Here is a 72089-nt window from a genome sequence, read left to right as displayed (position 1 = left end):
TAAATAAATAAAATCTTTAAAAAAAAAAAAAACAAGTAGTGGTAGAAATAAATGGGAAAGGGTTTCGATCTCTCCACATTTATACTTACCAGTTATTTCATGCCTGTCTTATGCTAAATACCATATTATCTGCTTTTCACACATATTCTCATTTGATTCTTATTTACATCAACTCCATGAGGTTGATACTGTTAATAACCTCCTTTTGTGGATGAAGAAACTAGGGCTCAAAAAGACTATTGAACTTGTTTCAGGTCATAGGATTGGTTAATTGCAAGCCAAGCTGATACCTGAACTGACAGCCTGGGTTAACCATGGAACTGCCCCGGTTTCTGTTGAGTTCACACACTGAAATCACTCTCAAGTGATCTACATTGCTTTGGGAAGGCAGGCAGTCTTGGGATCCCGCACCAGTGGAGTGGAAGCCTGGCTGTAGGGACTAAAAGAAAACTGGAAAGGAAAAAAGCTTCTCCAACACCTGCCTGAAAAACAATAAAATAAACAATAACGTCGATCCCTATTTTAACAGCATTGTAAACGCCTTCGGCATTTACACCATTGTTCTCAAGACACGACTTACAGACGATGTATTTACATCAAGGATATTATCAACTGCTGAGTCCTTCTCTGTATTTTGATTTTTGCCTCCCCCGCTGAGGGGAGAGCACTCTGATGGACAGCAGATAAAGAGCATGCTATGTTTGTTGACAATAGTTATCCAACTTATTTTTCGGATGCGGAGGCAGAGAGTGGTGAAGCGAATTACCAGTTTTCATAAAATAAGTCAGAGGCAGAGTAACGAAGAAAGCTCAGACACTTTCTATTGTCGGGGCTGGCTTCAGGTTCCCTAGGCGACAGGATCTTTGTGTCAGCAGATAACAGAATCAGTCAGAAGAGAAATATTAAATGGCATCATTGAAAGTATCTTTTAAATTTAAAAAGGAACGCTTGCAAATGAATCTTTGTGGCAGAAACAAATGAAAATTATTAAAATAGAATAGCTTTTATCCTCGCACAGAATAAAACTTCAGCTGACAGCTATGTTTTGAGAGACTTTTCTATTTGATTTTTGGTGACTTAATGGAATTAAGTCATGATTTCAGTCACAACAGTATATAGAAAAGATAATTAGAAGAGATAAATACACAGACAATTGCAAAAGTGAGAAAGTGTGGTGGAGTAAAATGTCCATTCGATGGAACAGAGAATTAGAAATACAGTGAGGCCATTTTTTGTTACTACCAATTGAATGTGCACATCACATCCTTCATTGGAATAAGGCAAGTCAGAAAAGTTTCAGGTTCCCACCTCAGCGAATGTCAACATGGAAGTCTCCTGATTTATTCCTTGACCAGCTGCATGTCCACATCTCTCCAGGTAACAAATTTACCTATATAAGTAAATGCACCATTGAGGGAAAGGTAATAAAAAGTTAATGACAAAGAGGCACCTGGATGGCCCAGTCAGTTAAGTGTCTGTCTTCGGCTCCAGTCATGATCCCAGGGCCCTGGAATAGAGCCCCGCATCAGGTTCCCTGCACAGTGAGGAGTCTGCTTCTCCCTTTCCTTCTGTCTGCTGCTCACCCTGCTTGTACTCTCTCTCAATCTCTCTCTGTCAAATAAAGAAATAAAATCTTTCTTTTTTTTTTTTTTTTTTTTTAAGTTAATGACAGGAAGGGACACTGGGCTCCTGTTTGGTTTTCCTCTCAACATCTGTACATGTGAGAAGCCCAAAGAACTCAGGAACTAGGTTGGCCATTGACCTTGAAACTTTAAAATTCCACATATAACAAATGTCATTAGTGGCTTGTGTTTGTAAGTGTATTTCTGACAAGTTCAGGAACATCTCAGACCTCAGTGGATCCTGGATTTAACTTCTGGGAGGCAGAACTGAGATGTAATTATGAAGAAAGGAACTTAATTAATCACACTGCACCCTTTCTGCAGTGATCATACAGATGGAAGGAAACTAGTTGGATATAAACTAACCCAAAGATTCCATTCAAGCACCCCATGGGGAGAAGATGCTCTCTCTGGTCAGCACGGACATCCTAAATTGATCTTCTCTAGGAGCATAGCAGGCTGTGGAAACCAGAGGTCATTCCACCTTGGAACCAGGGAACCACCAAAAACAGGACTTGCAGTTTGCCTTCTCCTGTACTCATCAGATCAGAACAAACATCCATTTCCCTTCATAATAACATTTCTCTTTGCAAAATCATGCATTACATTCTGGTGAGTTTTATTAGTATGAATTAGTACCTCTGAGTCAGTTTGCTGCTGAAATATTGACAGTACTAAATTTTTCAGCCTATAGTTCTAGGGACCAGACTTTGGGCAAGGTTGATCTCACTCACTTAGAAGCTGTCCTAGCGGTCCTGATGGAGCTAGAGGCACCCTAGGTACCCCTGTCCAATGCAAGAGCTGCTAGGTTCCCTGTCAGATTCCAGAGGCAGCTGCTCTTAAACTTAGATGGAGAACTGAGAGTAAAGATGTAAAGAGGAAGTTCTAGTTTTGTACTAGAATGTATCACTTTAGTAATTTGTTGGTTTTGATTTTGATTGCTTTCTAAATTTTGGTTTTACAATTTTCATTTTTATAACCCATAAATTACTATAGATTAATTTAGTTTGACATAATACTCTTTTCCCTTCATCTAAAATGTTTATTACTTTTTTACCTAGTGGATTAAAAACATCCAGATTATAGATTTTAGTCTTAGGACAATAGACGGCCCCCCTATAAAAATGTTCTCATCTGGGGCCCCTGGGTGGCTCAGTCAGTTAAGCACCTGCCTTCAGCTCAGGTCATTTAGCAGGGAGCCTACTTCTCCCTCTCCTTCTTCCCCTACTTGTGCTCTCTCTCTCTTTCTCCATCAAATAAAGAAATAAAATCTCGAATTTTTTTTAAAAGTCCTCATCTGTGTGATAAATTAATTCTTATTAAGTAGTATTCTGTTTAGAGTGTTAGCTCTAACTTTGTCAATTCTACTTCCTTATAGTTTAACTAGATTCCTCTAGATAGTTCTACATTTAAAGGACAGATGAGTGGTACTCATGCCTTCTAATATGTCCTAAATAATTAGATTACCAATGTTTCTTGCTAATGTACTCAAAGCTTTATCAAACCAATAAAGATGAAAGGCCTACAGAATTAAGGAGCAAGATTCCAACCTTTGTTCACCAGATTCTAGAGACTGTCAATGATGGGGTCAAGGCCAAAGTGGAGACAGATTTATGAGGAGTCAGAAAAGGATGGAAATATTTGAGTGCCTCTCCTTTGTTGAGTTCTGTTTTTGGACCAATGCCTGTAATTTTTTTCTCTTAGTAACTGTAGCTTGAACTGGTACCTGAAGGATGTGGGTGATGAATGTAATTTCCACATTAAGAGACATACCAACTCCCAAATATTTCCTGTATCTGCACCACCTCTTCCTGTGGTCTGGGCTCAGGGACAGAATTCACTACCCACTGTTTCACTGGGTCTGTGGAAAAGGTATAATGAAGGCCCTGTGTAAAAAGGCACACGATGGCAAAAATAGATTCATAAACAATTAGCTGTTTATTCAGTCAGTCGACTGTTCAGTCATTCAGTTGGTCTTTTGATTAGTAAATTAAAAAAAAAAAAAGTTCTCTGAAAAGTACCGTATCATAGCTAACTTCAGTGAACAATATTGGATTTGGAGTAAATTACCTCTAAAAAGCCTCTAGTTCACAATTAATTTAAAAAGCAAGTCAAATTTTAAATGTAAATCATAGAACAGAATGCCTGACACCAATTAGTCCTTTAATAAATGTTAGCTCTTATTATTACCCACAGGATACATATATTCACAACTATAATTAATTTCATCCATCATCACTGCCACCTTAGTTTCAGTAACTAAGAGTGTCCTCTGTGGCTTAGAATCTTGCTCTGGACTGTTCCTCTCTTTTCTCACTAGAGATTCACTCCCTCCATCTCTATCCCAGACCTTACTTCACATGGGTTTCTGCAAGAGACATCATTTTTCATGCAGTCAATTCACTGTTATTCATTCATTACTCAGTATGCACCTACTATGTGCCAGGCTCTGTGCAGGGCTCTATGGCTGTTTCGAGGTACACCAAGGGTAACCTGCCCTTGAGATAGTGTTACCCAAAGTCATCATTGCCATCATCATCATAGCTTAAATACAATAGCAGAATTCCTGAATGGTATGACAAATCAAATCTATTGGCAGATAGGTAGAATTTTCTTCCAAAACATTTTCTGTGATTACAGTTGTAACAAATGATGTTTTACCAATTGGTGCATAATCACACAAAAAAAGTAATGGGAAAAGCAAGTGCTATTTTATACTGAAGTTACAGTCAATATTAGCTAAAGTTTGCTTCTTCAGACTCTCATCAAAATAGACTTCTGCCATTAAGTTTAGATAAAATATCAGGAAATATTACTAGCAGAGGCAAAGAACAGCTAGTAGAAGCTAATTCAGAACTTGAATTTCTAAATTTGACTAGCTCAGGAGTTGGTTATTGTTATTGTAGAAACCACAAAGAGATATTTCAATATTCAGTAAACAAATTGGTGGATAAAAACGTTGAGAGGTAAGATGGGAATGCTTAATGCTTTGTCATTATCAGGTTCATCTTTTTCTTGTTATTGTTCAGAATTCTCCCTTCCTTTCTCAGAGAAGATAAGAATTTCCTCATTAGTTATGACAATCGAGGGTTCAGCTCTGCAAGTAATAGAATAGAGCAATGTGTAGAAGCATCACTATCCGTGGGACCTTACCTTCTTTTAGAACTCTGTCCTTGGGTATACACTACTGTGGGAAGGCACAGGCAAGGGTGGGATGCACAGACATTCAAATAAGTAAAACTGTATATTCTGAGTATTCAGTTGCTTCAAAATGTTTCATAATAATCCCAAGCTAGGCCTATATAGCTCTGCTGCTTAGGGGCAGTGTGTCACAGCACAGAGCCTGATAGATCCTGATGGAATTTTAGGTTGACAATGTACGGACACTTCTTGTTCTCCTTCTAAACACTATTCTTCACTAATGATGCTCTTAAACCTTGACGGCCAGAACGGAACATGGTACTACAGATGTGGTGGCTCTCTGCTGTGTGGAATACACAGGCTTCGAAGTCAGACAGAATCTAGGTTCTAAGCCAGGCTTTGTTGTTAATAGTGGAGTGGCTTTGGTGAACTGTGGTGTTTGAGCCTTAGTTTCCTTATATGTTAAAAAAAAAAAAAAGGCAATAAATGTTATAAAATATTACTGTAAAAATACTTAGTGTATTGACACATTAAGTGTATATGCCAGCTTAAAAAAAAAAAAACTATAGATCTTTTTCTGTTGTCTATGCTTTTGTTTAAATAATTCACTTAACTACTGAATGACGCAGGACCAAATACCAATGACTTATCTACTGAATGACGCAGGACCAAATACAGGTTAACACTGAATAACCAGTCAGCATTTTAAGTTGTTTGTTTACTACTATTCCAACCTGACTTTATTTTCAGCCACATTACCCATATAGATAATATGATAAATGAAGAAATCGTCTTTAAGAACTTAAACTCTTGAGTCAGACAGGGCAGGTTCAAATCCCAGGTCTCACCAGCTGTGAGACGCTGGCCACGGGGCTTAAATGGCCCCAGCCTCATCTTCCTCATGTCTGAGACAGGCATCCCAGTAGTATCAACTTGGAACCTACTAAATATCTGGTAAGTATCAGCTATTATTCATGAGTACCTTTCAATATTAAAATATCCTTAGTCTATACCATGTTGCATGTCTATAGTTAATTTGGCATGAATGCTGTCTCCTAGACTTCATATTCTTTTAAAAAATGGTCATGAGTTATTTACATGTCCCAGCAACTTCATTACCATAGCCTAGCCTACCCTTCAGTAATACAACAATACAAATCAGTTTATTAATCTCCTCCCAGGCTCTGTTGTCCTCTTGTTATAATTCTACCCATACTGAAGCCTAACTCACAATCTTTCCAGATGACATTCTTCCCAGTCTGTGTTTCCAGAGCATTTCACAGCATCTACACGTTCCCCAATACCTATCATTGCCGTGCACTATCCTTATTTGGGTAAGAAGCTCTTTGCAACCCCTAAATTAGAACATAGGGTCATGGAAATAGAAACTGCCATTTGTTTTAATACCTCAGTCATGCCCTGCGTATTACTTGTGGAGCAACTTTAGAAATAAATGAATCCATGTTCTAGAATTTTGTTTGCTTATCTAAATCAAGATAGCTGATTTAAAATTTTGGATTTCTTGTCTTTCTTAGCATTTTCCTAAAGTTTCAACTCATTCTGGATTACCTACTTCAGTCTATTTTATAAGTCCATTTTTATGCCACACTTTGGGTTTCATTTTTTTCTTTTCACTTTTGGTTATGTGATTTTTTCTCCCTACTTTTGTATATGTATTTTAAATCTAAGGTCATCTGAGAGTTTCCTGTGCAACTGAATGTGAATTTCTTTGGCTTCTTATACCTTTTTTTCACAACTGGAAACATTTATGATTGTATAGTTTCTTTTCAGAACTTTACATTCCTCTTAGATGATGTTTTCTGTTGAGTCTATGCCTAAGAAGGACTTGGGACCTGTTATTGTCTGTGCTCTTTAAGAGAAACCAGTCATGTCAGACACAGTTGGACATCGCTATGTTATACTCCCTAGCAGAGAAGTCTCTCTTCTTAGGGAAAGAGCCCTCTGGGTATAACGTGAGAGGCTAAGAACTGAGGGTCATTTGTGAGGGTATGTGTTACTTGCTCTGGGCTTCCCAGGATTTCTGGCCAAGAGAAGATTCCACACCACAGGAAGCTGGAAAGCAGGAATGACTCTCCCAGAATCTTGTGATGGCCTTGTGCTCATTGTCTACTTCTCTAGCCCATCCCCCCCCCACATCATTCTCCTTGTCAGCCGTCTGTTGAATCTCCCTTATCTCTTCATTTTTGTGTCATGTCTGTCTCTCCTCTATTTGCCTTCCTCTGTCCATCTCGGTCTCTGCATCTGTCTCTTTCTCAACTCTTTAATATCCATACTTTAATGTCCACATTCCTTTAAATAATGTTTTTCATACCTCTTTTTGCTCTTACATTTCCTTTCAAAGTCTCTAGCCATGGAATCATGCCAGTCTTTTTATGAACTTCCGAAAAATCTGTTTTCCTAAAGTCTAGAATGCACATCTGACTCTGCCCACTGTTTCCTTTCTTCGCTGTTATAAATTCCAAGAGGACTTGATTTCTCCCAAGGTTCATATAACTTTTACTCCAACAGCAAGCTCTTTCTTGTTACTTAGAATCAAATATAAAATAACAATTTTCCTTGCTACTTCCTCTACCCGCTACAAGATGAAATTGTCAATAAAGAATGTCAGATATTCTGCTTTCCACAGAATGTTTCCAGACTTGAATCCCCTTCTCACTGCTACTTTTTGCCTTTGAGATGATCTATATTTTCAAACAAGATCCATCCCCTATATCTTCTACCTGCCAGGAAGTCTGTCCTACATATCACAATATCGTTGTCTGTTTCTCTCCCTTTTGTCCTCACCTGAATGTGTTCTACCATTCCTTAAGCTTATGGTATTTTGTAAATTACATATATCTTTGGGGAAACATGATCATCATTCTATTGGAGGTATCTCTTTTGAGCAAAATTTACCTGTTAGTAGTCCTATTTTGGTCATCAATTTCAAGCCATCCATAGTTGGAGATACTTAATTTCTGGATTGTAAACTACTTGAGGTCAGAAATCATATGATATTCATCTTTGGATTTTCAGAGCCTAAAATGGACCTGAAACATACCCAACATGAATTCATTAAACTGACCTGATGTTTGTTTTAAAACTACAAGTTTAACTGACTCTCCCCGATACACTGTGCTCAGACATATAAACACTTGAGACCTTAAGTGGCTTCTGCATCTTTCAGTTTTTCCAGAAGATAACCTAATATTTCTTTCATAAATTCTTTCTATCTGTTATTTTTCATAGTACATAACATGAGAATTTCATTGGCATTTTCCTCCCTAACTTCAAACTCTAACTTGAAGAGCTTTTGAGCAGCCACTGATAGGAGATTACTATTGAGAAACATCAATGCACCCAAAACTACATTAAGTGTTCTGTGAATATCAATCTTAATCTTACAACAACCTTACCAAACAGCTATTAGTAAATTAATTTTATATATATATATGTAGATACATACACACACATATGTGTGTGTATATATGTATATATACACACACATATATATGTAGATATATATACACACATATATATGCATATATGTATATATACATATATGTGTGTATATATGTATACACACACATATATATGTGTGTATATATCTACATGTGTGTGTATATATCTACATATGTGTGTGTATGTGTGTAGATATATATATCTACATTGTGTGTGTGTGTGTATATGTATATATATATATATATAAACATTGAGACTCAGGTTAAATGGCATACTCCTGCCAACATAGCTATCAAGTAAAAAAGTTAAAGAACATACCAGGATTAGATCTGAGTAGTACCAAAGCTGTATTTCTTCTTCTAGTACCATCCATTCCACCTGGCTGATTGGTCAGATGTTCAGCATTATTTTAGGGCACTTTCAGGTGTCATAACCAGCTTTGCTTGATTATGCAGGTGAACAAAACTAGAATGAATGCCAGCTCTTGGTTCTGCAAGGGAATATTTCCATTGTGATTAAAGGTATGGTGACTCTTAAAATACTGCACTATTTTAGGAAAACCATGGCTGGCAACAGTGGCACCATGGTGGGTTCAAGGACAGAATGCATAGTTTTACCCTTTATCTTTGCCATGGCAGACAGAGGGATAATATAAAGAAGCAGGAGGCAGGTCACCCATCCTCTTCCATGACCCCAGCAAGAGGGTAGGAGAGAATGATTCATTCCTCTTTTTACTAGTTTGATCTCGCCTGAACTATAGCTGCAGGCTGTTGGCCTCAAGAATAGTCTCGGACCACTGTTCAAGCATGCAAGAAAGACACATTTTATTTTTATATAATTCAACCTAATTATTATTTTGACCTCCTAATCTGCTGGTGTGACAAAAACTGAATTGTAGTTATTTTAAGTATTCTGATCTCACTTCTACCCTTCTCTTGGGGTTGTGTCTAAATTTCTGGGACATCAAGAGTACTGAGGTTGGGTTTGGACAGCAGTGTGGTCTATCTCTTCCTCCTTATCTTTTGACTACATCAGCCTCTGGGGACCCATTTGTCACTCATCTGGTCCTTTGTCATCAGTCCACACCAGGGATGGCACAAATGCAGCTGTCAACCACTTTTATCCAACTAACATTCATTGAGTGTCTATTGCATACAAGGCATAGTACGGACTCAGCCCTTCACATATGGATGTAAATGAGACAGATAGGGCAGAGGAAAGCTGTCTTCTCCCCACTGCATGCCAGAACCATGGGTAGGGAGGAGCACTGCGGACAAAGGCCAATGTTGATATAAGAATGCAGAGTGAGGAAGAGAGGGGCCTAGGCTGAGTCTGACATGTGTAGGGTCAGAACAGGTAGATCATGGAAAGTTTACTATTTTTACCCTAAAGATAATGGAAGCCACCAAATGGTTTTAAGCCTAGATTAGTATATTCTGATTTTGATTACTAAAAATAATCACTCTGGCTTCATGCATAGCCATTTGTCAGAAGATGAAGATCGGTCAGGAGGTCATGACAATTATTTAGGTGATGGTCTGTTAAAGAGATTGGAGAAAGTTACAGATACTTCAGGATGAAGTAGGCAGTTGGAATTGATGGAGGTAGAGTGGGTGGACAAGGGATGTGGAGAAGTCCCCTTGGGAATCACGCTTTTGTTATGTGCTTTGTTTTCTGTAAGTCATGCCCAAGGCTGCATATAATGAAACAAACAAGTACAGGAAGTTAGTGGCTTACAGTCTAGGAAGAAATATGACATTTGTTAAAAACAATAGACAACATTTATTGACATTTAATATGTTCTAAGCACTTTGCCTATAATATGTCATTTTATTCTTAAATGATCCAAAAATGATGACACTAGGTTAATAAAACTCATTTTATAAATCAGGAAGAGACAAAAGGAAGTGGGATAATCCATGCAGGTCTCACTTCAGAATTTAGACACTTCAATCATCATGACTTACGTATGTTGAGATCAGGGCAAAATGTAAAAGGAAAGAGTTAAGTCCAGCCTGAACAAAGGGCTGAGAATTAGTGAGAAAACCCTTCACAAGATAAGCAACCTTGGAGTCTTCTCTTGAAAGATGAGGCGTGGGTATTCCACAGGCAAGAACAATGACATCTGAGCTAAGTAAATTACCGTGTTTGTTCACAAAACTATTGGTCTAAGCAACGTCTTTGAACAATACAACTGGAACAAATGAAGGGCAAAGTGCTAGGAGACAGAGACTCACAATTCAATTTACCTCTGATTGCTATGTATGTTTGGGTGAGTCACAGAGTTCTCAGTAAGTGAAAAGTTCTTGAGGATTAATCAAGCTGACTACAGTAACAATGAGTCAGGAGCTAGATGTCTAAATAATCTCCTTCATTATATTTAAATAATATCAGAGGAAAGAGAAAAAGAGGGAAAATATTTAGATAAATGTCACTTTTGAGATAATAACCATCACATTGGGTTATATTAATTTACCATTCTAAGGACTGGAAAAATCCAGAAGAGTAGGGAACAGTTTTCAAATTCACTGCATTAGACCATATTCATTTACTATCTCCTGAACATTAGCAGGCATTAGCTTTGGCTCTATAGAGCCCAGTGAACATTGTAGTACCATTTGGACAGGATTCAATTATTTATTAAGTTCCAAAATTTCTCCCCTGACAATGTGAACAGCATGTAATGATGTGGAATCAAGGTGCACATAAGAAGTTAATTTAAAGGAATGAAAGACTTGTGCTCGCTTCGGCAGCACATATACTAAAGGAATGAAAGACTGATTCAATCTGCCTTCCTCCCCCACTGATGATCCTATCATCCTTTTCCCAACACTGCAGTTTTAAGAAAGACTTTTCTAGTCTTTCCTCCCATTCCCTCCAAATCCACTGCGGTCTAGTTCTGAACATACTCCCGTTATCTGTTATTGAAGGATGCCAGAGACTTGCAAACCACCAGGTAGAAGGACCTCTCTCAGACAAGCTCATCAGGTTTCACACTGGACTTCCTCTACACATTATCCCTTAGCTTCCTGTCTCCTCAGACTCAACTTGGCTCCTCAGGAGATCGTCCTTGATCTTCCCTCCTAAGCAGCCCCGCGGCTCTGTCTCCAGGGCTTTGTATCATGGCTTTCATTGGCCTTGGGCATATTGGGCTTTGTGGCCCCTTCCTCCATAAAAACATATTTAAAAATTATGTTTTACAACTGCATTGGTATAAAGATAAATATATAGTAAATATTGTCTTTGACCTAAAGTTTGTGTTTTCCTTCTGACTTACAAAATAAATGAAAGTACTAGGTGGTCAGTGCCATGATGTCAGCGAATCTGTTACTGCCCTTAGAAGAATGTCTGGTAGATTGAGTCTTTTTTCAAAATTTTTAGAATTTTTTTTAAATTTTAAATAGTAGTCTTAATAAACACTTATTAGATGGATCAAACTCATTCATCCCTTGAGTGACTTTCTCCTTCTTTTTGAGCTTCTTCTGTTGATTTCTGGGACTACTCTTATTCAGTCTTTTCTTTTTCTTCCTGTTTGTCCCTTCTTCCTCCAACGTTCCTTTAAATTTAGGTCTTGATTTCTCTGGAGAGTTCCAGGCTTACATTTTTGCTGGCTATTTTCACATGGTTCACTCCACAGTACCATCCTCTAAATACGTAAAACAAACTCACCAGCTTCTCTGGCTCTCCTTATTGTTCTTATTACTATTATCATCATTGTTATCATTATTCCTATTCCTGGCATCTCCATAATGGTAATGCCATCATTGTCTTTTGAGTTTCTCATGCCTGATCGATGGAAGTCGTCTTCAGATTCCCCTTCTACTTTATAGGAGGTCCAGTTTGTGCCCAGATTTTGCTAAAACTGTCCTTTACCATTTCAAGCACATCTGCTTCACCTTCACATTGACACTGTCTTTGCTCTAGACATGCAGTAAGCCTTATTGGTACAAGCACACTGGCCTCCCAACCAATCTCTGGGTCTCTTGTCTTTCCTTTCCCTGTTCTAATAGTCACACTTCTTCCTAGAAAATCATCTTGATTAAAATATTTGGTTGATCCCCATTGCATACAAAGTGAATTCTAAACCCCATAATTCAATATTCAGTGTCTTGTCTCCAACTTATTTCCACCAAACAGACCCTATGGTCCTGTTATTCCATGCTACTTCATAGTTCCTAAAAATGGATACTATAATTTTCTGTATTCTTTTTTCAAACGATTCTTTCCACCCAAAATGGTACTCTGTTCCCCCAATGTATGTGCATCTATCCGAATGCTCCATGAAAGCACAGAACACCAGTAGGTAGCAGTTAGATCTTAATTCTGTGCCCCTCCCTAGTACTAACAGAGGGCTTTGTCCAGAGGAAGAAATTAGTAGATGTTTATTCAGTTAAACTTAAAATGAAAGAATGGAAAATAAACATAAAGAACATTAGTTTCTACCATGGTATCATATTTTATGTCAAAAGATGACAATTTTAACTTTTTAAGAAATAGTAAAGAAACAACCAAAGAACAGAAGTCAATGCAGGTAAATCTACGTACATCACTATCATTCTGTATCAGTATAATCCAAACTGTACAACCATTTAGCATGACAAACTCAGGCAAAGCTAATTTCAACATGGATGAATATTTCCATTTCAGAGTTTTAATCTAATCAACCTGAGTAAATTAATCAGAAACATCTGCCTTGTCTCAAGAAATGCCTCAATCACTAAACCAGCCTTAATAAGACAAGCAACTAATTATATTATACGTCTAATAAAAGACAAGGAAAGGTTAAGGTACAGGAGGAATAATGGGCTTTCGTGTAAGAAACACAGATAATGCGAAATGATAATTCGACTATCTAGGGATTTGGTGATGAACTTGATAATAAAAGGTAGGACACATTCCTCTTCTTGTTAAACCTGAAGCTTTCTTATTTTATAAAAAAAAACAAAACCAAGTTTTTTTGTGAAAAATTTGGATAGCACAGGCAGGTACAACTAAGAAAATGGGAATAATAATAATAATCCCATTCCCCAGAGAAAATCACTGTTCATATTTTGTTGTAGAAATTTCTAGTCATTGTTTTGTTTTGCCCTTTGTGTGTACGTGTGTGTACGTGTGTGTGTATGCAGAGTATATGTGTACTTGTGTGTGTTGTGCATGTGCTGTGTGTGTATGCATGTGTAAGGTCATATATTCTTCTGTGTGTATAATAGAATTTAGAATATAATGTACATAATCTTTTTAACTTCCTTATTTTTTGACAAGATGCCATGCCAATAAATATTCTTCTGTAACATTATTTTTAATGACTGAATAATAATCCATTTCATTACTGTGCTATTCTCAGAATTTTTCAGTCTTTTACAATGTGCTTTGAGAAGAATCTTCTACTTTATTCTGTGTATACACTATTTTTGTGTCACTTTAAGATAAATTCCTATGTGTGGTATAGCTGGACAGGAGATACAAAATATTAAGTCTTTTAAATAAAATCACTCTTCACAGATCTGATATACCAAATTATATTAACATCAGCATTCTCACAGCCTTTTTTTTTTTCAAAGATTTTATTTATTTGTTTGAGAAAGAGAGAGCACAATGGGGGGAGGGACAGAGAGCCAGAGAGAAGCAGGTTCACCACTGAGCAGGGAGACAGACAGGACCCCGGGATCACAATTTGAGCCACCCACGTGCCCCTTTCTCAAAATCTTATCCATAATGATAGTAACATGGTAACATGTTTTACAGATAAGACTGGGTTATTTAATATGCTTATTCATCATTTGCATTTCTTCTTTTCTGAGCTTATTTACCTATCATTTGAACATTTGTCAACTGGAAACATTTTTCTTTTGAAGGGCTCTTCATATTCTTTTTATTACGAAATATTTCAAATAAAGTATAAAGACTAATATAAAACACATTTAAACCTACCTCTAGCTTTATTAAGTCTCAAGAATTTTCCATACTTATTTCAGTCATTTTTTAAAAGCTGTAATAAATTATGTATAAAGTGCCAGGCCGGGTGCCTGGGTGGCTCAGTGGGTTAAAGCCTCTGCCTTCAGCTCAGGTCATGATCTCAGGGTCCTGGGATTGAGGCCTGCATCGGGCTCTCTGCTCAGTGGGGAACCTGCTTCCCCCTCTCTCTCTGCCCGCCTCTCTGCCTACTTGTGATCTCTCTGTCAAATAAATAAATAAGATCTTTAAAAAAGCAAACAAACAAACAAACAAAAACTTCCTTTAAAGTGCCAGCCCTTGTTACCCTCCACTCTGAGACAATCACCTTCTTCCCATCTGAAGGGAGTCCCATTATTTTCTTTGCTTCCGTGTGTGCACCTTTGATATTATTGTAGTTGTAAGTATTAGTAGACTAATAAATTACAAAGTTTAGACTGATAATATATATAATCACTAGTGATTTTGACTCACTGTTGTGGAGTTTAAGGTTTTGCAACCCTATTTGTTTTTTTGTTTTGTTTTTGTTTTTTTTAAAGATTTTATTTATTTATTTGACAGACTGAGATCACAAGTAGACAGCGAGGCAGGCAGAGAGAGAGGGGCAAGCAGCTCGCCGCTGAGCAAAGAGCCCGATGTGGGGCTTGATCCCAGGACCCTGAAATCATGACCTGAGCCGAAGGCAGAGGCTTAACCCACTGAGCCCACCCAGGCGCCCCATGTCCGTATTTGTAAATGAAATTGGTTTATATCAACTTTTTTCTTAAGTTTCATTTTCTGGTTTTGGTATTAAGCTTATATTAACCTCATAATTAAGTTGGCTGTTTCCTCTCCTTTTTGCTATAAAGTATTTTGTTTAAGAAATGGATTATTTGTTCTTTAAAATTTTGACAAAAATTTACCTACAATAGTAAGTCTCTGTTTCATCTATAACTATATTCATTAATATATTTGATATGATAATAGTTGAAATATTATTTATTTATCTCTTTTCTCTCTTTTCCTTGATAATATTTGCTAGAAGTTCTTGCAGTTTATTTGGGATATTACCTTTTTCTCTCTCCTGTATGTTACAAATATTTTTTTCCAAATTGTCTCTCAAGGATCAATTTTATTTATGGTACATTTTCATGTAAAAGAGTTTTTAAATTTATCTCTTTGTTTATATTCATTCACTTAAAAATACTTATATATCCCCTTGTACTACTTGTTTATTTTTAAAATTTGAGCACTTAGCATACTTAGAGATTTTTTTAATTTTTAGTTTACATTAGAAACTGAAGCTCTCAAACAAATCTTTTTTCTAAATATGCTGCCAGTCTTCCAACATTAATTATTAAATTTTTCACTAATCTGAAAAGCCAGTTTATTTTTTCTAAATTTTATTTATGTTTGACTCTATATCTGTTTGAATTCATAGATCTGTCCCATTGCTTTATTATTTTATATTTTATAAAATGTTTTTAAATGAAAGAAAAATGATTTCCTGCCCATTTTCTTCTTTCTTTAGAATTACATGGTCTTTTCTTTCAGACTCACCTTAAAATCATTTATATTTCAACCAAATTTTGTTTTAGAATGTAATCCAATCTGCATTAAGTATATTGACAAGATGGATTCCAATTACATTTCTGTAGCATTAAGTTTTCACACTAAAGAAAGCAGTATGTCTTTTTTTTTTTTTAAGATTTTTATTTATTTATTTGACAGAGAGAGATTACAAGTAGGCAAAGAGGCAGACAGAGAGAGGAGGGGAAGCTCCCTGCTGAGCATGCGGGGCTCCATCCCAGGACCCTGAGATCATGACCTGAGCCAAAGGCAGAGGCTTTAAACCACTGAGCCACCCAGGCGCCCCTCAGAATGTCTTTTTTATTCATTCAAATTTCCTCCTTCATGTCCATTAGTAAAGCTTTGTTGATTTTTCATAAATATCATTTAAGTCCTGTGTTAAATTCATCCATATATATTTGATATTTTTTCAACTATTGGGAATGGACTTGTTTCATTTATTTGTTTCTTTGTTTCTTTCTTTGTTTTCACCAATTTTCATATGTGTTGCAGATAGATACTTACTTTCTTTCCAGAAAATTTTAAACCAGTTGCAAAGAATTATTGAGGTACATTCTCCTGCCTGACTAAATTACTTGAAATCCACAGGTTAGCCCTGGTTGCTAAAATTCAGCCATGGCAACTTTTTCATTTTTAGGTGGTTTGTGTTGTTACTAAAAATCTCACCCAACCAGGTCTGGGGGCACCTGGTGAGCTTGCCCCTTGCCTTGGAGAGGTTCCCATCCTTTTCCAGCCACTCATTTCAAACAGTTCCATATTTCAGTTTTTCTCTGTTTCCAGGACTGTGCCAAATGATTTCACTTGCCTTATCTCACCTTCTCACAACAATAATCCTGTTGTTGCAGGACCACAGGATTCTAGTCTCATGGAGTGGAGGAATGAATCTCCCAGACACAAAAGTGTGAAATGGAGTAGAAGTTTAACTGAAGGTGGGAGCAGAAAGCTAGAGTGAGAGGGCTCCCAAATGGATCGCCACTGCCGGTTTTTAGGGCAGGTCTTTCATTGAAAACTTGACCACGGAGCTTGTGGCCTTGAGATTCTTGTGTCATTTTTGGTTTGAGCAAGAATGATTGATAACACCCTCATGACTTATTTCTTTGAGGTTTGATCATTTTCTGTGATTACATTGTAGCTCTCAAAGAAAAATACTCCCCAACAGCCCCCACCAGGTGGTCTGGTCTAGACTCTCATCTCTGGTTCACTCCGGCTAATGCTTCAGCCTCCCAGAAATAGTCTCAGAACTTAGTCAGAGGCCCCTATCTCTCCCTGCTTATACCTTAACCCTTTCCTTATTCACTGTGAGGCTAGAAACATTTTTATCTCTCTGAGGAGACCAGTTTGTGATTTAGCACGTTATATCAGGATCAGGCTGATCTTCTTGTCACATAAGATGTTTTGGCAATTTCATCTGTTGCTTCAATGAATCAGGAGGAAATAAAAAGGATATTTGGTGTTCTCTCATGGGGTTAAGGTTAGCTTTATATAGCTAATTTACTCCAACAAGAGACTTAGGTATTAGAGAATCTAATCTTAGCATGTGTGCTCACAGAAAATATGCAGCATAAATATTGCCCCAAAACATGGAATGTTGCCTCAGTCCATATGAGTAGGTCTCTTAGTCCATTCTGTACAACTGATGCTTTGTTCCCAATTATGCTATTTGCTTATTGAATAAATAAGCATTAAAATCTGTTGATCTTCAATTGAGAACCATTCTTATTTTCCTAAGTGGTGAATTATACTTGCATATTCTCTTTTTTCCTCCAGAGTTAATTGCTGAGTGAATGTGATTTGAATATGATTTTTTTTAAAGAACTCTGTTTTATGTGTATCATATTTTAATGAGAATTGCCAGGGTCTGATCTTTAAGGGCTTGAAGAAGTAATCATTAGTTTAGAAATAGAAAAGCTTAAAATGACATAAATCTATAAGTGTATAACAGAAGAAATTGAGTAAGGGTCAGTTTGGGGTTTTTTCTTTTTCTTTTTCTTTCTTTTCTTTTTTTTTTTTTTAGCAATATTCTCATCTAAAGATATCGATGAAAATTGAAACTCTTTTAAAAAACAGAAGAATAGGGTCAGTCTGTATGATTTATTTTCAGTGGGATAGAGATAGCTTTTCAGTTTTAAAAAGAAAATGTTACTACTCAACTGTTAATACCTGTCATTTCTGTCACTATGATGAAATAAAATAACATAACTGAACAGGTCCGTGTACCAGATGCTTCCAACATAAATATCCCCACCAAAACTTCAGGATTCAAGCTTCATATATTCTGCTCTTGGGAGCAGAGGAGAGAGGAAGGGATTCCTCTCTGGTCTTGACAACAAATCAGTCTCAAATAGAAGATTGTACAGTACATGGGGAGAATTTTTACTCTCTGTCCAGGAGACAAAACCCTCTCCCACATCATTTTGGAGCTGTGTAAGCCTTTTGTTCGAACCCCAGATACATTGGAAGTGACACAGAGAAACCAAGTCCTGAAAGATAAATTCTGAAATTTAAGTGAGGGACAGGCTGAGCTCACATCAGGAGCTGAGAAGCCTGCCCCACAGAAAGCCTAAAGTTGAAGTATGAGGACTCATATGCTCACCCAAGGCCAGAGACTCCCAATGCTTGGTTTCCTCCTAACAGGTCATTCTGTAATCACTTCGAAGGAGTCTTTTTGAAGGGAGCTAAGTTGAAAGGGGAAGGGTGAGGAGGGGAGGTAGAGAGAACCAGGCTCTCCTGGGATGAAGGGGTACTTTAAATTACACCCACAGCCTAGGTCAGCAGGGAAGATGGTTAAGAACTGAGAACTAGAGAACTCACCAAAAGCATATTTAAATAGAAGCCCAAGATCCCTGAAGCAGAAGCTACAGAGTTGGGATTTCCAGTCAGTCTCCAAAGAGAGGACAAGGCTGAGCCTTAGAAAGTCAATACACACTGTATGTTGAAAGAGGGCCGAGTCCAGAGAGAGACCAGCAAGCTCCCTGGAGAGGCCCCCCTCCCCGCCTCCCTAGTTGCCTACAAGGAGAGAATTGGCAAGGATTTACTTTCCCTTCAGGAGCTAGACTAACCCGGAAGCCAGGGATTCCTCCCTCAACCCTGGGGCCACAACACAAAGGGGTGGGGAGAGAGGTGAGAGAGAGCCTGTGGATTTAACCGAGAATTTACCCCAGAGAGACATTTAAATGGGAAATAGATTGAGTTATCTCAAGGTGGCAAGATGAAGAATTTCGCCTTGAAAGAAAATGGAAGCTTCTGAGGTAAATTAACTTCAGTGACAAAGAAATAACAAATGTTCAGTATTAGTCCTGACAAGTCTATGAAATCATACAGAACATACCAGATAAGAAAGCTCTTTCTTTAGTCAAAACACGTTTTATAGCTTTCTAGCTCATCAAAACCACATGGCAAGCCTCAAATATTTCTTCCATTTCTTTTTTCAAAAAATGTTTATTGAGCAGCTAATACGGATGATAGTTTGTGTCCTCAAGATTAGTGAGATAAGATTGGCAGAGGAATAAATAGTGTATTGTGATAAGACCTCCAGAACAGGGTGCTATTTGAGCACAAAGGAAATTATAATTAAACCCTAAGAGAAGAGGTGTTACTTAGGGAAGCCATCCGAAAACATGTGACATCACTTAAGCTGGGAAGGAGGAGGAGGAGAGGGGGAGGGTGGAAGAGGAGGAAGAAGAAAGAGGGCAGGGGAAGAGAGGAGGAAGAAAAGGAAGAAAGCGTTAGCGGCTAGCCATCCAAGCAGAAGAGCAATGGGGACTCATTCCAAAAAGAGGAAATGGCACATACAAGAAATGAGAGGCAGGCAAAGGAGAAGCGGAAGCTGGGCTGGGGGTGGGAGGTGGGTGAGGGAGACCCAGGACAGAGCCCAGAAATCAAAGGCTAAGTGTGGTGCCCGCAGAGAAGACATGGCTGTGGACTCTGAGGTGGCCCAGGGGGAAAGCTGTAAGAAGGTGGACCCATAAACACAGCCCAGACCGTATGTATAAGCCAGACTTGGAAGACCCAGACTTAAACGGGGGAATGACGAGAACAAGAGCAAATATCAGGCACTACAGAGCAAGTGGGTCATGGCAGGTACTCCACACTCCATCTGGGGTTCTTTATTCTTTTTCTGAAGATTTCATTCATTTATTTGAGAGAGAGAGAGCAAGCAAAAGTGGGGGGGGGCAGAGTTAGAAGCAGATACCCTACTGAGCAGAGAGCTGCATGCGGGACTTGATTCCAGGACCCTGGGATCATGACCTGAGCAGAAGGCAGAGGCTTAATTACTGAGCCCCCCAGGCGCCCCTCCATATGGTATTCTTGTTACTGGGTTGGAGGCATCACCTTTATAACAAGTACACGCCTCTCTCAATATGCTTTCATAGTTTACTTGGCCCTTCACTGATTGCGGCATGAGTCTTTTGCAGATAGACCTTGCTTTTTTTCTGAAAATGACCTTTTTAAGGCATGTTTAGCTAATTACAATTTATACTGAACAATTATGCAGGGTTTTTTGTATGGGTTTTATTTTGTGTGTGTGTGTGTTTTCTAGTGTTCAGCTTTAAAGACATTTCAACCTACTTCTTAGCCTTTGAGTGGTTTTGAGACTCCAAAGATTTGGCTTCCTGTTTTCTGCAGAATAGGAAAAACACAGTGGATAGAAAGGTTGAAAAATTGTTAAAAATGCTAGTGGAAAATTTGTCCTGTTCTCATATCTTAAACAAACATTTACTAACTGCCGTATGCAGACAATAAGGTGCTTGGAGACCCTCAGAATATTTGGAGTTTTCTTCTTCACATCTCGGGTTTCCTTGAGAAATACATAATCTTAGCTAAAGGGAAAGCAGGTTAGAGCAGATGAAGGTTAAATAGAAAAACAGATGTTCTCAGGGCTCCCAAAGGAGGGAGGGAGTGGTCGAGAGTGACAAAGACTGTTGTCTTGTCTGGTGAGGTACCAATCCAGACAAAAGTGCAACTTGGTTTCTCCTAAGTGCAGCAGGCAGAAAACTTCATTGGTTTTTGAGACTCCTCTAAATCAGAATTTGAAAGAACTCTGGTTAACAGGCCTAACATGTACCTTTGTACTTTCTGTGCAGTAAGAGCTTACAAAGCAATCTAAAACTGTAAGCAAAGGAAATGCTAAAGCTCAAAAATATTTTGGGGCAATTTAGGAAACCACTTTATATGTAAATTTTGTTCCAAAACACTGAACATACTCATAAATTATCCATTTTTTTAAAGTATTTACTTACGTAGGGGGTTCTTTTTCCTACCATCAGCATTTGCAGTATTTCAGTATTTCAAAGAAATTAAACGTCCTAGTGTTTTAAAGTCAAAATTTTTACCTATCATATTGATGGTCACCAAACGTTGCTCTGCAAAGAATTTGCAGACTAGGCAGTAGAAAGATAAGCGGAATCTGTTGAGTAAGTGAAAAAGTGTACAGCCCCTCAAAGGACTCCCCAGCATGTGCAGGTCACAGACACACCAGCCACCGTAAGCATGTGACAGTCCGGAGAAAAATTAATACAACCTGTATATAAGCTATTCCTGTTGAAAATACATTCTCCTTTAGTCTGTCAATTATTTTGAACTTGTGCTAAATAATAGTAGAGTTTCCTACGTTATCAGTCTATTTGGCTTGCCCCAAAGATTGCACCCTCTACCTCCCACATTAAGCACCTCCAGGAGCACCCTGACTCCATGCCAAGGTGGCAGGGGCCTCCTGTAACACTGTCATGTGGCTACAGCCTTGACTGCCCTGAGCTCTTAACCCATGTCAACTAGTTACCACACGGCTGGCTCTAGTCGGATGGCCCCTGGCATCTTGACTGCACTGTCCAAACTGGAACCTGTTCCCGCCCCACACACTGCTCTTCCTCCTCCCTTCCTTACTCAGTTACCTGCACCAGCCCAGCCATCTTGCAGCCATTCACATGCCTCTGTCTCCCTGGGCATCTGCAGGCGCCATCTACATCTCTTCCTGCCGTTTGCATCTTTCCACTAAGCGCTGCTCTAACAGAAGAACTCACTAACTGATTCCCACAACCAAAGATGAAAGAGTAGCTAGAGAATAATGACAAACTGGTTTCCTCTTTGATTCTGCCTTTGTATGTCTCCCACATAAACTCCTTATATGAATTAACATATTGCTGCTCTAACAAATTACCACAAACTTGATGATTTAAACGACCCATATGTGTTATCTCACAGTTGCAGAGTGCAGAAGTCTGACAAGCCTCACTGGGCTAAAATTCGAGTGACATTAGGGCTGTGTCCCTTTCTGAAGTCTTCAGGGGAACACCTGCTTCTGGAGGCCACCTGCGCCCCTGGGCTCCTGGACCCTTTCCTCCACCTCCAAAGCCAGCAGGAACATTAGGCTGAATCCTTCTCCTGCTGCCATTTCTCTGGGTCTTTCTCTTCTGTCCCCCACTTTGTTTTTAAGGATGCTTGGGATTGCATTGGGTGCCCCTCCCGGATAGCCCAGGAGAAACTCCCATCTCAAAACCAGCAGGTGAGCAAACTTAATTCCATCTGCAAACTCAGTTCCCCTTTGGCATGGGAGGTAACTCACAAGTTCTGGGATTCTGGACACGAACGTTTTGGAGGGTCATGATTCTGCATACCACATGCCTCATCTTCCTGTTCGCTGCCCCGCCCGAATTTCAGCCCTCATTTGTTGCCTTCTACTAAAGGCTTTTTAACTGGCTTCCCTGCCTTCAGCCTCCTTATCCTCAATCCTCTCTCCACAGAGATCCAGTTATCTCTGTGGAACACAGATTTCATTAAGCCACTGTCCTTCATCTCTGCCTGCCTCCCATGGCTTATAGTGACCCTGCCCAGCCTTCCCCAGTTCCTTCCACAGGCCCTGCTCCCAAAACCCCTCTTCCCCCATAGGTGTATTTGCCTGTTGCTCAGGCCTGTCATTGACTGAACTTTCTCTCACGTTGTGCCCACTTCTGGCTCATCCTGTCCTCTTTCCCACCTGGTTCTCAAACCCTTTCATCCCCAAACTCACTCAACTCACTGTTACCTTCTCTTTGTGGATTCCCCAAAACCTCTACCAAGCCCAGCACAAGTAATTGCTTCTCTGTATAACACATACTCCACAGTACTGTGGCTGTTGGGTTATGTGTTTTTCTCTCAAAGCCTGACCATGAGTGCAATGTTCACCCATTTATCCATCTATCCTACATGTTTGTTGAGCACACACCATTTGCTAAACTTAGGAACATACGTTTTGGATACAGTGGAACCTGGCCTTCGGCGAGAATGTAGTCTCTTGGAGGAGTTTGACAAATGATCAGACAACATTCCTGGTTCCTTAAAATAGGGAAATATATTATTGGTAGCACAGAATACAGAGCAAGTAATTCTGTGAGGGGACTTAAGGAAGGTTTCATAAACAGTGCTATTTAATCTGGTTCTTCGGTTAAAAAAAGAAAAGAAGAGAAAAAGAAATACTAGATATAATTGAAGTAAAAGGATATGTCTCTCCCCCTTGTAGCCCCAAGAACTAGGAGATGTTTGTTAAATTGAATGTTGAATGGAGAGAGTTGGAAGACTCCAAGGGTAGGCTGAGGCGGGGGTGGGAGGGGCGGTTGGCATAGGGACGGCCGCCTGAAACACTGGATGGTGAGCTCAGCTGCCCACCTACAGGTCAGATCTCTGCGGGCGGGGCTCCTGAATGGGCCTGTTCACTACGCTTCCACACATTTCAGTTCTACAGTCCCTGAACTAAACTGAGAAGACGAGGTTGAGAATGCAGAGTGAAACGAACGAGAAGGAGGTTTAATTAGGCCTAAGGGAAAGATACCTGAGGTGCTCAGGTTTGTAAAAATTTCTTCAGCAAATATTTACTGAGCAAGGATTATGTCTTGGGCACTATGCCAAGTGCATAAAGAACAAAAAGGCTCTAATCTCAAGAAGTGTCTCCGCCAAGGGGATATTGCTTAAAGCAGGCACATAGAGAGTAAGATCAGCATATGGGGAAGGGGTTCCGTAAAGGCCCCGGAGATGACAAAGCCAGCATGTGACAGCTGGGAGAGAAGAGTCACACAAGGAAGCGCAGAGACAGCAGCCTGAGGTCTAGAAGCGCTCAGCCTACTGAAGGGGCGACAAGGAGGTCAGTGTGGCTCAAACCCAGAGAGTACGTGGCAAAGTGAAGTGGGAGGTGACTGGAGAAGGGAGGAAATGAGGTCATCAGGGTTTTGGGTGACCCACCTTCCAGGTCGGTAGGGATAAGAGGTGTCCTGGGCACAGGACTTCCCTAAAACTAAGACAGCCCCAGGCAAACCAGCACAGGGCCTAGAGCTTTGACCAGAGGCCACTGAAAGACACTTGCATTACAAGGGCAATGGGCTGAAATTAAAGCGTTTTAAGTAGGTCCATAGGCTACGATTTACATTTCCAAGAACCCCTCAGAGTTTTGGGTGGAAGATGGATTGGGGAGGAGGCAGCCAGAGAGGACAATCTTCCTTGATTTGCACTCAGTTGTTACCAGACTTGGCGGTCGTAAGAAAGATGGAGAGGTGAACGGTTGTAAGGTGCATGTGGAACGTAGAAAGAAAAGTTGCCGGTCACTTACAGGGGAGGATGAGGGGAAAGGGAAGAATCCAGAAGGGATATGGAGCTGGAGCAGGGAGCCCTCAGGAAGCCACGGGGTTAACGTTAACGGGCAGATACACCTTGGGGGAGTGTCTCCGCGAGGCTGCTGCGTTTATGGGTCTGCCGCTCAGAACTGAAATGTCACAGAGTCGAGGAATTCACTGGATTTACCCGCAGGCAACCCCACACTCCAGCACTCTCTGGCTGCAGGTCACCTCGGACCCTTGTCTCTGTGATGGCTCTGGTGAACTGTAGCCACATTTTCACCCGCATGACGAGGGGAGCCCAACAGAGCGCCTGCCCGGCCGCACACCCTGTGGGCAGCTCAGCTGACAGGGCAACTCAGTCCTGAGGGAACAGGCTTACTGCTATCACCCCATTCAGCTCCCAGCATCTGCCTTAAAAGCCTTCCTTTGAGGGATGCCTGGGTGGCTCAGTCATGGAGTGGCTGCCTTTGGCTCAGGTTTGATCCGAGATCCTGCATTGGGCTCCCTGCTCGGCAGAAGCCTGCTTCTTCCTTTCCTACTCCCCCTGCTTGTATTCCCTCTCTCGGTGTCTCTCCCTCTGTCAGATAAATAAATAAAAAATCTTTAAAACAAAACAAAATAAACCTTCCTTTGTGTTCCACCTTCCAGCCTGGAAGGAGAGGAAGGGGATACAGTGATAATTCCTGCCTTCCTGAAACATGTTGTCTTTTTTTGCATGACCCGAGGCCACAGCTGAATGACAGAACGCAAAGCCTGCATCCATGTTTTATGGAGCCTCAAAGCATCGTTCTCCTGCCTGATTTTCCACCTGAGAACAGAGATCAGTAAGATTTGGTCGGTTTGCCTACAGACAAAATAGAAGTACGTCCAAAACTGTCTACCTCCAAAGGCCAGCGTCATAATACCCAGTAAAAAAAAATAAATAAATAAATAAACCCTATGCCCTTCTGAAACAGCTGGCATTGTCGACAGCAGGTTGAGTGATCCAAATGTTCCCAAAATGATTCTTCAAGGTGAAGTGCCTTTTCTGTTTAAAGTGATTCTTTTAAGATTACCTTCTGCTTTTGTTCCTTAAACACAGCAGTCTTCTAAATCCCTTTTGTGTCCCCAAAGGCATCTTGTCTACGCCCCCATCCCAACTGAGATAGCCTGATGAATTTTGCTAGAAGCCAAGGGCATCTTGATCTCCTGAAATTAATCAGTGTCCCACTCCTGCTGCACCATCTGCCCCCTCTGAACTGCCCCATCACAAGACAGGTGGGGCCAGACACAGTCACAAAGAGACACCAGCTGCTCCCCCTAAAAACAGAGTTTACCTCAAACACGATTCTTAAGTAAACCCTTAAGTTAGAAAGTTATACCTGGGAAGTTCAACCAGCCAAAGAGGGTTATGACTAGTGAGACAATTTCTGTTGTTTTCAGTTCTGACTTCAGGATTTTGAAATTCAGACCCAAACTCCAAACGGGGCTTTTTCTCCTCCTCGGTGTGGAAAGAGCGATGCTCTGCTTCCCCTGTGTGGCAAAGTTTGATACTTCACTCTCCAGAAACCAGATTTACAGCCAAGACAAAAGGAAGAAGTGGGCGCTGTCAGGAGGTTTATTTATTTTTATTTTAAATGACCCATATCACAAGTTCCTTTTTTGAACAAAAGAAGCCAATAGCGATTTCATAATATCTTTAGAGGAATTTCCTTCTTATTCTTCTTCTCAATTTTGAAAGTCAGCCAGTAGCCCTCTCTAACTATAAAGATGGAGGGTGTTCTTTAAGCTTGTGCCACACTCAGGGAGAAGCCAACGGTAAGTTCATACATCTCTCCAGCTCCTCTACTTTGTAAAATAACAACCATAATAATATCTATATAAATAAAGTCAAGTTCCTATTCGTCTGAAAATGACATATACAGACATGCAGAAAACAGAAGTTTAAGATGTCCTGGGAATTGGGAAAGTACAACCCACTGTGAGAATCTCTCTCTGGAGCCCCTGAAGCAGACGGCTGGCCGTGAGTTCTCTCAGGTGACATAGATACGGGCTCTGTGGCAGGAACAGCACCTACCTTGGGGGATCCTCAGAGAACCACAGAGATACACCATTATCCGGAGCCTCTAATCTCTTGGGTGTCCAGCCTGTATGGGCAGCACAGCGGTCCCCTGGGAGCATTTTGGAAATGTGGCCTCTCCATCTACCCCAGACCCCACCAATCCAGAGTCTGCACTTCAGCGAGATTCCCAGATGATTCACATGGACTTTAATGGGTGAGGACCACTGGACTAGAACAACTGGAACAACCAAGACCCACCCACTGGGAAAGAGGATGGCGGGAGAAAAAAATCCGTGGTAAGAATGTGAGCCCCACTTCTGAGGGCAGGTATCCAAGCTGCAGGGGGTGGTTGCAATTTGTCTCCCAGGGCCAGTGTGGAAACTGCCAGGGGGACTAGAAGCAGGCGTTTGTTTACTTAGTGGTGGGGATGAATTCCCCGGAGCTATCCCACCCAACTCAACGCAGTGGAAGGCATCGTAAGAACAGGCGTGGTAGTGATAAGGATGACGGTAGAATTAGCCGTGATAAATACCCAGTGAACACTCGGCATTGTTGAGCTCTGTACTGAGGACTTAACATGTATAGTTTAGCTGGACCCTCGCAACAACATTTGATGTAGCAAAACTGAGGTACACATTGGTACTGTGTCGAGATCAAGGAACTATGAAGTAGACCAAGTAGGATTTGAATCCAGATTCTTAGTTTAACACGGATTAAGCCAAATTGGTGCCAGAACATCTATTAAGCTGAAGAAAGAAGCAACTCTCAAACTTGAGTGTGTATGTAAGAAATCCTTGGAATGTGTTCAAATGCAGATTCCTGGGCCCTGAAGCTAAACCACAGAACCAGGGAGTCTACCCCCGGCCCATGAATCTACCAGTTCAAGTATCTCCAGGTGATGCTGAGGGGAGTGACACAAAGACAACACTCAACGAAAACCTGCTCTGATGACAACGGAGAATATTGTCTGCAATCCCTTTTACAGACTAACTTTCCATGTAAGATATCATTTTCATACAAAGACTGTGCAATTTAAAGATATTTGAAAATTGGCCTTAGCTAAGCATTCAAAGTCCTTCACCCAACCCACCTCGCAGACTCAGCTCCTGCCATGCTCAGCCGAGGACACAGCATTCCGCAGCGGGGCTCTTGTCTTTTCTGAGAGGCTGGGAAATGGGCAGAGGCTTTTGTGAGTTTCAGGAGACTCCATATCAGATTCTTTGCCCCAGCTTCCTACCAACAGATTCATGAACATCTGCTGGACTCTCTTCCTAAAGAGGGACGTTCACTACTATTTTTCTAATACTCAATTTCTCGTCTTAAATTAAATATTCATCTAAATATGCTCAGACTACTTACATAAAAAAATACACCAAGGGCTATAAATTTAACAAATGGAGTACCTCAAAGTGTTTAAATGCTAACTGAAGCTTAAAGTTTTCAAAAGCCGAATATGCCAGATGCTTTGAAATACTTTTAATTCCTTAAAAAGCAAACAAGAAACTCATAAAGGATTAAGATCACAGAAAATTCTTTCTGCCACTAGAAATGTTACTACCATGGTTTTGGAGTTCTTATATATAATCTCTATCTCATTTTTACCCTTATCCTAGTTCTTCCTAGGTATATTATTACAAGGTGTATTGGATCCCCACCAAAATTCCTGATATCTCATAATGTTGACCTTATTTGGAAATAAGTTCTTTGCAGATGTAGTTATGATGAGGTGGCAGGGTGGGCTCATATTCCAATATGGCTGGTGTTCTTATAAAAGGGAGAAATTCGGGTACACACAAGGAGAATGCCATGTGAAGATGAAGGTAGAGATTAGAGTGATGTTCTACAAGCCAAGGAACGCCAAAGATTACCAGCAAATACCAGACACAAGGAAAGAGCTGAGGAACAGACCTCCCTTCACATCTCTTAGGAGGGACCAACCCCGATGACGCATTGATTTTGGACTTCTGGCCACTAGAACCACGAGACAATACATTTCTGTTGTTGAAGACACCCAGTCTATGGAACTTCATCATGGCAACCCAAAGCAAACTAAGGCAAGTGTAATTTTTTTCCCCTATAACCAGAAGAGTCAGGGCAAAGACTCCCAACTAATCAGGGCTGTGGGTTCAGGTTGGCATAAAACAAGTGAGTTCACGGAACTGGAACAAAATATTTATTTCTAAGGATAAGGAGTACCTCCCTGGAATTTTTACAATTTTAGAAATTGCTAACACAGAAGTCAAGAATATTAAATAAATTTATAACCAAGTTTTTTTAAAATGCCTTTTTATTTTCCATTATAATAAAGAATTCTTAGGATGTAGGCCATTCTTTAAAAATCACTTCTAAATGTTAGTGCTTTGAAAGCACTAACCCATGAAGGATTGTTTTCTGGTTCCCTCTTAACCCCTATGGTTGGCTCTTATCAGAAATATCATCTCTGTTCCCACAGTGCTTCACCATGGACTCAAGTCCTCCCAAAGGAGGGCTGATGTTAACTCTAGGGCATTCCTGTCCTCATCTGTTAGCCATTTCACAAGTCTCTTTCATGCTTACTCTTGGCCTGTTAGATTAAGAATTATTAGATCGGACAAATCTGGAATATTTCTTTTTTTTACAACCTCTATCTTTCTGAATACTTCAGCTGAGTTCATCCACCATATTGAAAACCCACAAAGGACTTAGGACCTCCCATTCTCGTCTTTCCAGAATGAGGCCAACCCTTCATGCCAACACTAGAGATAAGCAAGAAAGATGGGGACTCTGGCCTCCAGGCACCCAGCATTCAATACACTCAAACCTGCCGTGTTCGCCGTTTCCCATTTGCCTTCTGCCTTGTCTGCTGATCTCCACATGGGTTTCTACATGCCAGCAGAGGGCACAATCACTCAGACCAAGATAGTAGTAATGACTTTTTGCCTCGACTCCTGGAAATTTACAGAAGGATCAGAGATCCCGAGAGGGAAATAAATTCTGACCATAAACACAAGGGTGCAGGCCAGTCTGTGTATCTTCTGCCTCTCCCCAGCCCAATACCTCACAGAAGAGAGGCCAAGAAATTGGCCTTTAAGGCGTTAGGCATTGGAGGACGCAGCCTGCTGCTGCAGAGCTGGGGTACCATTGAGACCTGGGCCTCCAATCAGGAAGGAACAAGTGAGAAATCTGAGGGGACAACAATTGTCAGCTGCTCTTCACAGATGGGCACTGGCTGAGGATGAGTGGAGTTCCTTCATCTCATCCTCACAGATAAATCCTTGATTAGATTTTGGTTGCTACTATTTCCTCTGTTACACTTTCTTCCTTTTTTTTTTTTTTTTTTTTTTTTTAACAGACCTTGGCTTGTGCCTTGGACAGAGAGTTTAGGACGGGCAAGGGTATGTGTCCTAACCAAACCCACCACCATCCTTTCCAAGACTTTCCTGTGAAGTTAGTACAGAACACTATTGCATGCATGTGGGGACTGCTGTAATAACGTGGATCTGGGCTCACTGACAGCCATGTTCTCCATTTTGAGGAGCAAGACAGTCTATGGGACAGATTTATTTATTTGACAGAGAGGGAGAGCACAAGCCGGGGAGCAACAGGCAGAGGGAGAGGGAGAAGCAGGCTCCCTTCTGAGCAGAGAGCCCGACGTGGAGTGGGATCCCAGGACCCTGGTATGACCTGAGCTAAAAGCAGACACTCAACCAACTGAGCCACCCAGGCACCCCAATAAATCATTTTCTGCTTAGGTTAATTTGAGTTAAGTTTTGTTTCTAGAGAGCAAGAGAGTTGTGCCAAATGAATACAGCCTGGAGCAGAAGGCTTCATTCAGATCGGACAATCAAAAAAAGCCTGGGGGGTGGGGGGGATGTTGCTTGGTGTGAGGAAGGGGGCAGTGTGCATCCTTTAGGGCTTGCATAACTGTTCGCCCATTGTTCTGTATTTTACCTCATTTCATGTCACAGCGCCCCTGTGGGTGGTACTGCTGCTATGCCCCTTCATGTCTGAGCGCCTTGCTCAGGACCCTTACAGCTAAAGAGACACAAAAGGGTGTTCAAATGCAGGTGGTGCTGCACCAGAGTCCTGGCAGTGACTTGCCTACTCAACGCTCTCCTTGCTGGAGGTTCCCAACACCTGTCTCTCACACTGCTTGATAACCCAGCTGTCCATGGGGCACAAGTTTTACAAATCTACAGATCTACCCTGTCACTTTCTAGGGGTCCAGGGCCGCGGATGACCTATCACTGCGGGAAATGCAGCCCTTACTGTTAGTGCAGTATCATTTTGTTGTCTGACATACTTTACAATTTTAAATGTTTCCTTTTGTTGAGATATTTAATCCACTGAGGTTTCCAAGACCTTTGGCTTGCAGTCCGAAACAACCGTTTGACATACCGAGGAATGTTTTATCCCTTCTCCAGAGAATAAAAAGTGTATTCGAGCAAGATTGTTTTCCTCCTGCCCCATGACACTCTGCTGCTTACCTACTAACAGCTGCTTTAGGCAAAAATTACATCCACTTTTAAAAATATTTTCCATGACAATGTTCTCTTTGAAAAATTAGGCCTGGTCTTCTGCCAACTGGAGATTTGATGTAACCAAAGATCTTAATCCAGCTAGAGAACTAAATTCACTGAAAACAGAAAGAAAAACTTTCACAAATGGCTGTTTGCATTCCTACTGTGAAATAAGATCTGACCCAGTACTTATCTGGGAAGAACTCCCACCAGAGCTGTGGAAATCTTGTTTCATGATCAGAAATCTTGTTTGGGAAAGAAACTACTCTGCTCTCTGTCCAACAATATGGACTGCTTTGTTTCCTCATGTTCTCATGTTAATCCCCAAAGCACGATTGGCTGGTAAACAGCACTGGCTGGGAGGAAGGGATAGAAGTTCTAGAGAGTAAATGGAGACCATGTGAGGTGCTGAACTCCATCAGTGAATTCACTGTGAATTTTTGTTTGTTTGTTTCTTTTTTTTCCCCTCCATGATCTGAGTTTCAAACTGAACAAGACAAGTTAAAATTCTCAGAAATTGAAAAAAACAAAAAATATATAATCTCTGAAATATCAGGTGGTACTTGGCACTCTCAGGGTCATCCCTCTTCTGGGAAAACTTGAACCCTGGTTGAAGTATTTTGGAAACTCTAAAATGATATTCCTGGTAAGAGCCTCCCAAAGGGGCACCTGGGTGGCTCGGTCGGTTAAGTGTCTGCCTTTGGCTTAGGTCATGATCCTGGGGTCTGGTGATAGAGCCCTGCTCAGCAGGGAGTCTGCTTCTCCCTCTTCCTCTACCCCTTCCCCCATTTTTGTGCCCTTTCTCTCAAATAAATAAAATCTTTTTTTTTAATATTTTATTTATTTATTTGACAGACAGAGATCACAAGTAGGCACAGAGGCAGGCAGAGAGAGAGAGGGAAGCAGGCTCCCCACTGAGCAGAGAGCCCGATGTGGGGCTTGATCCCAGGACCCTGAGATCATGACCTGAGCCGAAGGCAGAGGCTTTAACCCACAGAGCCACCCAGGCGCCCTCAAATAAATAAAATCTTAAAAAAAAAAAAAAAGAGCCACCCAAAAGAGTTAAAAGGGTGGAAGAAAATAATCCTTGAAATTGTTAAAGAGCTGAGACATTTAAAAATGTTTCTGTGCTAATCTCAGATTTCAAGATATACTACAAAGCTATAGTAATCAAAACAGTATGGTGCTGGCACAAAAACAGACCCATAGGTCAATGGAACAGAATAGAGAGCCCAGAAAGAAATCCACACCATATGGTCAATTAATCTACAACAGAGGAGACAAGAATATATACACAATGGGGAAAAAACAGGCTCTTCAATGAAAGGTGCTGGGTAAACTAGACAGCCACATGCAAAAGAATGAAAATGGACTACTTTCTTACACCATACACAAAAACAAACTCAGAATGGACAAAAGACCTAAATGTGAGACCTGAAACCATTCAATTCCTAGAAGAAAACATAGACAGTAATCTCTCAGACTTTGGCTTTAATAATATTTTTCTACATATGTCGCCTCAGGCAAGGGAAACGAAAGCCAAATAAACTATTCAGACTACATCAAACTAAAAAGTTTTGCACAAAGAAAGAAACCAACAAAACAAAAGGCAACCTGCTGAATGGAGGAAGATATTTGCAATGGCATATCCAGTAAGAGGTTAATATCCAAAATATATAATGACATTATACAACTCAATGCCAAAAAAAAAAAAAAACCCCAAATAATCTGATTAAAAATGGGCAGAAGACATGAACAGATATTTCTCCGAAGAGGACATCCAGTTGGCCAACAGACACATGAAACGATGCTCAGCATCACTTCTCATCAGGCAAATGCAAATCAAAATGACAATGAGATATCACCTCACACCTGTCAGAACAGCAAAATTAAAAGACCCAAGAAACAAGTATTGGCAAGGATGTGGAGAAAAAGGAACTCTTTTAGTACTGTTACTGGGAATGAAAACTGGGGTAGCCATTGTGGAAAACGGTACGGAACTTCCTCAAAAAGTTAAAAATAGAACTACCCTAAGATCCAATAATTGCATGATTGGGTTTTTACACCCAAAACACACAAAAAAAAAACACTAATTCAAAGGGATACATGCACCACTATGTTTATAGCAGCATTATTTATAATACCCAAATTATGGAAGCAGCCCAAGTGTTCATCAATAGATGAATGAAAAAAGAAGTGGTATATATTTTGAATGGAATATTATTCAGCTATAAAAAAAAATGAAATCTTGCCATCTGCAATAACATGGAGCTAGAGAGTCTAATGCTAAGCGAAATAAGTCAGTCAGAGAAAGACAAATACCATGTAATTACACTCATATGTGGAATTTAAGAAAAGACAAATGAACAAAGAAAAGACACCAACCAAAAAACAGACACTTAACTATAGAGAACAGATGGTTACCAGATGGGAGGTGGGTGGTGGATGGGTGAAATAGGTGATGGGGATTAAGGAGAGCACACGTGATGAGCACTGGGTCATGTATGGAAGTGTTGAATCCCTATATTGTACACCTGAAACTAATATAACACTGTATGTTAACTACGCCAGAATTTAAAATTTAAAAAAAGGATCCTTCCAGCTCTAATGCTCAGTGTTTCTTTAAAAAAAAAAGGGGGGGGGGCAGATGAACTAAAAAAAACATTACAAAGAAGACATACAGGTGGCCAAAGGACACATGAAAAGCTGCTCAACATCACTAATGATCAAGGAAATGCAAATCAAAACAATGAGATATCACTTTATACCTGTCAGAATGGCTAATATCAAAAGGACAAGAAGCAACAGCTGTTAATAAGAATATGGAGAAAAAGGAACCCTTATGCACTGTTGGTGGAAATGTAAATTGGTTCAACAATTGTGGGAAAAGGTCTGAAGATTCCTCAGAAATTTAAAAATTGAAATACTGCAAGGGTACCTGGATGGCTCAGTGGGTTAAGTGTCTGCCTTCAGCTAAGGTCATGATCTCAGGGTTCTGAGATCATGTCCTGCATAGGGCTCTCCGCTTAGTGGGGAGTCTGCTTCTCCCTCTCACTCTCCTTCTGTGCTCTCATGTGTGCTCTCTAATAAAAACAATCTTTAAAATTTTTTTTTAATTAGAAATATACATAAGCCAGTAAGTCCACTACTTTGTATTTACCCAAAGAAAAAGAACACACTAATTCAAAAAGATATATGAAGCCCTTTGTTTATTGCAGGATTATTTACAATAGCCAAGACATGGAAGCAAACCAAGTGTCCATTGATAGATGAAGGGATAAAGAAGATGTGGTATGTATACCATGGAATATTACTCAGCCTTAAAAAAAAAAAAAAAGATTGAGATCCTGCAATTTGTGACAACATGAATGGACCTAGAGTATATTATGCTAACAGAAGTAAGTCAGACAACAAAAGACAAATACCATATGATTTTACTTATATGTGGAATCTAAAAAACAAATGAAAAAACAAACAAACAAGCAGAAACAGACCCATCCCGTAAATATAGAAGGCAAATTGGTAATTACCAGAGGGAAGGGCGTGGGAGAATGGACAAAATAGGGAAGATGAGTTGAAGGCACAGGCTTCCAGTTATGGGATGAATAAGTCACCAAGATAAAAGATACAGCATTAGGGTGCCTGGGTGGCTCAGTGGGTTAAAGCCTCTGCCTTCGACTCAGGTCATGATTCCAGGGTCCTGGGATCGAGTCCCACATCGGGCTCTCTGCTCAGCAAGGAGCCTGCCTCCCCCTCTCTCTGTCTGCCTCTCTGGCTACTTGTGATCTCTGTCTGTCAGATAAATAAATAAAATTAAATTTAAAAAAAAGATACAGCATAGACAATGTAGTTACTGGTGTGATACTAGCACACAATGACAGTAGATGGTAGCTACCCTTCTGGAGAGCATAACACAATGTATAGGGTTGTAAATCAGAACTGTACACCTGAAACTAACATAATATTGTGTTAACTATACTTCAGATTAAAGTTTTTGTGCTTTCAAAATACTCAGATTTTATAAACAATTTTTAAAATAATGGTCTATATCCTATTTTTTTATTAGGATGTAGAATAGAATTCTCTATTATTTATTTATATTAGTAATATACATCTGCTGATGCAGAAGTCAAAGATATGAAATAATCAAATTCATAACATGGGGCTGATGATATCTTTTATTATTTGTAAGACTTGAGGAAAACAAGCACCTTGGAGATCGTTCTAATCACACTGTTTCTACTACTACCTTTCTATATATCTGTCCTTATCTTAGCTTCTTTTGCTCTTTTTCTAAACTCCCTCTATCTTAAACAAATCTAAGAATGCAAGATGTAATTTTGCTACGACTATGTTTGCCTTGTACACCCCTTCTCAAACAGATGCCTTTCCTATACATGGTGAGAGAATCTCAGAAAATTAGGAGTTCAAAAGCAGATGCATTCATAGAAAAGAGTAGCTCCAAGGGCTGAGGTGAAGGGGGGCTGGGGAGGGACTCAATGGGTTGAGTTTGTGTTTGGGATGATGAGCAGGTTCTTCAAAAGCATGGTGGTGACGGTTGTCCAACACTGTGAATGTATTTAATGCCACTGAATTGTGCACTTACAAATGGTTAAAATGGCAAACATATATATGCATGTATGTGTATGTTACCCTAGCTTAAAAAAAAGAAGAGGTGGGAAAGGCAGATGCAGCACACCATCTCTTTCAGACATGACCAATTTATTCAGAAAATTCAAATTTCAGTTTGGCAAAGTATATCCAGGAGTAGAGAGTTTGGGACAGTCATTTCATTGGAAGCAATCACATTTTCTAGAGCTAAATGTCCATGGGGTAGTATCTAAAGAAAGCAAAACTTTTAAAAATAATTTAGTGTGCATGAGGTGATAATCATAAATATCAGCAGAGTCAACAAAAGTTTACCCAATCAAAGCATGAAAAATGCTTATGCTAGTAGTACTCCTTTATTCAATTTAGTTCAACACACATTAAGCACCTAATTTATTCAAGAACACTGGGCTAGTTGCTGGGGTTGATGTGGAAATACAAAAATCACCAAGACACAATCCCTGTCCTTAAGAAATTTACAACAGCACATATAAAAATGAGTGCTATAGGTGAGGTACAAAATAATTGCTCTAAAAACACGGAGGAGAGTTAACTTCTCAGTAGAGATTAAAGTCAGGACCCCCTTAATTTGGTGCTGTGGGTGAGGCAGGATACAGCATGCCAAGAGAAGTCTGGTGCCCAAGCATGGCTTGGCACCAGGAAATGGACTAGCTCCTCCATAGCTTTAAATGTGTGACTAGGGCAGGAGTATTCAAAGGTATTTATTTTTAATTCCTCTCATCAATGTTAGCCCATTATGAGAAAAAGATCGACAGGAAGTGAGGTCTATTTAAAAAACAAAGTTTGAAGAGGCAGGGACATGAGCAGGAAACACCATTATGTGTAAACTCAACCCCATGCATATATATACATCCAGTAGCTTAAGTATCATTAAATGGGGGGAAAATCCATTGGGAGCACCACAGTTCATCATGGCAGAACAAGCTCTCTCTTGTTAAGACTGTAAGACTAGCTTTGGCTCCTGCAGGTGGAGGATGTAATGCTACATGGAAATTGGAAGTCCGTATTTTTAAACATGAATTAAAGTCCTTAAACGTTACCTCTTCAACTCAGCATAAATGATGAAGACAGTTTAGAAGAGAGAATTTGTGGAGAGAGATTAAGTCTTTCTAGGCTAACTGATCTAATGATGACTTGGTATGCTGTATTTCCTATTTAAAAAAATACAGGATGACCAAGTCTTTCCTGAATAATAACTATGTATAGAACATACCTCAAGAAAAATTTTAACAGAACATACTACTAATCAAACATCACAGTTTCTGCTTTTGTAATTTATACAAATAACCTTAATTATAATACTTTAGGGAACACTTACAAACACAATATGTAATGTTGCTTTAATATTATTCATCAGCCTTAACTTCTACAAGTTTGGCTTATATTATTTTACCTAAAAAAAAAAAAAAAAAACCTACTTCTTTTATAAATCTCGTTTTCCCACAGAATTAATTCACTATCCAACTTTAAAAATAACTTTTAAAAACAGAAACCAATAGTAAATTGGAATGCTAATACCTGCCAGGCTTTGATAAAAAACAAAAAACAAAAAACAAACCATCTTACATAAACAGCACCTCATAAAACCAAAACCTTCTTTTGAAATACAAAGTTCAATTCTTCTTGCCCTCTTAGTAACTGCTAATCAGAACCCCCATCCCCCCCCTTCAATCCAGGAACTGTTCTGGTTTGTTAAGTCACATAACACATAGTATTTTTTAGCATTAATAAGTTATTGATATGGTATCATGAATAGCTATTTTTTAAAAACCAAAGCAACTCAGAGGACTAGTAGAACAAATACAATAGCACACTAAAATGATTTAAAAGAAAAAAAAATTTAAATATACCTTATCCTGGTCTTGTATTAATTCAAATTAGAAACCAAAGGATGAAGTATCATTTCAGACCTATATACATCAAGATGCCAGTTCTTATAAAAATGTACTTTAGTTGTAAATGCTAGGTTATGCAAAAATAAGTTTATATCAATTGTATTTAACTTTAATGAATTTCCCCCAACTCTAATATTAAAAATGTTACAAGAACTTAAATTTTAATGGCAAAAAGTTCTTATTTTCCCCATCTATTAAAAAAAGATTTTATTTTCCCTTATTAACATACAATGCCCTATTGTTAAGGCACAACTTTTTTTAGAATAAAAATGAAACCACAGACTAGGTTTATTTTATACAACAGTTACAAGACAGACTTTTTATAGGCATATACTGCAAATAATATAGTTCAAATTCAACCAAGATCAAAAATGAAAAATCAGTTTCTGTCCAGGACCAGTCAACACATAGCCAAGATAAATAGCTGAAGCTAGAATAACCCAAGTAGATTCTATATTTAACCTGCCAAAGATTGTCTCCATAAGGCCATTTTTAAGGTGTTATCAAAGGAGAGGCAAGCTGGATATTTTCTTGAGGAACAGGAGGTGGTGGCACCCCAGCTTTCTTTACTTTTGCTTTGCTATCAGAAATAGTTGTCACCTTCAAAGCCCGAGTGAGATCCAATTTTTGAATATCTGAGACAAGGGCAGAGTTCCTGATCCCAGGGCTCAAGGCAGAGGTTTGCTCTGCATTCACCCTCTGCTACCCTTCCCTGGAGCTTTCTTCTTTCCCACCCTCTTCTTAGCCACTTACCCTACTTCCTCCGACCCAATTTGCCCAATATTCTAGAGGAGCACCCAGCGAACAGAATTTGCACAATTGTTACTTAAAACACACAAACTAAAACACTTATTAGCTTCACCACATAGCCAAACAATTCATCTGAATGCTGATTTAAAATCCAGAAAAATAATAAAATCCAGAAAAAATACAATTAGAGGAAAGAGGACAATTGAATACCAAATATGACCCATCGTACAGGCCCTTTGTAATCTCAACTGAAATGGGGACACAAGTATGAAAGCTAACAGAAAAAGGATGTCTTCATTAGCAGGCTTATATACCTAATTCTTGTATCTGTGAAGAAAGGATCAAAAAAAATGCTTTGTAAAGACAGAAGCACTAGATTAGACTCGATTGTGTAAATCTTTGTGGTTTTGAAGGTGATTTTCCTTTACCTTTTGAGAAGTGACGGTCAACCAGAACTCTTGCCCAGCTTCCTCTCCCTAAGAACTTAACTCAGTTCTACCATAATATTTCAGCAGTCAATCTTGAAAGAAAAAGGCCTAGGAGAGAATTCAGGGGTTAAGTTTTGGGGGAGAGTACTGGTCCAGAAAGAGGGGCAGATACAGAAGAACATCAACAGGCTGCGGAGCCAGGGAATGAGGTAGAGACGAAGGGCAGAGCAAAGGGACAGCTAATAAATACTGAAGTTACTGATGCCACTACTTTTACTAAATGTAATGTGTAAAACTCAAGTTTAAGGGAACATTGTGCTCTAAATGAGGGCAAAGATAAAGGAAAGGGAAGACCAGGAGTTGGGGAGGTGAGGCTCGCTAAAAGTTCAACTCTAGTTATTTTGCTACATTTTAGAAGTAATTGTATTTATGTAATTCTGGGAGATAGTACATGCCTCACTTATTCATGGTGTTTTACTGGTATGTTCTGGCATGATAATGTCTCATATTAATAAATATAAATACTGTTCTTTGTACTTATATTAGTTCTGTAATGTACATTGTCTTTTAGAAACAAAAAAATTAAAAATGAATTTTCTATAAAACCACGTAAAAACCATTAGTAACTAGACTATACCCAACAAATTATAAAAATAATGCATTAATCTGTCAGCCAATATCTTAATTTTTGTACACAACACAAGCCCTTCGCAAAGTCATTATCTACATGCAGATTAATGGAATTAAAAATAAAACGAAAGCGATCATGCTTGCTAATATGATCTAGTTTCATTTCCATTAAATTACAAAGTTTCCATGTAATATTAAAAAAAAAAACTCCAATTAAATGCTATTTCTTAATATGCCAGTCTTCTTGCCCCATGTCTGACACATTACAATTAAAATAAATGCTATACCATGGACTCGAAATAGTATATGCCTCTGCCATCTCTCCTGAGAAAAAAAATATCTTCATTGAGAAGTAAAAAGATGAGGTCTCCAATATTCTATTCTGACTCCCCTAAGTCCTGTTTAAATATCAAGTGTTCCAAATACCAAAACTCTGTATGAATTTTCACTGAACCAAATCCTACCTATCGAGGCCCACTACACTTTCAGGTCTGTGACCAGTTGCTAGAGACTGGGTGGAAACATGTGCTTTGTACTAAATTCAGTTCCCTAAGGAGGAATGAAAGGACTCTGGAAACTGTATAAAACTCAGGCCTAAAGTTGTATGCACATTCCACCAGAAGAGGATGTCCATTCTTTGGTCAATTTTACCTCCAAGATAGGAAAAGAAATGAAAAGTTGTTTTAAAGAAAGGGAAGAAGAAAACAATGAGCAATCCCCTTCCCCTCTAATCAGTATATTATAAAATACAAGGACATCAAAGTCACATGAAATAACGGTACTGTTTACACAAAGTTTCCAGATAACATACTAACAGAAATCCAACATCCCAATGAAAGTTCACAAAACAAGGATCTAATTACAGTGACACAGTGAATATGCCACCTTTCTTCCAGTCAGATTCTGCCTATTGGATTAAAAGAAAAATTAATCAAAAAGTAACATTAACCTTTGTTATTTTAATCTGAACAGAAACGTTAAAATATCTTAAAAATTAAAAATTTGAGGTTAGATCAGATCCATTTATTAATGGTGAAAGCAACCATAAGTCATTCTTGGTAAGGATAGAACCTCGACATACAAACCTGGCAAAGTTTTTAAAAAGTACTAAAACTTTTGAAAATAATGAAAGCTAGCTCAATCTGTGTAATATCAAATGACTCAACTAACAGAATAATTTATATTCTTAGAGTGCATAATTTATCCCTAAGGAGAAAATGTACCAAAATCCTAGTGCTAACCCTGAAACCTTAATCCAAACCTTATGTGTTAAAGACTAAATATTGGTTAGGAGGGAAAGGATGGGACCATGCAATGTCCACAGAGCAAACAAAAATCAAGAGTAAGATGGCAGGAATGTTGGACCCATGGGTACAAATACATTTTTCTGTACCAAAACAAAAAACAAAACAAAAATACACACACAGAAACTACAATTACAACGCAATCATCATATAGCTATATTCTCAACTAGCTGGTGAACCTATTATTAAAATTTCAAAGAAAAAAAACAATTTAAGTTTTTTCTTTTTTAATCCATAAGAAATATTCAGTAACAACAGATAAATAGAGCATTTGTTGCATATTAATGAATGTGTGGCTTCTTGTGCTTTCCATCTGAATTAGGGGTAAAAACCCCCAATTACTTTATTTTCAATGAGATACAACTGTAAAGTAGTATTAAATCTACACAAAATCAATCCTTTCTTCACCCCAATTCTGTATGAAAGTACTAACAAATAGTGAAGATTCATGATGTTGTGTGAAAATGGTGACTCATAACAATGTAGACTCAGCTATAGATTTTAATTCACAAATGTTTGTGTGTGTGTGTGTGTGTGTATGCGTGTGTGTGTGCACGCCTTGTGTAGGACAACCATACGAAAATAGTCTCAAAAATAAAGACAATACTTGAGACACGAAGCAACCCACTTTCCCTGATCTTGCATCCTATTACAGGGAAAGTAAGTCTCTTTTGCTTCATAAATACTTAAAAAGTTCAGGATGGCCTTAACCATGCAGAGTCTCCACCGATGCGTTTGAAGCCCCCAGACGTTTTCAGGTTGACTGTTCAACTGAGGAAGAGCTGTGATCTGTGATTGCCTTTACTTATTTATGTCCTGTCTTCTCTAGATCTGGGAGTTTTCTGACCAGAGCTTGGTGGTTCATTCTGATGCTAGCAAGAAGCCCTCCTTCAATGCCGTCGGAACCAGTGTAACTGATTTCTTCACCACTCAGGGTAGTCATATGCCCCCCAAGGGCTTTTAAGATGGCATTGCCAGCACATATATCCCATTTTTTGATATATGTCACATGGATATATAGATCAGCTTTTTCTTGACTTTTATCAGGCACATCCAAGAGTGCTAAAACTTTATAACCTAAAAGGTAAACAAAGAATTTAGATTACAACTCAAAAGATTTAAAAAGTAGCTTACTTCTTAAGAGTAATTGTGAAAAATAACAGCACACAACAGGCAGGAGTTCTTTATACTATCTTTACAACTGTGAAATCTAAAATTATTTAAAAATAGTTTTGTTCTTTTTTCAAGAAAGTTAACAGTGCAGACATTAAATCCAAATGAGCAAAAAATATATAATGTAAAGGACTTTACAAAGCTATTCTCAAGTGTAACCAAATACACATCTATAATCTTTTAAATTTAAATCTACTTTGTGAATGTTTTTACATTCACTGTGTATCATTTGCTATGGAATACTATATTGAAGCTAAATACCCAGGGATTTCATCTGAATTTCTAGGAACACTGGATTTGAAAGAAGACAAAATAACACAATCTTAAGCCTTTTTTGTAATGAAGCAGAATTTTATTTTTTTTTGATGAGGCAGAACTTTTGAGGTCTTGAATCTGGTTTATCCCATTCATACTGGGTATTCTGAACGTTACCATTCCTAACCAACATTAACAGAGGGCTTACAGGAAATAATAAAGTCATACTAAGTAAGGTATATATATATATGTAATCACTAAATTAAAACCATTAGGCTTTAAAGTTAATAAACATTACTCTTCCCTTTATTACTGTGGTGAAAAGGTTTTCAAACACACGTTTCCAACTATAATTTGTTATTTATTTGAATTAAAACACTTCTGTCATATTAAACAGCACTCAAAACAAGGGCAGGCAAATGGCCCATGAGCCAAATCCAGGCCATGCACTATTTCTGTACAACCCTCAAGCTGTGAATGGTTTTCATATTTTTAAAGGGTAGTGACAAAACAAAAATCCAAGAATAGTAGGCAAGAGAGTCTACACGTGGCTCATAAAGTCTGAAATATTTACTCTCCAGCCTTTCAGAAAAAGTAAGCTGACCCCTGATCAGCAACAGGTAATAAAACAGAGCAGAACATACAGTAAGCAGAGTGGCTCCCAGACTCTGGCTCATCCCGGACATACAAGCTGAGGAGTTCAAAGGTGTTACAAGTGCCCAGCGTTTAGTCATCCTAGTAATACTTATGAGGATCCCTGGCATCTTGGGGCCATAGGGAGCATTGGACTATGCTTGATCTTCCCTTCTCTCCCTGATAGTCCTACAGTTATCCTAACAGCACAATTACTTTGAAATTACATCATATATAAAACCACTGTTGCTGATACATCACTGACATGAAGATGCTTTTGTACTATTTGAGGAACAGCAGTCACTGTAGTGAGACTATTGGCCCTACTGTGAAGTGGTTTCATTCTTTCCTTTCTTTTTTTTTTTTTTTAAAGATTTTATTTATCATTTTCACAGAGGGAGAGAGAGAGAGCACACACACGCACAAGCTCGGGAGCAGCAGACAAAGGGAGAGGGAGCAGCAGGCCCCACCGCCAAGCAGGGAAACCAACATGGATGCTCACCCAAATGAGCCACCCAGGCACAACTGTGAGGTCCTTTCTAACAAGAAGGCATGTGTGACTGAAATCTCACCCTAAAGATAACCAAGTAGGAGACCATGCCTGTCTGCAAAGTACACTCTCCATTCTCACTTTTTTCCCAAGCACAGGAAAATGAAATCTTTCTCCTGACATAAGCCTTAACCGTGCTGGGACAATGTCCCCAAGCACTATAGGGGAGTTGAACGTACCAGCACCACCAGCTGGGATAATGGTAGTCTGGTTTCCAAAAGTCTGAAGAGCAACCTGTTTGACCATTCCTGAATGTGAGCGTGACACTACGATCCTTGGGGTCTTCTCGTTGTAGGAAGTGCGGGCTTTCACATTGGACCCACCGTCTACCATTGCCCAAGCTGAAAAGGAAATATAATATCCATTAATAGCACTGAAACTTTTTGAAACGGGAACTCAAAGTACCAAGAATTGACCAACAAAATACCCTTTTCCCCAGAATTACTTGTATGTTCTCCCCCAAAACAGAAATACTTTTTTTCTGAGAACGAGCAATATTCAACATTTTTATACATTAAGATAGGCAAATATTAAGACAAAGCTAAAAAGGCCACATAATCCTGCCCAACCAGAGATAATGACTACTAAAAACTTGGCTTAAGAACTCCCAGGCTCCACCTCCCAGTGAGGTGCTAAATTCTCACTGGGATAATACTGCATCAATGATCTCTCTGTGCCTAATCTTGCTTCCTTCCTACCTTACACAACTTTGATCCCAAGGTGCTCTTTCCTGAATATCCTTCATGCTAATCTCCATCCCAAAAAGGCCAGTTCCTGGGGAACTCAACTATGACAACCTAGGACATAAACACAACTAGTTACCCTGAATAATTCAAAATTTAAAACAGGTTTTTTTCCTCCTCCTATTTTCTCCTCCTTACTATTTCTCCTCCTACTGTTTTCTCCTCCTCTCTACTTCTGATATATTTATGGTTTCAATGATAAACATAAAACAGTTAGAGAGGTGAGTTAGACTTACACATCTGCTTTATCACGAGAATATAAAAAGAAAATGCTCTAGATTTCAAAATAAAACAGAAATTTCTAAGAAGGTGAGGAGACCCTAGAAATGGCCTGAAATATTTTTCTTCACTAACTACACCAAGCTATACAAGAAAATAAACTTACTCAGAATTATCCCAATTAGACTGTTGTTCTAGCAGTCACTCACTATGGGGTAAAACACAGTCCACCATGGCTAGCAATGAAAGCAGCTGCATTACCACTTACTCCCGGCTGCAGGAAAAAATAAGAAAAATGAACAGAGTGTCTGGGTTTCTGAGCTGCCCAAGGATGATGGCAGTCTTGTGGACTCCTCTCACACTTCTTTCTGAAAACCATACACTGCAACAAGAACAGCAAATAATAACACCCTTAATCAATAGCTAAAGAATAAGAAGGAGATGAATAGTCATGAACACAAATTTATGAAAAAGAGGGAAGTAAATACTGAAGATCAGTAGAATGAGTGCCGGAGCTGAGGCCAGTGTGGAGAATACGGCAGGAGCTTCACAGAAGTGCCAAGAGGGTGGAGGCCTCTCAGTGGTGGTAGGACTCAGAGAACAGCTGGGATTTCTCCCCAGAAGAAAAAGGTCCCATCTAAAATGAGAACTACTGAAAGTAGGCCCGAGATATGGCAACAGAACAGTTATAAGAGGAGGCCTGGAGAAGACACAGAGCCAAAGTGAAGTTCTCACAACAGACCAGATGACATACAACATCTTTCAGAAAGTGTCCCTGTGAGAGACAATTGGAAGACAGCAAGAAGAAAAAGACCGGGTTGAAGATAAGGACTTTACAAAACAAGACAAGATCCAAAAAGACAGAAGAAAAGTGAAAACAAAAAAAGATGCCTGATAATAAAGATAATGCCTTCCTCGCTCTAACAGAAAAGAAATTTCCTGAACTGAGAACCACCCAAATTCCTTTTCTGCCACCTTCCCATCTACTGCCGATGGCCGGCCCAAATGTGAGTAAGAAATATGTACAACTGCAATGTCCACTGAGAAGTCTAAGAAGAAAACACAATGAATGAAGGTTAAAACATTTCAGGCTACTTGAAAATTTCTCTAAAGCAGAGTAAAACTAACACAACATTCAAAGACAACTAAAAATAAATAAGCAACAACAACAAAAACACTATGGAACAAAAAAATAACTCAGGAAAGATAGAAGATATGAAATGGGAACTCACATAATACAGGAAAGAAACTGCAAACAACAACAAAAAGACAAAATCACTTAAGACTTAGCACTAGATCACAGGATACACAGAAAGGCAACAGATTGGTTGAAAAGCACAGCAAGCAATGAGAAAAGCAAAAAATAAGTGAAACAAGCAAACAGGTAAAGGGGACCAGAGAAAAGGTTAATAGATACAGAAGTCAGTAAGAGAAGAATCAATATACATGTATCAGGACTCTCAAAAAATAAAAACAAAAATAATGAAACAGAACTAATCTTTAAAACTTTGATTCGAAAAAATGTTCCTGAAATAAAAGAGGACTTGAATAGCCACACTGGGAGACATACTGTGTAGATATCTGCCCCGAATCCCAACTCTGAATCTGAGATGTACCACAAGTTCTATTATTAGACTTTCAAGATAAAGCTCTTTGGGGTTCCAGGCAAAAATACTGAGCTACTTACAAAGGAAAGAAAATCAGAGTATCAGCTTTTCTGCCAATAAGCTTCAACATGCACCCACAAAGATACTGTATCAGTCCAACAGTTTCTACCCAAGAAAAAAAGAGTGTATAGTGAGTGATACAGTGTCCTACTAAAATTCTGGTTGACGGGAACCTTCAGAATATGACCTCATTTGGATATAGGGTCTTTGCAGATGTAATACAAGTTGAGGTCATATTGGATTAGAGCGGGCCCTAATGACTGGTGTCCTTATAAAAACAGATGACAGAGAAATATATACCAGGAGAATGTGAACTGGAGGTACAAACTGGAGTGGTATGTCTACAAACCAAGGCATGTCAACGAACACCTGGAGCTACCGGAAGCTGGAAGAGGCAAGGGAAGATTCTTTCCTTCAGCTTTCAGAGGGCGCACGACACTGCCAACAACATGCTATCAGACTTCTGGCCCTCAGAACTGTGAGAAAATAAATTTCTGCTGTTTTAAGCCCTCTAGTTTATGGTAATTTATTAAAGTAGCCCAAGGACAGAGGGCTAAACCAAAGAGTCTTTCAAGAATGAAGGCTACAGAAAAAGTTTTTAACATGTGAGAACTCACGTAATATGACCTGGATGAGCTAGCTCTCCTGAAGTAATCTACTAGAGGACAAGTTTTATCCAACCAAAAGATGACTGAAGATCTCTTAGCAAAAGCACTGTTGGTCGACACTGAATAAATTCAACTGTGGATTTAAGAGAAAACTAAAGATAGGAATACAGGTGGGAGAATAAAAGTGTGTCAATGTTATCTTACACTTAACTCATTAGAGTCGAAGGATACCATTTAAATCCGAAGAGCTGAACAGCAGAAACACACATATCAAAAAAGATATGACTTACTAAAATGGGATGGTAGTCAAAATAAAATAAGTTGATTTCATTGTTGCTCATAGCGGAGGACCAACAGAGGAGACACCTAAGGCAAAGGACCATACATTGGCATTTAAATGAAAAGGCATATATAAAGTAGTAAAAGTGGGCAAGGAAAAGAACAGATTTAACTTAAAAAACAGTATCTGTAGTTTGAATAGCAGTGAATATACAAAAATCCATGAGACCTTAAGGATATCAAAAAAATAAAGGCAAAGTCTGCTCTTCATTGAAAAGATAACATTTGTTCCCCCTAGAGGTAGTTTTTACCCTAAGTCCTTACTTTGCAATTGGTGAAGAAAAAAAGTTAAAACATGTATTTTGTTTTTCTAACAGGAACTACCTTTCAGGATAAAAAAGTAACCAGCTGATGGAAGAAATTTCTCAGAATTCTAGCTCATGTATGTAGAAAATACAACAGAATTAGAAAATCCCATTTCACGTCTTTAATAGATCTTAAAATTATTCTGTGAAACGATGAATAGAATCCTGATTTCAAATGGTGCCAAAATATTTCTCCAGACTACTTCCTGGTAGCAAGGGAATAAAAATAATTTGTAATAGAGATCTGGTCAAGACCACTTGAACCATCTTACGGCATCACTAATAATAAGACTAGATATTTATGTCATATAAATAGATGCAGCAGGAAATACATGAAGAAAATCTACAATGTGTTCTTGACAAAAATCAACCTTAATCCAATCAAGACTTCAGATCTAATTTGCATTTTATAAGAAAAAGAAGATGAAAAGTAAATAAGTTAAATGATACTCTGAGGAAATAATCAGAAGAATCCAAAAAGCAGGACATTATATAACAACTAACTTGATCTCAACATGGCAATGTCATGGGGAAGAACAGGACTGGAGGTTGTTCTAGATTAAGAGAACTTAACAAAACCTCCAAAAAAAAAAAAATGCATGTTACTTGACTAGATCTTGGTTTGAAGTAACCAATTGTAAAATCCACTTCAGAAACAACTGGAGGAAATGTGAATATGGGATCAATTAGGGAATAAACGTTAATTATATTATTATATTCATAATAGTACAAAAATAGTATTACATTAATAATGTATTAAGAAATGCATAGTGACATATATAGGCATAAAATGTCACAATCCTTGTAATTTTCTTTTAAGTACATGAAAAAAAAAGCAAATATAAACAAACGTTCGGCTGTTAAATCTTGATGAAAGAGCATATGAAAATTCTGTACAATTTTATATTTGTTTGAAATTATCCGCAAAGTTAAAAAATGAGAAAGAGGAGAAAGCAAAACCAAAAAAACCCCTCAATTCTTTTTAGAAATGATTAAAAACATGGTTTTATTAAGAAATGAATTTACAGTGCTGCATCTCTAGAGGTCAGTATTGTGTAAGAGAATAAAGACAACCTATCTTAGTACCAGAATAATCTTAGATAAGAATTAGTAATTTAATATTTTAAAAATGTATTTCATGTTACAGAATTTCAATAAATTCTGTCCTAACACATACATGGACAAATTATTTCAAGAACTTTAAAAAAATTCAGTAGGTGCTTAAATAAATGATTGATGATGATGACAAGGTAATCATGAAAAGGTAAAACAGCAGCTAAAGGGGCACCTGGGTGGCTCAGTGGGTTAAAGCCTCTGCCTTCGGCTCAGGTCATGATCCCAGGGTCCTGGGATCGAGCCCCGCATCGGGCTCTCTGCTCAGCGGGGAGCCTGCTTCCTCCTCTCTCTGCCTGCTTCTCTGCCTACTTGTGATCTCTGTCAAATGAATAAATAAAATCTTAAAAAAAAAAAAAACAGCAGCTAAAAATGTGTTTACTCTGAGGATATGCTAAAAAAAAAAGTTGAGTGGGAAATAAAAAGTGACTGATACTTTGCTACATATTTCAGACATTATAACTTAGCTACAAATTTCCACTGCATGGATATACTATTACACTCATACATTTAGATATTATTTTGTTAAAATACTATTTAAGTACCTGTTGCTTCTTAGGATTTCGAACCCAGAGAACTACTTCTAATTAAGTCTGGTAAGGATTTTGATCAGTTTTGCTTTACCTGCTGCCAACAACAATACTATCTGGCTCCCATTATAGTCAAGTGTAGCTAAATTCTGGTTAGCATATAATACTTGATAGTTGGTACTCTGCCAACATCAATATACAGTCTAGATCTGAAAATAACAGTCCAAAAAGAGAACACAAGCCAAACACCCCTTCAATCCAGGAACAGAAGGTCACCCCACACCTAATTAAGGACTTATTGATTCTTCTGGAATGTTTGCTGACTAGCAAGTGCCTTTGTTCCAGCATACTGGACGACTTAGCAGCATTACAGAAGAACAGGGCATTTTCTTACAACTTACAGAAACCATTTTGAAACACAAGCTGTTCCTAAGTTGGAAACTTTCGGCTTTTTTATTTTAGAGGAGGTAAGACTCTAGGGGGAGAGGATACATAGTCTTATGGAATACATTTTTTTTTAAATGGGCATTTTTTATGATCCTTATTCTCCCACCCCTAAAATGAATAGATGTGGAAATTAGGACCCAAAGAATGTGAATCTCTTCGCCTATCCAGTATCAACTTCCTCTTCATTTCCTTTACTACGATTCTAATTCTCTCTGGAGTAGCAGGCTGTGTGCAGCTAAGGGGGCCATGTGACATTTGGCTAATGAGATGGAGCAGAGGGCTTAAAGTTACTCTTTTCTAATACAAAGAATATCTGGGATAGATCTTTTGTCCCTCTTCTTCCCCCTTTCTTCCAGCCTGGAAGAAAACCATGGAAACTGGAAGTACCCATCTTTGTAAGTAAGCAAACAAAAAGCTACCTTCTAAGAGAAAAAGCAAAAAGAGGATTCAGGTGCTTAACAGTATCATAAACTGAACCTTCCTGCCACTTGCCCATCTTACTACATGAGAAAAATAAAACCCATTTATCTGTATGCAGATAAATGCAACCCTAACTGATATAGATAGGCAATGAGGAACACTATCAAAAAATGAGTTAACTATACTTCAATTTAGAAAGAAAGAAAGGAAGGACGGACGGACGGGAGGAAAGAAAAAAAAGAGGACTTCAAAGACTTAACCTTTACATGCCTGTTTTTTTCTTTAATTGAAAGTCACTATAATTCCTCTTTTATATGCTTTCCAGAGTGATTTTGAGGCTGAAATGAATTTATGTCAATACACTTCATAAACTGTGAAAATACTAAACAAATGTGAGATATTAATAAGGAGTGGTTAGCTCTTGCTGTAACATTAGGAACTATGTGGCTTTCATAAGAACTTTGCTAAGCCCCTTTTCCCATCTATAAAAAAACAAAAATAGCAACACTTATCTTTGTCTCACAGAGTTATCACAAGGTTCAAATGACATAATTTAGTTTATTGGAAATAGTTAACCACTATACAAATGTTAGGAATTGTTGAGTTATTATGAAAGTGGTGTGATATACTGAATTGCATAAAATCCCTAAGGTTGCTTCCTCCTCTAATTTAGCTGGATGACCTTGAGGAATATATCAAACTTCTAAGTCTCATTTGCTCATCTATAAGTGGTAGTATTAGTAAGTGCACCCCTCTCTAATGTGTTATACTAAGTGTAGCAATACTGCTAAATTAAGTTATGCTCCAATATCCACTTGCTCTATTCTCCCTAAGTGACAGAACCCTTGATGCTTGGATGGCAGTGAAAAATAAAGACCACATTTCTTAACCTCCCCTATGGCTGGGTTCAAGCTACGTTTTGGTCAATGGGATATGAGCTGAAGTGATGCATGCAACTTTTAGGACAAACCCTTAGCAGAAAATGTCCACGTCTTCCCCTTTAATCCTCTTCACTGGTGAAATGTGGATAAACCAGAGAGCCATCCTCAGTCAAGCAGAAGGGGGCACCAAAATTTACCAAGGCAAAGCAACAAAAGAGAATAGCCTGCATGCCTGATCTGTTTGCATATGTACTGTTAGAGAAGAGAGAAATCAACTATTTTGTTCAAACTCTTTTATTCTGGTGCAGTGTATTACAACAGCCTAAATTAGTAGCCTAACCTGTAGCCTCACTTATGCAGTAAGGATTAAAGGAAACATGTGAAAGCAACCCACAAATCATAAAATAATTACATAATTAATTTTAAGGCACACTGTTGCAATAATGACAAGTTCTTTACAGCTCATCAAATTGTTAACTGCAAACTATATGAATTATGAAAAGAAGATATAAGGTCAGATTAACACAAAACAGATTTGGTCTATGTTCAGCCAATCTCAGCGGAGCTGGAATCTGGGATACAAAGTATTCCGCAAGACAAGTTAAGTTTTAAGAGTAGTCAAAAATTAACCTTGTCTCCATTTCTGTCCACTTGACAGCCAGCCTTTTTATGCAGTGTCAGCCACACACCGAGGCACAGTGAGAAGGGTGGAGTAAACAACAGAGCTAGCTGTATGGATGCTGGGTGTATTTGTTTCCTAGGGCTGTCATGACAAACTACCATAAACATGGTGGCTTAGAAAAAGAGAAATTTACTTTCTCAGTCTTGGAAGCTCACACATTTCACAGTTCATGAAATGTACTGGCAATCCAAAATCCAGATATTGGGACTGGTAGGGTTTATTACTTCTGGACACTCTTAAGGGAGAATTTATTCCATGCCTCTCTTCTAGCTTCCAGCAACTGCCAGCAATCTTTGGTGCTTCTTGGCTTATATGCATCACTCTAATCTGTGCCTCTACCATCCTATCCTATCCCCCATGTCTCAGTAATCCTGGTTTCTTATAAGGACACTCTCATTGATTTAAGGACCCACCCTAATCCAGGATGATCTTATCCTGATAACTTACCTTAATCACATCTGTAAAGACCTGAATTTCAAATAAGGTCCCATTCTGAAGTTCTGACTGTTATGGGTTTATCGTCCCTCAAAAGATATACTGAAGTCCTAATGCCAGCACAGCAGAATTAGACCTTATTTGCAAACAGGGTTATTGCAGATGTAATCAGTTAAATGAGGCCACGGCAGAGTAGGGTGGGCTTTTCATCCAGTATGACTGGTGTCTTCATAAGAAGTAACCCAGAGACATAGGCAGAATGCCATGAGGTGTTGAAGGCAGAGAACAGAGTGATGTGTTCACAAGCCAAGGAACACAACAGACTGCTGTGAAACTATTAGAAACTAAGAGAGAAACATGGAAGAATTCTCCCTTACAGGTTTCAAAGAGAGCATGCCTCTGCCAACACCTTGAGGCCTTCAAGCCTCCAAAACTCTGTTAGACTACGTATCTATTGTTTAAAGACACACAGTTTGTAGGGCTTTTTTTGTTTTTATGGCAACCCTAGGAAACTAATACAGGGGTGAACATGAATTTGAGGGGGAAATTATTTAACCCAAAACACCTTGCCATTAGGGCCTTTTTCAACACAGGCAATGGCAAAATGGATACTGTCACCATCACGAACCTCATTGCTTTAGATAACAGTGGAGCTAAAAGGCAATAATGCTTGCCCCGTGTTCTTGATGGGAATGACAATTAAAACTATGATGAGTCCCTTCAGGCTGTCAGTGATATTGCTTAACATCACTAATTCTTTCCCTCAACTTCTCTACCCAGACAACTCACGGCGTCATTCTGGACTTGCAACCACAGGTCACACACTATCACTGCTATTCAGAAGACCATGGCTATCCTCTCCGGCAAACTACAGCATAATGGTTGTGCCAAAATGTCATGCCAGTATTCACTAGCACTGGAAAGGCTTTGCATAAGGTCATCCTGAGCTGCAGGGGAAGCTCTTTGACATGATATTCTATACTCCCAACTCCCAACATGACGATCAAACATCTCACCTGCCATCTGTACAAAGCTAACAAACATGACTACATCAAGAAGGTGGGGTAGGCAAGGGTCAAATGAGCTCTGAAACTCTGAACTCTGAAAAAGTGTCCAGGGCTATGCTAGGATTAGCCTGATTAGTAAGACTTCCACTGTTAACACCATCTAATTTTGATGCTGAGGCTGCCAAGTTGCCATTCCCCTTAACCACCACAATATCAAGCTCATTTGCTAATGTGACAACAGATTTGGCTAAGGTCCCTGATGGTGGATCTCAGAACCCACATGGAATCAATGTGTTAAGAGCCCTGGACCTTATCCCCTGCAACAGCACAAGAGAAAGAATTCAGCTGCTGGGAAGTCTGTGCCCAACTATACTCCTCAACACTGACTATCTCTCATTGTCAGTTTCTATCCTCTAAAGAAAGTTTAGAAAGCTCTGCTTCATCATATATTATCATTACCAATGACAAAATCTTCACTGTATCCAACAAAAGGGTGAGGTATGGTAGGGGATTGACTAATAATTGCTGAGCTACAGCTGAGATTCTGATAGGGTGGTTAAGTATTACAGATGTATGACTTAATAACATTAACTCTCGAAAGCTCTAGTGCATTTCTTACCTGTATATTCAGAAAATGGTTTATGTATCACTCCTAGTACAGGTTTACCATTCACAGCCACACATACCATAGTAGTGACATACTTTCGAAGATCCTCTGTGAAGAAAAAGAAAACAAACAAACAAAAAAAAAACAGTAACAAAAATTATTAAAATAATTCAAAATTTTAGTTTTAAATTTGAAAATCAACTCAAATACTTAATTAGTCTCTGTACAAGGGATGTACTCACTAAATATCATCACTATTATATGATCAGGCCAATTTTGGTTTAGGAAAAATTTTTATTAAAAAATCCCCCTAAGAGAGAAACATGGAAGAATTCTCTGGGATGCCTGGGTGGCAGTGGGTTAAGCCTCTGCCTTCAGCTCAGGTCATGATCTCAGGGTCCTGGGATCGAGTCCCGCATCGGGCTCTCTGCTCAGCGGGGAGCCTGCTTCTCTCTCTCTCTCTCTCTGCTTGCCTCTCTGCCTGCTTGTGATCTCTCTCTGTGTCAAATAAATAAATAAAACCTTTAAAAAAAAATCCCCTCAATATTCCCCATTTCCATTACCTATTTCTACAAAATATTTTCTAATATCAGTTACTATTAAGACACCTTGTATATCTTCCTTCTGTTCTCCAAAAAGCTACCTACTGAGTGTCTACTATGGTCAAGTTCAGTGCCTAACGACTAGAATACAAAGATGAAAAAGCAGAAGGCCCCACACTCAGAACTTACCATCTAGAAGGAGAGCACATAGATAAGCAATTAACTTTACCATATACACCAACAGAACAGAGGAAAAATAGGAATTGGATATCTCCAGGTGAGAAACAAGGCAAGAGAGGAGCTATAGAAATGAAATCTAAGCTAGGACTAGGTAAAAAAAAAAAAAAAAAAAAAAAAAAAAAAGAAAGAAAGAAAGTGGAGATGAGATGAGTAATTCTCTCTTTTGCTACTTAATTATCCCTGGGTAACTAGTATTCTGAATTCCAAAGATAGATGTATATGCAATAAAACCTAAATTCCCCAAATCACAAGTAAATAATGTATTCTGGCTATATAAATAAATATCTGAACTCACACCTCAATATATAACTCAATAAACAAACACTTCAATAAACAGGTGTCCAATAGGAACCATTTTTTTTGTGACTGCTAAAAATGCCCCTTCACTGAAGGATCAGTGATACAGTGAATCACTACCACCAACAGGAGTATGCCACAATATACTGGTTTTGGGGTAGGGGGGTAAGGTTGAGAATAACTGATCCAATCCAAAGGTTTCATACCACACTGCATTAATCCTTAAAATCTAACTGAAAAAGTTGTGTAAGATCGGTAAAGTATTTACCACCAAGTATATATTACCTGCCTTTGTTCTGGTTCTCCAATATATAATGGCAATCTAAAGTCTGAGATCAACCTTAATGTAGAGTCACCTGTATATTCCTGTGTAGCATCAAGTGGATCGATCCAGACAGTAACACTCTCTGCTGGTACCTCTTTAGGGGTGGCTATTTCCTTCAGGATGTCCTCAGGAATCTTACGATCCCATAAGATAACCTCCTGATCAGCTGCATCCACATGTTCCTCAGTATTTATCTGCACCAAAAACAGAAGACAGATGAAAAATTTAGAAACAAAAAAATGCCACCTGAGAAAATAAAAGACAGAAAAACATTTCAGACCAAATCACACAAACTGAAAGTAGGTAAAATAGTATTTTTATTTTGAAGCATTTCACTGTAAAATGGAAATATATTATATAAAAGAAATTCCAGCAACATCCTGTCTTTAAGTACTTTCTAATCTAATATTTAAGCTGTTTGTTGCCTAAGATAGAGAATCCAAATATAGAGAAATATAGAGAAACTAAGAAACAGACTATTTAAAGCTTAATGATATTTACAAAAAACAGTAGATCTAAAGTGTAAAAATAGACTGACAATATTACAGAACACTGAACACGATCAAATTATAAGAGGAAGAGAAAAGTGACAATGGACTTGAAAGAAATATGCCTTAAAACAGAGAAATGATGAATGCTGAGACACAATGTCCTAGAAAAGTAATCATCTAAAATATACCTTTGATCAAAAGAAAAAAGAAACATGGAAATAATAAAATAGATCATAAGTTAGTATATTATAAAATGTAAACAAAGCTAAGCTGGGTAATCCAAAAGGATAAAAACAGTAAATTCCAGAAACATCAAGCCACTTAAATCGAAAAATATTTTTTTTAAAGATTTTATTTATTTATTTGATAGAGATCACAAGTAGGCAGAGAGGCAGGCAGAGAGAGAGAGAGAGAGAGGAGGAAGCAGGCTCCCTGCAGAGAGCCCGATGCGGGACTCGATCCCAGGACCCTGAGATCATGACCTGAGCTGAAGGCAGAGGCTTAACCCAGTGAGCCACCCAGGTGCCCAAATCAAAAAATATTTTTAATATGGTGTACAATAAGCATCCAATCCATCCATTCACTTATTTCTTCACTGATTCTGCAAATGTTTACTGATTGCCTACCACATGCTAGTTCTAAGGCCTGATGTATAAAAGTGATCAGTTTGAGACAAAACTCTCTGCCCTTGTGGAGCTTAGTAGAAATTCTAGAAAGGAAGATAAACAATAAACAAGATACATAAGTAAAATGTGATATGCTGAATAGTGACAACAAGAAGACATAAAATGTAGCAGGGAAGAAGTATGTTGTAGGACAGTAGAAGAATGGTTATTCTTTAATAAGATAGGGTGCCTGGTATTATTCATACTAACTAGCCAAAAATTAGAAACTACCTAATGCCCATCAGCTGATGAATGGATAGACAAAACGTGGTACATCCATACAATGAAATGTTATCCAGCCAAAAAAGAAATGAAGTACTATTCATACTATAGGACTGAGGAACCCCCAAAACATTATGCTAAGTGAAATAAGCAAGAAACAAGAGATCACATACTGGATGATTCCATTTACGTGAAATGTCTGTAAAAGGCACATCTACAGAGTCAAGATATCAGCGGTTGCCTGGGGTAAGGGTAGGAACAGAGATTAACAGTAAACGAGCACAGGTTAATTATTAGGGTGATAAAAATGTTCTAAAACTGATTAATGACAAAAGTTGTACACTTTGGCAAATCGAAAAACTACTGAAATGGACAGCTGCCAGGGGCAAATTATATATGCAAAATATGCTGCAATAAAGCTGCTGTTTGTTTTCAAAGATAGGGTAGCTAAGGAAAAGGTGGTATTAGAATGACAATTTAAAGGAAGTGGGCCTAGCAGGCATCTCACCTTCCAGCCCATGGTGTAAAAACTCAAAGGCCCTGCGGTGGGAGTGTGCCTGGTATATTCAGGAGCAAGCAAGGAGTAAAGTATGGCTAGAGCAGGGGCACTTGGGTGGCTCAGACAGTTAAGTATCTGCCTTCAGCTCAGATAATCTCTAGGTCCTGGGATCGAGCCCCAAGCTGGGCTTCCAGCTCAGCAGGCAATCTGCTTTTCCCTCTATCTCTCTTCCTGCTTGTGCTTTCTCTCTCAAATAAATAAATAATATCTTAAAAAAAAAAAAAAAAAAAGATATGGCTAGAGCAGAGTAAGCCAAGAAGAAAGGAAATGGATGGAGATGAGGTTTGACAATAATGGAAACTGGATGGTGTAAGGACCATGCAGACATGACACAGAGTAAGCTGCCCTCCATTGTAACCTCTATGAACAATGCACAGAGCATCCTGCAGAAACTTAAAGGAGGGTGGCCTGTGTAGGGAGGTACAGAGATAGAAAGAAGTGAAATCATAACATGCAACTGATGACTGAGAAAACCCAAAAGAATCTGTAGATAAACTACAGAATAACAGAATGTAGCAAAGTCTATAGATACAAGATCAATATTTAACAATCAATTGCATTTTTTATATACCAGCAACAAATATTAAAAGTACTTAACATAAAAACGGAAGCTTTTAAAACTAACAAAAAAAGTAAACTATCCAGACTTAAAACTACTAAGATGTGCAAAAGCACTATGGAGAAAATTAAGCTGTATGAAAAAACATTAAGGAGTTACAAATGGTAAGGATGTCAATTCTCCCATCAGTAAATCTATAAATTTAATGAAAACTCCAATCAAAATCCCTATAAGTTGTCTTTTTTTTTAAACCCCTTCTTGGAAAAAGAGCAAGCCATTTTGGTGAAAGGAAGGAAGGAAAAAAACAAAGAATTAACATGGTGGGATGACTTTCCTGACCAAATATCAGGACTTACTTTAATGTTAGAATAATTAAGACTGTGGCACTGGTGATATATTTGGCTTTTCCCCAAAGCTTCACTGAGAAAGCTACACATATATACATATGTGTATATATATATTCACACACACACATGTTAAGTGTACAGTGTGATGATTTGATATATTCGCATACACGTTAAGTATACAGTGTGATGATTTGATATATGTATATACTACAAAATGATTACCAGAATCAAGTTAATTAATGCATCTATCACTTACTTTTTTCTTTTGTGGTGAGAACAGTTAAGATCTACTCTTGAAGCAAATTTCAAGTACACGATACAGCATTAACCATAGCAATCTGACTGTATATCCGATGCTCAGAACTTATCTTATTTATAACTAAAAGTAATACCCTTAGACCAACATCCCCTCCATTCCCTAGACTCTGGCAATCACCATTCTAATCACTGTTTCTATGAGCTCAACATTTTTTTTTAGCTTCCACATACTAGTGATACCACGCAGAACTTTCTCTGTGTGGCTTATGGTTTCAGGTGGTATATTTAAATCTTTTGAGAATTTTTTTTTAAGATTTTATTTATTTGACAGAGAGAACGAGAGAGGGAATACAAGCAGGGGGAGTGGGAGAGGGAGAAGCAGACTTCCTGCCAAGCGGGGAGCCTAAGTGACCTGAGCCAAAGGCAGAAGCTTAAGGACTTGAGCCACCCAGGCACTCCTCTTGTGCATTTTGAGTTAGTTTCTGTTGAGTGGTGTAAGATAGGGATCCAGTTTTATTCTTTTGGATATAACCAGCTTTCCCAGCACCTTTATTGAGAAAACTATCTTTTTCCTGTGGTATGTTCTTGATGCCTTGTCAAATATTAGTTAAATGTGTATGTGTGGATTTAGTCTATATTCCTTTGGTCTAAGCATATGTTTTATGCCACTATCATACTGTTTTGATTAAAGTAGCTTTGTAATATAATTTTAAATCAGGAAATGTGATGCTTCCAGCTTTGTCTTTCTTGCATAAAATTGCTTCAGCTACTTGGGTCTTTTGTGGTTCTGTGTGAATTTTGTATTATTTATTCTATTTCACTGAAAACTGACATTGGAATTTTGATAGGGATTGCACTAAATGTGTCGATTGCTTTCAGCAGTATGGACAATTTAACAATACTAATTTTTCTAATCCAAGACATGCAACACCTTTCCATTTTTCGTGTCTTCTTCAACTATTTTTACCAATGACAGAGTTTTCAGATCTTTCACGTCCCTGGTTAAATTTATTCTTCAGAATTTTATTGTTTTTGATCCTATTATAAATGGAATTGTTTTCTTAATTCCTCTCTCAAATAGTTCATTGTTGTTAGTTCACAGAAATAAAATGGTTTTTGTTTGGGTGCCTGGGTGGCTCAGTTAGTTGGGCAACTGCGTTCAGTTCAGGTCATGATCCTGGAGTCGAGTCCCTGCTTCTCCCTCTGACCTTCACCCTCTTGTGCTCTCTCTCTAAATCTGTAAAATCTTAAAAAGAAAAAAAAAAATGTTGTTTGTTTGTTGATTTTGTATCCTATAACTTTAGTTCTAATAGTATTTTGCTAAAAATTTTAGTTTTCTATATGTAAAATCATGTCATCTGCACACAGATAATTTTATTTCTTCTTTTCTGATTTGGATAAATTTTATTTTTTTTACTTACCTAGCTCCAGCTAGGACTTCCAATATTATGTTGAATTAAAAAGTACTAAGAGTGGGTATCCTTGTCTTCCTAATGATGTTAGAAGAAAAGCTTTCAGATTTTCATGAATGGGTCTCATGTTAGCTGTGAGCTTGTCATATATCACCTTTATTATGTTGAGGTATATTTCTTCTATACCTAATTTGTTGAGTTTTTATCATGAAAAAAATTTTGAATTTTGTCAAGTGCTTTTTATATTTATCTTTTTATTTTTATAGTGAGATAATCATGTGTTCTTTATCTTTCATTCTGCTAAGGTGGTATATATCACATTGACTGATTTGCATATATGGAAACCATCCTTCATCCCAGGGATAAATCCCACTTGATCACGGTGTTTGATTCTTTTAACGTCTGTTGAATTATTTTGCTAGGACTTTGAGGATTTTTGCATGTTATGTGCATGAGGAATAATAGCCTGTGATTTTCTTTTCTTATAGTATCCTGCATAGCTTTGGTATCAGGGTAATGTTGCCTTCATAAAGTGAGTTTGGAAGTGTTCCATCCTCTTCAATTTGGGGGAAGAATTTGAAAAGGATTGGTATTATTTTTCCTTTAAATGTTTAGTAGACCAGTGAAGACATCTCATTCTGGGATTTTCTTTACCAGGAAGTTTCATTAATGATTCAATCTCCTTACAGGTCAGTTCAGGTATTCTATTTCTTCATGAATCAGTCTTAGTAGGTAGCATGTTTCTAAGAATTGATCCATTTCTTCTAGATTATCCAATCCGTTGGCCTATCATTGTTAATAGTAGTCTCTCATGATCATTTGTATTTGCAGTATCAGGTATAATGTTTATGCTTTCATTTATGAATTTTATTTTTAGAGAAAGAGTAAGAGAAGGAGGGTAGTAAAGGGAGAGAATCATAAGCAGGCTCTGAGCTGAGTGCAGAACTCAATCTCACGACCCTGAGATCATAATGTGAGCCAAAATCAAGAGCTGGACACTTAACCAACTGAGCCACCCAGGTGTCCCTTTTTTGTTAATTTCAAGATTTTTTTTTATTTCCCTTTTGATTTCTTCTTGAACCCATTGATTGTTCAAGGGCACACTGTTATAATTTTCATAGGTCTGTGCATCTTCCAGCTTTTGTCCTGTCATTGACACCACCGTGGTCAAAAAAGACCTACGATTATAATTTTAATCTTCAATTTGTTAGGACTCGTTTTCTGCCTTCCACGTTATCTACCCCGGAAAGTACTCCATATGAGCTTGAGAAGAATGTGTATTCTGCTACTGTTGGATGAAATAGGCTATACATTTCTGACAGTGCCTGTACCAGTGTGAAAAGTAGTGCAAGTTTATTATTTCCTTATTGATGATCTATCCAGATGATCTATCCATTGATGAAAGTGAGGTACTGAAGTCTCTATTATTATTGCACTGCTATCTGTTTCTGTACCTAGATCTATAATATGTGCTCGATATATTCAGTGTTCTGATGTTGGGTGCTTATGTATTTACAATTATTATATCTTCCTGATAAACTGACCCTTTTATCATTACATAAATTCTTCTTTGCCCCTTGTTAGAGTTTTTTTACTTAAAGTCTATTCTGTCTGATAACAGTATAGCTATCCCATTCTCTTTGGGTTTCCATTTGCATGGAGTATTTTTTTTTCTACCCCTTCACTCTGATCCTATGTGTGCCTTTAAAGCTGAAGTGTTTCTCTTATTGGTGGCATATATTTGGGTTTTTTCTCTTTTTTTTTAATCCATTCACCTGGTCTGCTTTTTGACTGGAGAATTTAGTTCATCTACATTTCAAATAATTAGTAAGTGTGGATTTACTAATGCCATCCTGTTAATTGCTTCCTGGTTTTTTGTGGCTTCTTTGTTCCTTTCTTACTCTCAAAATGTCTTCCTTTCTGATATGATTATTTTCCATGGTGGTATCCTTTGTCTATCAGAGGTTTTTGTCTTGTGGTTATCATGAGACTTATGTAACATATCTTGTAGTTATAACAGTCTATTTTAAGTTGATAACAACTTTGATTGCATATGAACTCTTCCCTCTTTCACTCCTTCTACAACATGTTTTTAATGTTACATCTTTTTATATTCTCTGTTAACAAATTTTTGTAGCTATAGTTTCAAAAAAATACTCATCTTTTAACTTTTATATTAAAGTTAAATGATTTACATACCACTATTACATTAGAAAATTCTGAATTTCATTATATACTCATTTTTTATATTACTATTTAGCATCCTTTCATTTCAACTTGAAGGACTCCCTTTAACATTTCTTGTAAGGCAGATCTAGTGGTGATGCATTTATTTATCTGGGAAAGTCTATCTTTTCTGCATTTCTAAGGACAGAGTGCTATAAGGTAAAGTATTCTCAGTTGGCAGGTTTTTTTGTTTTTGTTTTTCTTTCAGCACTCCAAATATATCCTACTCTCTTTTGGCCTATAGGGTTTCTGATGAAATATTTGCTGATAGCTTTATGGGGGTTCCCTTCTATCAGATGAGTTTCTTTTCTACTGCTTTCAAAATTCTTTGGTTTTTAACAGTTTTATTATAATGTATCTCAATAAGTCCTTTCCGAGTTGAATTTGTGGATTTTTGAGTTTCACGCAGCTAGATGTGCCTATATCGCCCCTCATTTGGGAAGTTTTCAGCCACCATTTCTTTAAATAAACTTTCTGCCTTTTCTCTCTCCTTCTCTGGGACTCCTGAAATGTAAATAGTTACACTTGATGGTGCCCCATAATGCATACAGGCTTTCTTTACTTGTTTTATTTATTTTCTTTTTTCTCTGTTGACTGCATGATTTCAAATGATCTGTTTCTGAGTTCGTGGATTCTTTCTTCTGCTTGATCAAGTCTTCTGCTGATTCCTGCATTTTTATTTCTTGTATTCTTCAGCTCTAAATTTCTAGCAGCTTTTTAAACTTCTCTGTTTTATCTCTTTTCGTTCATGTATTGTTTTCCTGATTTCTTTGAGTTGTCTGTGTTTTCTTAAGCTCACTGAACTTCCCTAAAACAATTATTCTGAATTCTTTGACAGACAATTTGTAGATCTCTATTTTGGGGGGAGCAGTTATTAAGAAATTATGTTCCTTTGGCAATGTTTTATTTCCTTAATTTTTCTGTACTCGAAGTTTTGCATTGCTGTCTTCTGAAGGAGTTATCTCCTCCACCCTTTCCTGACTGGCTTTGGGAGACAGCTATCTCACCTTGAGTCTGATGTGGAATTTGGAGGCTTTCTCTGACCTCTTCTGTAGATGTACCTTCTCCACACTTTCTGTTCCCTCCTGGAGGGCATTCTTAAGATTATATGCTTTGTCTCAATTCCACAAAGGCCAGACCAGGTGCTGAAAGTCACCCATTTGTTTTCTCTAGGATGGTACCCTGCAATACTCAAGTTTGTGAGCCTTTCCCCAATTGCGCAGTTATGCCAGTTTTTTGCACTTGTTTGCTAGCCATTTGCAAAGGCTCAGTCTCACCATCTACAGGAGCACACGCTAAAATAAGGCCAATGTGGTGAGTGGGGTGGGTCTGCACAAGGTATACAAAGTGTTGAGGCTGACTGTGAGCCAGCTGTGAGGATCTGAGGGTGAGGAGTCCACAGTGGCTTGTGGGCAGCCTTCCTGTTAGGTATCTATGAAGAGATTCCTAACAACACTTTGGAGTTTGAGTCCTGGTTTATGTGCTCCCACAGCCTCTCCCAACCCCACAGCCTTACAGATCACTCTAGTAATGTAGGTGAGAAGAGACAGAAGTGGTTCTTGGGCGGTGTCCTGCTTGGCTGGAAAAGCCGGGTACTCACTCAGACTCCTGTGGGTACAACTGCAGGCTGTAGGGGTCTCTCCTGGCACTGACCTTGATGGAGAGGTGATGCAAGCTAAGTGAAAATGTTCCTCTTATTTGCATCAATGCACCTATTCTCAAGTTTTGTTTTGTTTTTTTTTTTTTTTGGCCCCAATGATGTGCTCGAACTTCTCTGCTGGACTTCCAGACTCCTACAACGGAACTCTTGTCTGTGAATGACTACCAAAATCAATGTCCTGTGAGGGAATGACAGTAGAGAACTCCTTTTGTACCATCTTGCAGACATCAAGTTAAAGTATTTTGGATTTAAAGCCCATACATTTAGTAATACTACAATGCTAGGCTATGTCAGATGAATGAATCTAAGAGTAACACCATGCAAACACCACAGAATAAACTTAAACAACAAATGTGACTCCCAGAAACAACAAAGTAGTTCACCAACTACAAACCCCTGTAGTTTACAAAAATGGCAATGCCAAGTCTAGGAAGCAACTACTGTGCCTTATGATTTAAGATTTTTGCCTAAAGTTCAAGTCAGCTTCTCCATATCCTTTCAATGTAGAATGACCTGACAAATTATAGAAGTGTATTTGAAAACATCTCTCCTGAGAAACGAATGAAGCAAGAGAACAAAAACATCAGCACAATGTCCTCATCTGCTTTTGCACAACTGCTATTGGTAACCTGCCACTACCATTACACACCTACAAATTGAATAAATCCACTTTCCGCCACTGTAAAGAGCCTTACACACAGCTGGTAAGATCACAAGCAGTAAATCTATCCCAATTCTTTTCCACATTTCACTAGCCAGTAAGTCCTGGAAATTCTACCTCCCAATTTCAAATAAATGAAATTATGTATTCCAAACAAATCTCAATTTAAACCACCATCTAGCTCTCACTTCGATTTCTCAAATAGCCTTCAATTGCTCTGGTCTCCTACAATGCATTCACTGATTCGTTCATTCATTCAACAACTATTAATGACCATATATTCTAAACTGTTTGGGGCACTAGGATAAAATAATGAACAAAATGGACAAAATCATTGCCTTAACGGAGCTTCCCTTTGCAACTCAGCAACCTGTCATCTTCCTAAATAAGAGTATTGTCACTCCCTGCTTAAAACTTGCCAATGGTTTTTCATTACACAGAAATAAAATCCAAACTCCTTACCATCATCTACAAAGTAAGGCATGGATGATTTGGCCCCAGTAACCTTTCTTTACTTGCACCCTTATTTCCTACACTCCAGCCTTGTCTTTTCTGGTCCCTTGGCCTCAGGGCCTTTGTACTTGTACTCTCCTGCTCATATACACTTTTCCCAAATCTCTTCATGATGGTCTGCTTCTTATCATTCAGATCTCAGTTCAAATCACAGAGCCTTACAATGGCCTGACCTGACCATCACGGCTAAAGCAGAAGCCCCCACTCACTCTTCTGACATGGTCTTATTTTTCTTCTTCAAAACCCTTATCAGTATCTGAAATCAGTTTATTTGTTCATATGTGTACCATCTATTCTGACCCACCAGAACTTAAGTTTTATGAGTTCAAGGACATAATTTCCTTCATACTGTAGCCGCATCCTGCTGCCGAAGCCAGTGTCTGGCATAGTAGGTGTTGAATAAATACTTCTCATTGACAACATTATTCTTTGCCATTGTACTTTCATTTCTTCCCCATAACCATTTCCATTCAGTCTTCTCCCTCGCTCATTGGTACTACCTTGAGGACTGTCTCAGTCCTCAAGAGGGAACTGAATAGGAAATCAAGACTTCAAAACACAATCAATGCTATTCATATGAAAGTTCAGTTACTTTGGGGTTGAAGAGGCTTTTGGTTAATGCTTAAGAAGGTACCAACTATTGCATTTCTCCATAAATCATAACATCATAAAAAGTTCTCAGATATGGTACCTCGCACTGTGCCTATCACACAGCAGGCATTCAATAAGTATTTTCTAAATGGATATCTTCTTCCACCTTTTAGAAGCTTTTTACTATCAACACCATCTTTCACACATATACCTATAAATAAACATGTTCTAGTTTCTCGTATCTTAAAAACACCACCAAAAAAATTCATAGAAACTTCTCTTAGTTTCATATAAGACCCCAGCCAAGCTCTGTAGAAGTCCAATTTCTTAAAAGCCTTGTCTTTTACTATCTCCATTTTTCCTTATCCCATCTTTTTCAATTTTGCTCCCTTTCCATCAAGCCACCAAGCAAGCTCTTAAAAAGTTCACCAATGACCATTCACCATGCAGAACCATCACTAAGAGTTTGTTCTGTCATTGCCAGCTCCTCAATTTATTGGGAATGTGACTCATCTAGGCTAGTCACCTAATCTTCCTGAGCTGCTAAAGTGGATGATAAATCTATCTTCCTACTGGGTTCTATGGCTGAATTAATGAAATAGAATAGGTAAAACAAACAAGCTTAACATTGTGCTTAACAAAGAGTAAGCATTTAGTAAATGCTGGCTGCTATTATTATTAAGTGATTATTTTCCTTCTTTGTTACCTTTGGCCTTAGGCCCTTGATCTTCCCCTCTCACGCTATATTCTTTCCATAAGCAATCCTGTTCCAAATAATATCACAACGATGACTCACAAATTTGTATTTCAAATTCAGATGTCTCTTCAGTACTTCAGAGCCATTTATTAAAATATCTCCTTAACATGTCCCCTTGGCCATATCAAAGACAACTCTTAACTTCATAAGTCTAAGATGGCACTCATAATCTGCCCCCTTGGACATGTCATCCCTCACTCTTCATCTCCAGCATAACACCAATTGTGAAAGCCAGATATAGGATACACTCTTGTTACATTCTTAGAAATTCTCTCATCTCTTTCCAATTCTATCTTCTCTACAAACATAGCCCCAATTTAAAATGTAGAATGTCTCTCTTGAAAAAACCTCCTAACTGGTTTCTTCCCTCCAAACGATTCTCCAAGCATCAACTCTGAGGCCTTCTAATAATTCAAAATACTGTGGGTTAGTTAAAAATACACTGTAGTTATACCTCCTTTACTGACTTATATATAGAATTAAACAGACCTGAGATGATTCTCAGACCATTAAATGAATGTCTCTATAGGCCTAAAATTATTTTCTAGCTATCTAAAGTTTAGTAAATTATTTAGCCTTTCCAAGCCTCAATTTCTGTAGCTGCAGAATGGAAGCAATGGTACTTGACTTCCTATACTGTTGTCAAGAGTACCTCAATAATGGGAATAAAAAGTTTAAAAGCTTAATTCAGTGCTTGCTACTGAGAACTAAATAAATGTTAGCTAGTAAACCAAGCTGAGTGTAATGTTCCCACTGCCTGAGTTCTGGTCCTCGTCTCTTGCACAGCCTATTTTAACATACCCCAACTGGTCTCAACCACCTCCAAATACCCACAGACAAAAGCATATTGTAGGCTTTCAGAAAAGTCAGGTAAATCTGGTCTTCTTTAGTACTTTAGGATTAAACTAAAGATCACGTTCAAACTTCTTTGAGTTTGGCATATGATCCAGCCCGTTTACCTTCCTAATTTCTTCCACAGTCATTTCCCCCAATGTGCATCGGATTCAGGCCTATCAGCATACTTGAATTTACTATACTACCACCTCTATTGGGCCAGCTCCTTTCAACTTGGGTTTTTTTCTGTCTGCAATGCTTATGGCTATACTAATATCAAATTACTAGTTATCTGGAATTTACAGAAGAGGAAAACTACAGCTCAAAGAAGTGAGAAGTGAAATGACTGGCCAGGATCACATAGGTGGGTGACTAGACAAGACATCAAGGCAAGTGGTTCCCCTTTTTTTTTTTTAGAAATTTATTTATTCATTTGAGAGACAGAGAGAGAGAGTACTAACGCACACAAGCAGGGGGAGTGGCAGGCAGAGGGAGAGAGAGCAGCAGACTCCCCACTGAGCAGGGAGCCCTATACAGAGCTCAGGGTGATGCTCCATCTCAGGACCCTGGGATCATGACCTGAGCTGAAGGAAGCCATTTAACTGACTGAGCCACCCAGGTACCCCTCAAGGCAAGTGTTCTAGCACAACATTAGCACTTCTCAGACTTTTCCTATGAGCACTCCTGTTGAGAGAAAAGTTTAACTTCCATCCTAGAGGTCAAGGAAGGCCTACACCCAAGACTCTGAAGAGCAAAATGAATCATTTTCAAAGTTAAAAGCTTTAAATAAGTTGAGGATATAGAGGCTCTCACAGTTAGAGCTCCCTGTGTGTTAAATTGAAACTACAAATCCAAGTTTGTCTGTTCTGTGGCTATAAATTCATTCCACAAACCTATCGTCAGCCTTCATTTTCATCACTATTCAGAAGGATGTAATTAAAGACAGTATCATACAAATGGCTGCAGTTACTATTACTTTCTTAAAATAAAATCAAGCATAGCCAGAGTGTTTAGGAAGAGGAAAAAGACTGCCCTGAGGGCTCTCCCAAGATCCCTAATGTAAGAAAGGCTTAAGACAAAAGGAAATCCAGGGATCCTACGCCAAACCTGAGTTTTCTTAGGATAACACACTTCTGCAGAGTAGGGCTTCTCAACCAGGGCACCAACTGAAAACTTAGGCCAGATCATTCTTTGCTATGGAGAGCTGTCACGTGCGTTGTGGGCCAGTTACCATCTACCTACTAGATGCCAATAGCATTCCACCCCAATTTGTGACAAACAAAAATCTCTAGACTTTGCCAAATGTCTCTCGAGGGCAAAACCACACCCATTTGAGTACTCTAGAGTGTACTCAGATATACACCTGGTATAACCTTGTTCTGAGAAGTAAACATCAGGAGAATTCAAGACTGATTCTTGATTCTAGACAGGAAAATCGTGAGAGAAAATAAGAGACCTCTCCCTATTTGCACAGGACACCAGGATAAAAGAAGAAAGTATTTGTGGCTTCTCAATGCTAATTTGCCATAAGGAAGTAAACTGAGTGGGATTTGACTTAAATTCCTTATAAAAAAAAAAATCCAGGTGAGGCTTCAAAAACAACGGGACACTTAAGACTGTATTCTGGGTGCTGCAGGAGAGGAAAGAAAAGAATCCAGGGCTGAGTTTCTACTTAGATGACAGTATTTGGTCTCTAGTTTAACGACATAGTGATAAAAGGAGGCAGCTCAACATGACACTACCCTACTTTGATACTGTATAAATGAACATAACCTCCTTTACCCCGGCAAAAGTCCAACACTAAAAATATACATGTGAACATTCAGTCACAAGAAAACAAAAAGTTATTTTACATAAAGGCAGAGCCTTCAACATCTGCAATACTGGAAGCCTAGCTTTTATGTTTAATAAAATGCAGCTCACTACCCTTGGCAGCTATTCCCATAGCATTTGCTAATAAGTGAGAAAACAAAGCAGAATCCTGTGGAAGTTAACCAAAGCAAAAGGTTTGGTAGGGGTGGGGTGGAGTTCACATGTGAATACACACGCACATACTTCCATGTTTTTGGTATTTAAGACTATTTTGTCTTTATCCTTAAAAAAAGAAATTCAACTCTACTTCGTATATTTTATTATTATTGCTTTTAATCTTCCACAATTTGATGTTTTCCCAGGAAATTTACCATAAATTTTAAGTAGCCTCCTAAAGATCTAGCTAAAATGAAGAATTAAGAGAGTTCACATAAACTACACTGTCAAGAGCCTCAGATTTCCCATCCGTAAACTGGCATAAATGAAATTTACTTCTTAAAAGTTGCTGTGGCGAGGGCACCTTGGTGGCTGTTAAGCAGCTGCCTTCAGCCCAGGTCATGATCCCAGGATCCTGGGATAGAGTTCCACATGGGGCTCCCTGCTCTGCGGGAGGCCTACTGTTCCCCATGCTTGTGCTTGCTCTCTCTCTCCCTTGTTCTCCCTGGGTCAAATAAATAAGTAAAATCTTAAAAAAAAAATAAAAAAAAAATTGCTGTGGCGATCAAATGAAATCCTGTGTGGCCACTATCTGGGGGCCTAAAATACACTCAAGAAATGGTTACCATTTCTACTGTTATAACTATTCTACATCAACTTCTCTGAAACTCCTGTTTCTTCCACAAACTCTGAAGAGAAGAACACGTGTTTTGGAGAAAGAATATATTTTAGAAGCACATCTTACATCTATTAAAACATAAGGTAAGTATTTGTGTTGATAAAGATTTGTGATGATAAAGTAGGCTAGGGCAAAGAAAAATAAATGTTTGGTGTTTTGTTTGAGAATCCTCCCGTCAAATACACCTGACTGCCAGCAGCTCACGATATGAAGCCAATGTTCCTTCCCCTGCAAAAAAATTTTTAAGAAAAAAAAAAAAAAATGACAGAAAGAGGACAAAGGAGAAACAAAGCAATAATATGACAGACCAGAGGAAGGGTTACACAAGATAAGTAAATTCTACAATGGGAATATTCTCCTAACTCTTCCAAGAACAACAGTAAGAGGTCAGATGCCTTCCAAAGAAGCTGGGGTTTAGATTTCACTGTTTATCTAATTAATAGAATACCAATGGAAACAATTTTTCTTCCCAGCAGCCAAAATCTACTATTAGGTGAGTTAAGACATACACTTACAAAGTATTGCTACACTATGCTAAGTTCTTCCTCCAGAATTATGTTTTTTAAAATTTTATTCATTCAACAGCAGCTCCACAAAAATGAATTTTAGAAGTATTAGTAACAAAATTCAAAATTCTGAATTTACCTAAGAAAATGTCAATTCCTTCCCCCAGAAATCTATCCAAATAAAAGTCAAAGGTTCTTCAATTCTCTTTATCTGGAGATAATAACCGGGTAGACAGCTGAAATGAAGTTGCTGGGAAACATACTTCCATACACCCCTTTAAAGAGCCCCCAGAGTACATGCCATTAAGAGATCACTCCACAGCTGAAGTGTATCATGAGCATACCCCCAACAAATGCCCTGCACATTAACAGCTCTGCAACAAGACTTCTACGGTTTTTAGCCCTCAATTAGCTCCTGGTTGGTCCGGCAAAAACATGTATTCTATAGTCACAACCCTTTCAACAATTACATCAAGGAAGGCTACATGGCCATGGGGGTTCTAGTCTAACTTCCTTCATTTTAGAAAAGGGCCTGCAGTGAGGAATGAAGTTAACTTTCACAGCCTTTTGATATCAAGGCCCACCCAGAACTGAGAGCTCCAGCTTTCAGGTACAAAGCACGTACACATACCCCGGGAGGGGCCAAGAAGGGTAAGGCCTCTGAGTCAGACTACCTGCAACCTCACCCATCTCACCTGCCAACTGTTTGTACGACCTTGAGCACCTACACTTCGCGTCTCAGTTTCCACGTCTGCAAAATGAGAGTCAGGACCCCACGCCCCGGGGCCGTCGGAGGAGTCAAGGCGCCGGGACGCGCTCCGAGGCTCCCCGGCTCCCGGACCTGGGCGGGCGCCGCCGCCCATCCGCTTCCAGCGCTCCAGGCACTCGTGGCACCCACCTGCACATTAGGGAAGGCGGTCTTAAGCAGGTAGAACATCTTGCGGTTGGACAGCACGTCCCCGCTGGTCATCTTGTCCTCGGCTCCCTCGCGCGTCTTCCCCTTGGACTTCTCGTGGAGGACGTTGCTCTCGCGGACGCGCCTCACCTCGTCGCCGCCGCGAACAGCGGCCAACACCGACACGGCCAGCATCTCGCGGAGGTCCACCGTGCCCCCATCGGCTGCGGCTGCGGGCCCCGCCGCCCCGCCGCCGCCCGGCTCGCCGCCCAGGCCGAAGAGGCTGAAGCGGCCGGCCAGAAAGCCCGAGTACAGATGGTAAAGTACGCCGAGCCCCAGCAGGCAGAACACGGCCACCCCCAGCGGGGACAGGCGGATGCCCATAGGGGCCATGGCGCGGGAGGTCGGCGCTCGGGGCGGTGGCCCTCACAGGCCTCCCCGCGCCCGCCGCCGCCGCCGCGTTCCCGGGCCGGGCGCCGCGCGTCCTACACCGGCGTCCGCTCGCCGGCGCCCGCGCGCCCCATCGCTCCCTTCCGGGAAAGGCCGAGCCGCGCCGATTAGCCCACCGTTGACGTGCCGCGCGCCTAACTATCCCGGGCAGCGCGGTCCCGGGTCCTCAGCCGGGCAGCGGGTCTCACTTCCACGTTAGCCAACGGCTGCGAGGTGAAAGGGGAGCGTGGGTGTGTATCCGGGTTACGCGAGGGGGCGGGTCGGGGCGGGGCAATGTAGGCTCCGCCCTCGGGGCGGGGTGACCCTGGGGGCGGGATGGCGGTCTACCAGCTCAGGGAGCCGCTGGATTGCTCCTCGTCCTTTAGTCCCGTTGGAGCAATGTTTGAGTTTTCGAATCACTCCTGCGTGTGACGGGACAATTTTCCATGGAGGGAAGGTGCTGAGTGCCTTGCGCAAATTTGAATTAAATCTCTCTTCGAACGAAGATGTATGGCTGACATGAGGTCTAGTCTTTAGTTTTAGAGTTCCCATCGCTCTCAGATTATTGGCGAACAGAGGAAATTACAAGCCATTTTCAGAGAGATCGGTATGCTTTTTTCTCTGGCGCTCATGGAGACAGAGCCTGTAGCTTTAAATCGCTTCTCTGCCCTGGGAGAGGTGGGCAGTGACCAGTAGTGGAGAATTTTACTTGGCTCTTTAGTGTATTTTGGTCTCTCTGTGGTTATCTAAACGTGTGTACATTTACAACTGTATGTTTATATAGATTTTTCTCTATACCTCCATCTGCCAGAATAAACCATCCTTTATGCAGCTGAAAAACATGGCTTGATTCTGGACTTACGTATGAAAGAAAATGCCTGGGGCTTCTCTCCTTTCCAAGGATACTTTATACATACCTTTCTTCCAGAGGTCCAGATGGAAGAGGAAAGGTCTGAGAAAGCCCACTTGATGTAAAGATTATTACAGGATGGTCAGTCAATCTAGAATATGTAAACTTTGAGTCAGTATAGGCCCTCCAAATGTATTTGGAGAAGGCTTTAACAGATGTAACTGCCTTGTATGCCACTTACCTTAGCAGTCATAGTTAATACTTACTAAATTTTAATAAGTATTATAATAAGCATTAATAAATTCCTCTTCCATCTCATAAATGAATATTAGGATGTGCAGTATCACTCTCAGGTATTAGAACAGTTATATAAAATCAACTTAAAATGCAGTCTATTTTACAGTTCATAGGCAAAAGTCATTGGTTTTAAGTGGGCTTTAATAAACATTAATGATCTTAAAAGCTGGAAATATACGAAATGGATT

At 39.0% G+C, this 72089-nt stretch overlaps 1 protein-coding gene across 1 annotated transcript; it reads right to left on the bottom strand.

The window, feature by feature from the left end:
* Nucleotides 1–40714: 40714 nt before the first annotated feature.
* On the bottom strand, nucleotides 40715–70990 carry BPNT2 (3'(2'), 5'-bisphosphate nucleotidase 2). The gene is made up of 5 exons (XM_080802047.1): nucleotides 70329–70990; nucleotides 54554–54716; nucleotides 53131–53226; nucleotides 43295–43456; nucleotides 40715–41581 (listed from the first exon to the last, which is right to left on the bottom strand). The coding sequence occupies exons 1-5, from the start codon at nucleotides 70716–70718 to the stop codon at nucleotides 41310–41312; spliced, it is 1083 nt and encodes a 360-aa protein (XP_080658173.1). The 5' UTR covers nucleotides 70719–70990; the 3' UTR covers nucleotides 40715–41309.
* Nucleotides 70991–72089: the final 1099 nt, after the last annotated feature.

The sequence above is a fragment of the Martes martes genome, assembly GCF_963455335.1.
Source record: "Martes martes genome assembly, chromosome: 4".
Taxonomy (NCBI): domain Eukaryota; kingdom Metazoa; phylum Chordata; class Mammalia; order Carnivora; family Mustelidae; genus Martes; species Martes martes.
Note: the sequence above shows the minus strand (reverse complement) of the source record. Positions and strands in the feature narration are given on the sequence as shown.

Bases quoted from the DNA above. Each gene is read 5' to 3' on its own strand.
- BPNT2 (XM_080802047.1), bottom strand. From the start codon at position 70,718: ATGGCCCCTATGGGCATCCGCCTGTCCCCGCTGGGGGTGGCCGTGTTC. The intron at 54,717-70,328 runs GTGGGTGCCACG...TTTTTGGTGCAG, and splicing joins CCGCCTTCCCTAATGTGCAG to ATAAATACTGAGGAACATGT. The intron at 41,582-43,294 runs GTACGTTCAACT...TTTACCTTTTAG, and splicing joins TATCCCAGCTGGTGGTGCTG to GTTATAAAGTTTTAGCACTC.